The 67,776-nt window shown below is 57.8% G+C and overlaps 8 protein-coding genes across 8 annotated transcripts in view; 3 read left to right on the top strand and 5 right to left on the bottom strand.

The window, feature by feature from the left end:
- Positions 1 to 6,697: 6,697 nt before the first annotated feature.
- LOC129401854 (olfactory receptor 14I1-like) lies at positions 6,698 to 7,648 on the bottom strand. Its single transcript, XM_055124764.1, has one exon. The coding sequence runs from the start codon at positions 7,646 to 7,648 to the stop codon at positions 6,698 to 6,700; it is 951 nt and encodes a 316-aa protein (XP_054980739.1).
- A 7,329-nt stretch (positions 7,649 to 14,977) lies between these two features.
- On the bottom strand, positions 14,978 to 15,928 carry LOC101540395 (olfactory receptor 14I1-like). Its single transcript, XM_004611598.2, has one exon. It carries the CDS (start codon positions 15,926 to 15,928, stop codon positions 14,978 to 14,980), a length of 951 nt encoding a protein of 316 aa, XP_004611655.2.
- Positions 15,929 to 22,632: 6,704 nt separating this feature from the next.
- On the top strand, positions 22,633 to 24,281 carry LOC105943109 (olfactory receptor 5V1-like). The gene is made up of 2 exons (XM_012933424.2): positions 22,633 to 23,546; positions 24,248 to 24,281. The coding sequence occupies exons 1-2, from the start codon at positions 22,633 to 22,635 to the stop codon at positions 24,279 to 24,281; spliced, it is 948 nt and encodes a 315-aa protein (XP_012788878.2).
- Positions 24,282 to 26,028: 1,747 nt separating this feature from the next.
- LOC101540653 (olfactory receptor 472-like) lies at positions 26,029 to 32,280 on the top strand. The gene is made up of 4 exons (XM_055124765.1): positions 26,029 to 26,086; positions 26,230 to 26,318; positions 30,905 to 30,982; positions 31,327 to 32,280. Exons 1-4 carry the CDS (start codon positions 26,029 to 26,031, stop codon positions 32,278 to 32,280), a joined length of 1,179 nt encoding a protein of 392 aa, XP_054980740.1.
- Positions 32,281 to 37,562: 5,282 nt separating this feature from the next.
- Positions 37,563 to 38,498, top strand: LOC101540919 (olfactory receptor 5V1-like). The gene has a single exon (XM_004611600.2). The coding sequence runs from the start codon at positions 37,563 to 37,565 to the stop codon at positions 38,496 to 38,498; it is 936 nt and encodes a 311-aa protein (XP_004611657.2).
- A 13,113-nt stretch (positions 38,499 to 51,611) lies between these two features.
- LOC101541182 (olfactory receptor 13G1) lies at positions 51,612 to 52,535 on the bottom strand. The gene has a single exon (XM_004611601.2). It carries the CDS (start codon positions 52,533 to 52,535, stop codon positions 51,612 to 51,614), a length of 924 nt encoding a protein of 307 aa, XP_004611658.2.
- A 7,375-nt stretch (positions 52,536 to 59,910) lies between these two features.
- Positions 59,911 to 60,837, bottom strand: LOC101556172 (olfactory receptor 6F1). Its single transcript, XM_004611503.2, has one exon. It carries the CDS (start codon positions 60,835 to 60,837, stop codon positions 59,911 to 59,913), a length of 927 nt encoding a protein of 308 aa, XP_004611560.1.
- A 6,166-nt stretch (positions 60,838 to 67,003) lies between these two features.
- Positions 67,004 to 67,776, bottom strand: part of LOC101541450 (olfactory receptor 14K1-like) — a 2,955-nt gene continuing 2,182 nt past the window's right edge. Inside the window, exon 4 of the mRNA XM_004611602.2 lies at positions 67,004 to 67,156. Within this exon, the coding sequence (XP_004611659.2) occupies positions 67,004 to 67,156 (153 nt within the window). The remainder of the gene's footprint in view (positions 67,157 to 67,776) is intronic.

The following is a 67,776-nucleotide window of genomic DNA, read 5'->3' on the forward strand; positions in this document are numbered from 1 at the left end:
GTGATCCTATGACACATTGTTTCCTAGACTTGGTGACTTTATGACATATTGTTTCCTAGTCCTGAGACTCTGTGACATATTGTTTCCTAGTCCTGATGACCCTGTGACACATTGTTTCCTAGTTCTATGACTATGCTACAGTGTTTCTGATGACTATGACACATTGTTTCATAGTCCTGGTGACTCCATGACACATTGTTTCCCAGTACTTGGTGACTCTGTGATACATTGTTTCCTAGTATTTGGTGATCCTATGACACATTGTTTCCTAGTCCTGATGAGCCTGTGACACATTCTTTCCTAGTTCCATGACTATGATACAGTGTTTCTGATGACTATGACACATTGTTTCCTAGTCCTAGTGACTCTATGACAAATTGTTTCCTAGTACTGGTGACTCTATGACATATTGTTTCCTAGTCCTCAGTGACTCTGATACATTATTTCCAATGACTCTATGACACATTGTTTCCTGTCCTGTATGACACATTGTGTCCTAATACTTGGTGACTCTGTGATACATTGTTTCCTAGTATTTGACGATCCTATAACACATTGTTTCCTAGACTTGGTGACTCTATGACATTGTTTCCTAGTCCTGATGACCCTGTGACACATTGCTTCCTAGTTCTATGACTATGATACAGTGTTTCTGAGGACTATGACACATTGTTTCCTAGTCCTGGTGACTCTATGACAAATTGTCTCCTATTCCTCAGTGAGCTCTATGATGGTCCACTGACCTCACACCCAGCTTCAGTCTGAAGCACAGGGTGAACCCACAAGTGTCTCAGCAGCACATCAACTGCCGGGGCCACTGCAGAGGAGCTGGGGGTGGCTGGGAGTGGGAGGAACAGCAGATGGGGCTTGGGCTTGTTCAAATGTAGACTGTGGGACGGTCCCTGTACCCACATAGGCAATTGTCAAGTGCCCGGTCCCCACTGGGTCCTGTCTGCAGGGGCGAAGGGAGTCGAGTGAAGAGTAGAGCCCCTGGGAAATGTGGGTGCTGACGTCTCCACCGTGAGTCTGTCCTCACCAGCCGGGGAGGCCAGCTAGACTCAGAGTGGGCAGCTATGAGGTGACCCCAGCCCACAATAGGACGCGCCTCATGGGCGTGTGCCTGCAGCTTCCCTAGAGGGGCCCGGCAGTGCCCGTAGGCTATGCCCTGCAGGGTCACCCCTGTCAGACCCCACAGTGCTGCAAACAGGGGTGAGAATCCCAGGAAACTGCTGGCAGGCAGGCAGCTCCCCTGCACCCACAGGGAGAAGCGAGTCGGAGACTAGCTCTCCACAGTGATTGTACTTCAGTGACATGTTCATCCAGAGCAGAGAAACAATGGAGAGGCAGATTCCCCTTCCTAAAGCCATTCCTGAGCTCCTCCAGTACTCTGTGTTAAGTAAACCTTCTGCAGGAGAGATCTCTCTCCATCTCCCTCATTCTCACCCATCTCTCGCCCTCCCTCCCTCTCCCTCTCCCTCTCCCTCTCCCTCTCCCTCTCCTTCTCTCTCTCTCTCTCTCTCTCTCTCTCTCTCTCTCTCTCTCTCTCTCTCTCTCCCCCCCCCTTCCTGCCTCTCTTTCTCTCTTGGTACTTCTGTACATTTTTCAGGTGCTGGTTTAGCCCAGCAGTTTGTGCCGTCTCCCATGCCCAAAGGCTGTCATTCCTGTTAGACCATAATAGGCACCACATCATGTAAGATTGGGGCCGGAAGTGTCCCTCTGTCATCTCCATGCTCAGCATCACTGTGCTGCAGGCAGACAGCCATTATAGTTACTGACAGGAATGGTTGCATCCTGCCGGTCTTCCAAACGAGGAACCAGTGGGGAGCACGTCAGCCTGGTGAGGCCGTACATCCGGCTCCTTCTGCCTACTTGGGCTGCGGCAGTTCTGTCTTTCACGGCGACGCTCTGTCCCTCGGGGAGCGGGGCACTGTGGCAGACTTCTCAGGAGGAGTGGAGTTGCTGAAATTGTCGTGGCAGCAAGGAGTCGTGTCCGCGTGTGAGGCCCTAGCATGGTGCTGCAGGGACACGGCCCACAGCATGGCGCCCACCCAGCCCAGCAGTCTCCCCGCCGGCACCGTCAGCTCTGCTTGGGGGTGGCGTGTCCTCGCCCTGCATGTGCTGCATTACCTGTGGGGCCAAAAGAGGGGCACCAGCACCACCCCTGCCCTGTCAGCCCCACAGCAGACTGAGGCACTGTTTCCAGGATTTTTGTGACTGGGCCCATTGCACTGACAGGATGGGTCCGACCCCTCCTTCCCTCACCTAAAGCCTGACGCTTGGTCCCTCCTTCAGACACCAGTAGGCCTCAGGTCCTGCCTGGCCGGGCGTGTGACTGCAGAGACAGACAGCCATGCCACATGTGCGCCCACTGCCTGGGGGCACCTGCAGGTGTGTCTGTAGGCCTGCCACGGGGCAGCTGATCATATATTAGGGGCAAGAACTTTTGAAACTTAGAAGGAAACACTGGGCATTTGATGTTCTCTGGTCAGGCACACGAGAACCAGCCCCATCTGCCCTGTGAGTAGTGTGCAGTTTGGTTCAGTCCTGAAATCCGTCGGTCCAGCTCTCTTGAGAGTGACAGTGACTCTCCAGTCCGACATCACACCAGGGAGACATTCCTACTCCTGGCTATCGACATACGCTTAACTGCTAAACCTTTCCCCAATGATAGAACTACCATACTCAGCCTTAGTTTGGCCATTCATCACAGAGAAGTATCTGAGACAATCTCCTAAGTGAGCTTCCTCATGATGTCTGGCCTAAGGTCCTGGGACTAAGGATTAAAACTGGAATGGAAAAAAAATAGTGACAAGTAAAACTATTTTAATCAGAAAATTCAATTATAAAACATAATCAAATCAGTTATTACTTGAAAGGAATGTCATTCTTTTAGCTAATAATAGAAATTATATTCTATTACTGGGCTGGAGTGATAGGACAGCAGTAGGGTGTTTTCCTTGCATGCGGCCGACCTGGGTTTGATTCCTCTGCTCCTCTCGAGGAGCCCGGCAAGGTACCAAGAGTATCCCGCCCGCAAGGCACAGCCTGGCAAGCTACCCGTGGCGTTTTCGATATGCCAAAAACAGTCACAACGAGCTTCACAATGGAGATGTTACTGGTGCCCGCTTGAGCAAATCAATGAGTAAGGGATGACAGTTGTAGTGAAGTGACCCAAAAGGGGGTAAGAAGGAACCTGGCACACGGTAGCCACAGTGTAGGCCACCTAGGAGGAACCGGCAGTCACCCTCAGAGTCTACGGTGAAAGCTCCAAGCTTCAGCTTCGAGGCAGCCATCAGACAAGTCCCATTTCCCGACTGTGGTTCAACAGCCTTGGAAGGGCCGGGCAAGACCAGTCGGGCCAGATTGGACCAGAGTGACTCAGCCTGGGATTGCCCTGCAGAATCCACCCGAGCCTTGTGGAGGCAGCGCAGAGCGTGCAGGCTGCGGGCGACACCCCCCACAGTATGCGGCGGGGCTGGAGAGACCAGGCCGGCCCCGGCACTTGCCCTGCACACGCTGACCCGGTTCCACTCCGGCACGGCAATGTGGTGCTTGGCGCTGACCCCAGTGGAACAGGTGGATCCCTGCAGAGGCTCGGGTGAGAGCTGACGTGACCACACACAGACGCAGAGCAGGAACGAAGCACAGCTCTCCAGGATGACGGACGTGAGAGGCAGCCGCGGCCGGTGGGGGATCCCAGGCCTGGCCCGAGTCCCTCAGAGAAGCCACCGTGGCAGAGAGCAAAGGTCGGTCCAGAGAAGCTGAGTTCTGAGGCTGTGCCAGGGGCATCCCCAGAGCGGAGAGGTGCCTCGCCTCTGGAGAAGCCAGCCTGTCACTCGACACTCCCGAGGGAGCCCCGGGGCATGCCTAGTCTGAGGGGCTCCGGGGTCAGCACATGGGGGCTGGCACTGCCTTCCCCCAGGAGCAGGAACCCTGCTCTGTCATGACAAGGGTCCACCCGGCCAAGTGCAGGCGGAACAAGTCCACACGATGTCCCCGTGTGCTGGGCACGGCACCTCCTTCGGAGCTCACAGGGCCATCAGCAAACATGGAGAGAAGCACAGGGTGATCGGAGGGTCACACACAACAGACACACACACACACACTACACGGGTTCTTTTTTTTAAAAATTTTTAAAAAATTATTATTATTATTTTATTGAATCACCGTGAGATAGTTACAGGCTTTCTTTTTTTTTTTTTTTTTGCTTTTTGGGTCACACCTGGCGATGCACAGGGGTCACTCCTGGCTCTGCACTCAGGAATTACCCCTGGCCGTGCTCAGGGGACCATATGGGATGCTGGGATTTGAACCCGGGTCGGCTGCGTGCAAGGCAAACGCCCTACCCGCTGTGCTATCTCTCCAGCCCCATATAGTTACAGGCTTTCATGTTTGGGTTACAACCTCACAATGATCAAACACCCATCCCTCCACCAGTGCACATTCCCCATCACCAATATCCCTGGTATACCCCCCCTTACCCACCCTACCCCTGCCTCCATGGCAGACAATATTCCCCATATCCTCTCTCTACTTTTGGGCATTATGGCTTGCAACACAGACACTGAGAGGTCATCATGTTTGGTCCATTATCTACTTTTGGCATGCATCTTCCATCCCAACTGGTTCTTTCAGCCATCATTTTCTTAGTGGTCCCTTCTCTATTCCATCTGCCTTCTCCCCTCCACTCATGAAGTAATCTTCCACCTATGGGGCAATCCTCCTGGCCCTTGTATCTACTGTCCTTGGGTGTCAGCCTCATGTGATGTTATTCTATACTACACAGATGAGTGCAGTTCTTCTATGTCTGTCCCTCTCTTTCTGACTCATTTCACTTAGCATGATACTCTCCATGTCTATCCATTTATAAGCAAATTTCATGACTTCATCTCTCTAACAGCTGCATAAAACATTGTGTAGATGTACCAAAGTTTCTTTAACCAGTCACCTGTTTTAGGGCACTTGGGTTGTTTTCAGATTTTGGCTATTGTGAACAGTGCTGCAATGAACATATAGTTACAGATGTAATTTCTACTGTGCTATTTTGCATCCTCGGGATATATTCCCAGAAATGGTATTGCGGGGTGATATGGAAGCTCAATTTCTAGTTTTTGAAGGACTGTCCTTATTGTTTTCCAGAAAGGCTGGATCAGTTGACATTCCCAAACTACACGGGTTCTTACACGGGCTGAGCCTGGGGTCCCAGCCACCACACAGAGCTCACCTGGCAAACATGAGGCTGCACGTGTCAGACGCAAGGACGAGGATCAAGAGCTGAGGGTGGAGAACCAGCCCATTCCGACAGGATTTCACGCGAGAGGACGCCTCATTCAGACAAAGTACAAGCCACAGATCCACTCGACAAAGACACGGCCAAGGTCAGGGCTGGCGCGGCACCGAGGGGGAAGAGCAGCGGCGTCTACAGCACCAAGGGGAGCCCCCAGAGGGCACCCGGAACCTGAGGGGCTGGGCATGGGCACGTGGGTGGCCCCTCCGTGTCACTGCAGCTGCCGGGGCAGAACCCACCATCTGTGATCATGCAGCTGGACGGTGGCCACACAATGTCCCTGAGGTGCTAGGGACGGGGCTGCCCCAGAGCCCACTGGGGCCATTATAAGGACAGAGAGAAGCACATGGTGACCTCCGTCCTCCCTGGGCCCCCAAGGTCCCCCACGTGATTCTTTCCGGGCTCTGAGCCGGCGACCCTCCCGCCATGCAGAGCTCACCTTGCAGAGACGAGGCTGCACACAGCCCCGAGGCAAATGCATGTCCCGGGAGACTCGGGCCGCTGTGGACGCGGATGCAGAGGGACGGATGGTGCCCAGGGCGCAGACAGTGGCTCTGTGCAGGGCCAGCGGTCCAGGTGAGGCTCCCAGTGCTGAGACCAGCAGCTCAGACTCAGGCGGGTGAGGCCGGGCTGCAGGGAACAGACCCAGGAGTGGCCTCAGGGCTGAGTGGGTCTGGGCCTAGTCCCAATTCTCCTGTTGCTGAGAGGGGCTGGGAGAGCACTTCTGCTGAGTCCACGCCATCTGGGCCTGTGGTTCAGGTGAGGGCTCGAGGACATGGTGCAACTCGGCTTCAGGCCGGAAGGACCTGGGCTGTGCCAGACAGTGTCCAGCAGGGCCACAGCCGCTTGGAGACAGAGGAAGGTCAGCGGCACACAGGCCCCCACTGGAATGCAAGGTCGTTACTTGGGCCGGGCTAGAAATCTCTCCCCTGTCTCCTTGACGGCTCTGCTGCTGAGGGTCCAGGTCACCCCGGGGCTCGTGTGGCGTCTGCACTTCAGTCTGTGGGGCTCAAGGGCCCCTGCTGTGCTTCTGAGCTGCGCCTGGGAAGTGTGTGGCCCTGGACTCAACACCGAGGGGGACCTAGGGACCGCTGAGGACACCGGCAAAGCAGACAGGGTGCAGCCGAGCAGAGGAGCAGAGGGCAACCTCAGTCAGGGTCACAGGAGGGTCACGGTGGCCAGCCAGGGCAGCAGCAGCCAAGAGGCGTCCACCAGCTGACAGCACGTCCGGCTCATCCTGTGTGTGTTTGGTTTTGGTGCAGAACGGGCAGGTGATTCCCAGGGCTACCTCCTCGCTGTGCTCAGGGATCACTCCTGGCAGTGCTCGGGACTGTCTGAGGAGTCAGGCATCAAACCTGGGGAGAGGCGTGCTTCTGACCTGCTGGGCCATTGCCATCGATCCTACACATCCTAATCAAGAAAACGAGGGCACTGGAGCTTCAGGTTTTTACTGAACAGTCTCGCGAGTGCATGGCCAATGTCCCGGTTCCGCAGGCTGTAGATGACGGGGTTCAGGAATGGGGGTACCATGATGTAGAACACTGCAGTCAGAAAACTCCAAAGGGAAGGTTTATCTGCGATCGGACCGAAGACAGCCGTGAGTCCGGAAACCACAAACAGGACGAGGATGAGCAGCTGCGGAGTGCAGGTGGACAGGGCCTTGTTGCGGGCCTCCGCTGACCGCATCTGAAGCACCGCAGAGAATATCCTCACGTAGGACAGGACCAGGGATGTGAAACAGCCCATGACGATGCCAGCGCTGACCGCGAGAAGGACAAACTCACAGAACTGGACCTCCGGTGCCGAGATCCTCATGATCTGAGGGATATCGCAGAAATACTGATGGATGACGTTGGACTTTGTGAAGGGCAGCCGGAACATGTTGCCCGTGTGGATGCTGGAATAGACCAGCCCCGTGGCCCAGGAGCCCCCCGCCGCCTGCGTGCACATGCGGGGGGTGACTGTCAGCCCGTAGTGCAGCGGGTGACAGATGGCGACATAGCGGTCGTAGGACATCACCACCAGGAATGCCAGCTCGGTTGAAGCAAATACAATCTGCAGGAAGATCTGGGTGGCGCATTCTGCGAGGGAGATGGCCGAGCTGCCCGCAAGGGAGTTGACGATGAGTTTGGGGACAGTGACAGAGATGCAGCAGAGGTCGATGAGGGACAGGTTGGTGATGAAGAAGTACATGGGGGCGTGCAGGCGGGGGTCGGACATGATGGCCCCGATGGTCAGTAGGTTCCCGGCCAGGGCCCCCAGGTAGACCCCCAGGAACAGCGCTCCCTGCAGGAGCTGCAGCTGCCAGGAGCTGGAGATGTCCATGAGCAGGAACTCCGTGAAGGCCGTGAGGTTGTCCATGGGGGCTGAGGGGCCGAGGGCACCTGAGAGGAGGCGGGAGTGAGGGCAGGGCTGGAGGGGGCAGCATCACCCCAGGGGGATGCCGCTCCCTGCCCTGAGCGTGCACACACAGATGCACGGGGGCTCCCACTAATGGGTCACCCCATCGTGCTGGTCAGCAGCTCATTCAGACTCCGGGGGATTGAGCACCTGAGAGCCTGTGGTGGTTGGGCCGCACCTCCTACGTCTCCACCCCCTCCTTCTACTAGGACAGCCCCTGCCTCAGTGCCACCTGCCAATATCCGGGCACCAAGTGAGAGATTCCTAAACCCTCCTTCCAACACTATTCTCGGATTTTCCTGAGCTGACGTCTCTAGTCCAAGGATCCTAATTGCAGTATATTTTTTTCTGATTAAGTTGAAGTGTTTGAAATATTAAAAAAAATATTCGTCTATACATTCATTTGTAAGTTAACCTTTATTGGAAGTGAGTTTTTTTTTTTTTTTTTGCTTTTTGGGTCACACCCAGTGATCGTCAGGAGTTACTCCTGGCTTTGCACTCAGGAATTGCTCCTGGCAGTGCTTGGGGGACCATATGGGATGCCGGGGATCGAACCCAGGTCAGCTGCGTGCAAGGCAAATGCCCTACCCATTGTGCTATCGCTCCGGCCCCTGGAAGTGAGTTTTTTAAAATAAATTTAAAAATGTTTTATGGATCCAGAATCCTTGGGTCTAACTTTAACATCATCTATTCACCCACTATTAGCAGTGCATATATTGTAATGTTATTTCCAAAACATTGAGGAGAAATGTAATGAGTCACTTTAGCACTGTGGCACTGTTGTAGCACTATTGTTCTGTTGTCCATCAATTTGCTTGAGCGGGTAGCAGTATCGTCTCCTTTGTGAGACTTGTTACTGCCTTTGGCGGTGTCAGTGTGTGACACGATGCCAAGGACACAGGGTGTGGGAATGAAGAGGCTCAAGAAGCATCACCTGGGACCTAAACACTGGTCAGCACGGTCATTTCAGACAGTCGGGAAAGGAGACCCTCAGGGGATGGAGACCCCAAGGCTGGGTACACGGGGCAGGGTCCTGGGCGGGGACGCTCAGCAGGGTCTGTGTCGGGGGCTGTGTGGGCGTGTGGGACTCAGACCTGGGGCCCCGCAGTCTGAGGAGACGCTTCACTCACCACGTGGCCTGTCCTGGAGATGGACACAGCACACAGACACCGGCGTGTCCTCTGGGCCCGGCTCAGGGATCAGTCATCTTCGTGCCTGAGCAGTACCCCGGGAGGGTGGTTTCCCGTTACTGCAGCAGCCACCTATGCCCAGACAGTGGCCGGGCGCTGACGCCATGGGAGCGGGAGCGGCTGAGAGCAAGGGCAGAGGCAGCGTCAGACGTGGGGTTCTAGTGCATGCTGGCCAGGACCAGGGGCTGCAGCAGATGTGCCACAGGGGGCCAGGGCCCGGGTCAGGGCTGTGGGGGGGACACCCGGAGAGAGCGGGGCTCCCCCAGCTCCCCGAGTCGGGGCCCGACTGCCGTCTCTCTCTGAGTCCCCTCACGGCTTTGTGTGAGGGACGGGCTGAGGCTGGGCTGTCCTCTCAGTCGTCCTTATTATCAGCCTGGAGCTCAGGAGGCACCGTTGGGTCAGCCCCGGGGCACAGTAACCTACCCCTGGGACGCCTTAGCTGTGCCTCGGGAGTCAGCCATGGAAGAATCATTTCCTCAGCCAAGCAATTACCAATGGTTTCTGACACAGGTGAAGGGAGACTGAATTCATTTTGTTAGCATTGGAGAACACCACTTCTCAGGCTTAAGTGAACGTTACAGTGACTGGATGAATGGTACTGAGGCATTCTCTCCAAGTACTTGGTGACTCCATGACATATTGTTTCCTAGTGCTGTGATTCTGTGACACATTGTTCCCTAGTCCAGGTGACTCCATGACACATTGTTTCCTAGTACTGGTGACTCTATGATACATTGTTTCCTAGTCCTCAGTGACTCTGATACATTATTTCCAATGACTCTATGACACATTGTTTCCTGTCCTGTGAGTCTATGACACATTGTTTCCTAGTACTTGGTGACTCTGTGATACATTGTTTCCTAGTATTTGGTGATCCTATGACACATTGTTTCCTAGACTTGGTTACTCTATGACATATTGTTTCCTAGTCCTGAGACTCTGTGACATATTGTTTCCTAGTCCGGATGACCCTGTGACACATTATTTCCTAGTTCTATGACTATGATACAGTGTTTCTGATGACTATAACACATTGTTTAGCCCAGCAGTTTCTGCCATCTCCCATGCCCAAAGGCTGTCATTCCTGTTAGACCATAATAGGCACCACATCATATAAGATTGGGCCGGAAGTGTCCCTCTGTCATCTCCATGCTCAGCATCACTGTTTTGCAGGCAGACAACCGTGATAGTTACTGACAGGAATGGTTGCATCCTGCCGGTCTTCCAAATGAGGAACCAGTGGGGAGCACGTCAGCCTGGTGAGGCCGTACATCCGGCTCCTTCTGCCTACTTGGGCTGCGGCAGTTCTGTCTTTCACGGCGACGCTCTGTCCCTCGGGGAGCGGGGCACTGTGGCAGACTTCTCAGGAGGAGTGGAGTTGCTGACATTGTCGTGGCAGCAAGGAGTCGTGTCCGCGTGTGAGGCCCTAGCATGGTGCTGCAGGGACACGGCCCACAGCATGGCGCCCACCCAGCCCAGCAGTCTCCCCGCCGGCACCGTCAACTCTGCCTGGGGGTGGCGTGTCCTTGCCCTGCATGTGCTGCATTACCTGTGGGGCCAAAAGAGGGGCACCAGCACCACCCCTGCCCTGTCAGCCCCACAGCAGACTGAGGCACTGTTTCCAGGATTTTTGTGACTGGGCCCATTGCACTGACAGGACGAGTCCGACCCTTCCTTCCCTCACCTAAAGCCTGACGCTTGGTCCCTCCTTCAGACACCCAGTAGGCCTCAGGTCCTGCCTGGCCGGGCGTGTGACCTCGGAGACAGACAGCCATGCCACACGTGCGCCCTCTGCTTGGGGCACCTGCAGGTGAGTCTGTAGCTGTCTTGGAGCGTGGTGAGGGTGTTTCCTGACTGCCCGGGAGACAGGGCCCCTGGGCCACGCTCGGCTCTGCCCTGCTGGGGTGTTTGCACCAAGAGACGGGCCGGAGCCTCTCTATGGTGGTCATCAGGCCGCTTCTGAGGTGAGTTAGTTGTGATGTTGCGACACTGAAAAGGGGTGGCCTGTGTTGAGTGGGCACTGACCAGGAGGCTGAGGGAAGTGCAGAATGTTCCAGAAGGAGGGAAAGGCTCAGAAATAGGCCTGAAACCGTCAAAACCCCGATTTCCATTTCCTTGGTAACACTGTGAGCTCGGCGACGAGCCTTGGGGGTCCATCAGGGGAGACGCTGAGGTCAGGTGTCAGTGCTTGCAGTTACCCTCACGGTCACCGCCCACACGTCCAGGCGCTGGGCTACTCCCTCTGGACGCTCAGTTCCCTCTCTGTTCTCACTGTCTGTGTTTCCGACTAATGGCGAACATCAGCTGAATATTTTCAACACGCCGAGATAAAGCAACGGATCAGTGCTGGCTACAGACCAGTCCGTGAGGCAGGGCTGGGGTCCAGGTGCTGGTGGGGCAGCCTGGGTGCGACACAGGAGGGACGGGGTACCAGGCATCCGTGCTTGGTTTGGGGCACACTCCACCGCCTGGCTTTTCCTTCGGGCCCGATGTGTGTGTGTACAGAGGCCAGGGCGCTCCTGGCCCTCCTGTCAGGACCGAGATGGCGGCGCTGCTCGGCCTGTGCTGCCCAGGGCCCCTGCTGGTGCCTGGACGCCTCTGGACCTGCCAGGCGAAGCCTTTGGACCCTCCTGCTGGGCTGCAGGGGTGAGGCCAGTGCCCACACCCTTCACATATCTCCTGCCAGGCTGGTGCTCCGGCAAAGCGGAGTGACCTACTGACCTGTCCGTCACGGAATGCACAGCACACCCAGGCCCCCCTCTCAGATGGTCAGAGGCGCATGATGACAAACAATCTCATCACACCGGCTGGTTCTTCACGGGGTCCTAGAAAACACTGTCTTCAATCTTACCCTGAACCACGCCAAGGGAGAGATGTCCCCTGTGGTTTCATGATGTTTAGACGTTATCAACTCCCATTTCAATGAATGAGGTAAACAGGGGTGCTCAGGACAGAGACAAAGATCACAGATCAATATCCACTGGGGTTTATTTCAGCGGCATAAGGGTGCTTCAGCACATGCAAGTCAGTGCACCACATGGACTAAAGGATAAGGATCAATCACATCACCAGGCACCAGGGTAGCTTTCTGTGAGACCACACCCATTCATGATGAAAATTCTCACCAAATAACCCAAGTAGAAACGGTTGCTGCAGCTGCACGTGGCAAACCTGGAAATGAACTTTGTCCCACCCCCGAGGCTCTGAAGCATGGATGATGTGGCCTTGGAAACTCAGACTGAGAGATATAGGACTTCCAGGAGCAAGAGCTTTAGCCTTATCACAAGATCATTTATTTTTATAAATGATCTTATGATCATTTATAAAGTAAGTTATGAGAGCGATAGCACAGCAGGTAGGGTATTTGCCTTGCATGTGGCTGACCTGGGTTCAATTCCTCTGCCCCTTTTGGAGAGCCCAGCACGCTACCGAGAGTATCTCGCCCACACAGCAGAGCCTGGCAAGCTACCCATGATGTATTTGATATGCCAAAAACAGTTACAACAAGCCTCACAACGGAGATGTTACTGGTGCCCACTCAAGCAAATCGATGAGCAACCGGATGACAGTGGTGACAGTGATACAGTGATCATATATTAGGGTAAGAACTTTTGAAACTTAGAAGGAAACACTGGGCATTTGATGTTCTCTGGTCAGGCACACGAGAACCTGCCCCATCTGCCCTGTGAGAAGTGTGCAGTTTGGTTCAGTCCTGAAGTCAGTTGGACCAGCTCTCTTGAGTGTGACAGTGACTCTCCAGTCCGTCATCACACCAGGGAGACATTCCTACTCCTGGCTATCGACATACGCTTAACTACTAAAACTTCCCACAATGATAGAACTACCATACTCAGCCCTCGTTTGGCCATTCATCACAGAGAAGTATCTGAGACACTCTCCTAAGTGAGCTTCCTCATGATGTCTGGCCTAAGGTCCTGACGCTAAGGATTAAAACTGGAATGGAAAAAAAATAGTGACAAGTAAAACTATTTTAATCAGAAAATTCAATAATAAAAACATAATCAATTCAGTTATTACTTGAAAGGAATGTCATTCTTTTAGCTAATAAAAGAAATTATATTCTGTTACTGGGCTGGAGCGATAGCACAGCATTAGGGTGTTTGCCTTGCATGTGCCGACCCGGGTTTGATTCCTCCGCTCCTCTCGAGGAGCCCGGCAAGGTACCAAGAGTATCCTGCCCGCGTGGCAGAGCCTGGCAAGCTACCCGTGGCGTATTTGATATGCCAAAAACAGTCACAACGAGCCTCACAATGGAGATGTTACTGGTGCCCGCTTGAGCAAATCAATGAGCAATGGATGACAGTTGTAGTGAAGTGACCCAAAAGGGGGTAAGAAGGAACCTGGCACACGGTAGCCACAGTGTAGGCCACCTAGGAGGAACCGGCAGTCACCCTCAGAGTCTACGGTGCAAAGCTCCAAGCTTCAGCTTCGAGGCAGCCATCAGACAAGTCCCATTTCCCGACTGTGGTTCAACAGCCTTGGAAGGGCCGGCCAAGACCAGTCGGGCCAGATGGGACCAGAGTGACTCAGCCTGGGATTGCCCTGCAGAGTCCACCCGAGCCTTCTGGAGGCAGCGCAGAGCGTGCAGGCTGTGGGCGACACCCCCCACAGTATGTGGCGGGGCTGGAGAGACCAGGCCGGCCACGGCACTTGCCCCACAATCGCTGACCCGGTTCCGCTCTGGCACGGCAGTGTGGTTCTTGGTGCTGACCCCGGTGGGACAGGTGGATCCCTGCAGAGGCTCGGGTGAGAGCTGACGTGACCACACACAGACGCAGAGCAGGAACGAAGCACAACTCTCCAGGATGATGGACGTGAGAGGCAGCCGCGGCCGGTGGGGGATCCCAGGCCTGGCCCGAGTCCCTCAGAGAAGCCACCATGGCAGAGAGCAAAGGTCGGTCCAGCGAAGCTGAGTTTCGAGGCTGTGCCAGGGGCATCCCCAGAGCGGAGAGGTGCCTCGCCTCTGGAGAAGCCAGCCTGTCACTACGACACTCCCGAGTGAGCCCCGGGGCAGGCCTAGTCTGAGGGGCTCCGGGGTCAGCACATGGGGGCTGGCACTGCCTTCCCCCAGGAGCAGGAACCCTGCTCTGTCATGACAAGGGTCCACCCGGCCAAGTGCAGGCGGAACAAGTCCACACGATGTCCCCTTGTGCTGGGCACGACACCTCCCTTGGAGCTCACAGGGCCATCAGCAAACATGGATAGACGCACAGGGTGATCGGAGGGTCTCACACAACAGACACACATACACACACACACACAGAACACGGGTTCTTACACGGGCTGAGCCTGGGGTCCCAGCCACCACACAGAGCTCACCTGGCAAACACGAGGTTGCACGCGGCCCCCAGGGGAGGAGGCAAAGGGATCTCATGTGTCCCGCCAAGTTTCAGGACCCTGCAGAGCACTGGTGCGGGAGGGATGGAGCGACCGCAGGGTACCAATGGTGGCTCCTTCCAGGGCCAGGCGGGACCAGGACAAGCTCCCTGAGTGCTGACCGGGAGCTCGCACCCAGCTCTAGGGTGAGGTGCGCCTGCTGGTGCCAGGGGAGCTGGCAGGGTCTCTTGCCTGAGCTGCCTCCAAATTCTCCTGAGTGGTGGGGTTGGGCCAGCCCCAGTGGTGCTCAGGGCTCAGTCCTGGCTCTGCACTCAGCTTCCGAGGACGCAGGCAGATCACTCGGCGTGCTGGATATTAATCTGCAGTGACGATATGAAGGTCTGTGCTTCCCTGCTGTGCTCGCCTGGCTCCACAAGGAGCCCCCAGCACAAACCACTTGTTCCCTCCTCTGCCCCCAGTGGGCTCTTTGTAAACCCACAGAAGACAGCCTCACCAGGATGGCTGTTATCACGTCCTGTGTGAGCTCAGACCCGCTTCCCAGAGACAGCTCGCAGGCTGGTAGGGACCGTGCGTCAGGGAGAGGGCCCAGAGCAGAGCAAACCCTGTTCAGCGTGTAGCTCATGATGACAGGGAGAAAGCAGGAGAGAGAGAGAGAAGTGTGTGAAGACCTGCGAGCCGGAATTGTCCCCATTCAAGGAGAAATGCATTAGACAGAGCAGTACTATCTCCGTCGAGAGCATGGTCAGTCAAGAAAATGACGGTGTGGAATTGCAGAGTACCTGGTGAACAGCCTGGCCAGAGCAGAGCCGATGTCCCGGTTCCGCAGGCTGTAGATGACGGGGTTCAGGAAAGGCGGCGCCATGATGTAGAAGACAGCGGTCAGCAGGTTGGTGAGGGACGCTGTATCCGAGCTGGGCCCAAATACGGCCACTAACGAAGAGACCACAAACAGGACGAGGATGAGCAGCTGCGGGGTGCAGGTGGACAGGGCCTTGTTTCGGGCCTCCGCTGACCGCATCTTAAGCACCGCAGAGAATATCCTTACATAGGACAGGACCAGGGACGTGAAACAGCCCACGACAATGCCAGCGCTGACCGCGAGGATGACAAACTCGCAGAACTGGACCTCCGGCGCCGAGATCCTCATGACCTGAGGGACGTCGCAGAAATACTGATGGATGACGTTGGACTTTGTGAAGGGCAGCCGGAACATGTTGCCCGTGTGGATGCTGGAATAGACCAGCCCCGTGGCCCAGGAGCCCCCGGCCGCCTGCGTGCACATGCGGGGGGTGACCGTCAGCCCGTAGTGCAGCGGGTGACAGATGGCGACATAGCGGTCGTAGGACATCACCACCAGGAAAGACAGCTCGATTGAAGCAAAAAAAATGTACAGGAAGATCTGGGCGGCGCATTCCGCGAGGGAGATGGCTGAGCTGCCCGCAAGGGAGTTGACGATGAGTTTGGGGACAGTGACAGAGATGCAGCAGAGGTCGATGAAGGACAGGTTGGTGATGAAGAAGTACATGGGAGCGTGCAGGCGGGGGTCGGACACGATGGCCCCGATGGTCAGCAGGTTCCCGGCCAGGGCCCCCAGGTAGACCCCCAGGAACAGCGCCCCCTGCAGGAGCTGCAGCTGCCGGGAGCTGGAGATGTCCATGAGCAGGAACTCCGTGAAGGCCGTGAGGTTGTCCATGGGGGCTGAGGGGCCGTGGGCACCTGGGAGGAGGCGGGAGTGAGGGCAGGGCGGGAGGGGGCAGCACCCACCCAGGGGGACGCTGCTCCCTGCCCTGAGCGTGCACACATGGATGCACGGGGGCTCCTGTTAGTGGGTCGCCCCATCCTGCTGGCCAGCAGCTCATTCAGACTCCGGGGGATGGGGGGCCTGAGAGCCTGTGGTCAGGGCGGCCCCTCCTGCGTCCCCACCCCCTCCTTCCACTCGGACAGCCCCTGCCTCAGTGCCACCTGCCAACATCCGGGCCCCAAGGGAGAGATCCCTAAACCCCCCCCCACCAGTCTCAGACTTTCCTGAGCTGACTCACACAGTCCAAGGGTCCTAGCTATAGTATGTTTGGTTGTGCTGAAATGCTGTGAATAAAAAAGAGAGCTTAGTTATTTTAGTATTCCTTATTAGCACATTTCAGAAAAGCCTTAATTCCCAGGGTTTAAGTTCTGTACATCTGGTCATTATACTTATCAATCCTTTCCGACTGTAGAACCTCACAATACTAATAACAACAGTCCTGAGTGTGAATGCCTGCGGTGGTTTTCTAGGATACGTTTAGCTAACTTACTCCCTAACAATCACGCTTGCTTCATAGTTCACGCTCTATCCAGATTGTACTAAAGTCTCTTTTATTTTTTCTTTTTGGGTCACACCCGGCGATGCTCAGGGGTTACTCCTGGATCAGGAATTACTTCTGGCGGTGCTCAGGGACCATATGGGATACTGGGAATCAAACCCGGGTCAGCCATGTGCAAGACAAACGCCCTACCCACTATGCTATCGCTCCAGCCCCCTGAAGTTGTCTTTAAGGCAACAGTCTCAAACAACAGCTGGTGACAACAGTCAGCGCCTGAGTGTTGAGGTCACATGTCTGAGGACACAGGGCGTGGGATGAGCAGGTCTCCACAGCACCCACTTTGGGACCCGCAAACGCTGTCAGGAAAGTCCCTCTTGGCTCAGCCCCGGGTGCCGTGGCCCGGAGCTGCCTCGCCTCAGTGGCCCTTGTGAAGGTCTCCCAGGCTGTGTGAACTGTCCCCACACACTCTGGCCTTTTCTTCAGCTGCAGGACTCACACCGCTTCCTTCGCATACATCATGAGGCCAGAGTAGGAGGTGTTCCCGCTTGTTCCTGGGGTCATGGGTGGGGGTCCCGGGCGGGGACGCTCAGCAGAGTCTGTTTCGGGGCTGGCGTGGGGACACTCGGCAGGGTCCCCCGGGGGGGGGGGTGGACGCTCAGCAGGGTCTGTGTCAGGGGCTGTGTAGGCATGTGGGACTCAGACCTGGGGCCCCGCAGTCTGAGGAGACGCTTCACTCACCACGTGGCCTGTCCTGGAGATGGACACAGCACACAGACACCGGCGTGTCCTCAGGGCCCGGCTCAGGGAACGGTCATCTTCGTGCCCGGGCAGTGCACCTGGGAGGGCGGTTTCCCGTCACTGCAGCGGCCACCTCTGCCCAGACAGTGGCCGGGCGCTGACGCCATGGGAGCGGGAGCGACAGAGAGCAAGGACAGAGGCGGCGTCAGGCGTGGGGTTCTAGTGCATGCTGGCCCAGGACCAGGGGCTGCAGCAGACGTGCCACAGGGGGCCGGGGCCCGGGTCAGGGCTGTGGGGGGGACACTCGGAGAGAGCGGGGCTCCCCCAGATCCCCGAGTCGGGGCCCGGCTACCGTCTCTCTCTGAGTCCCGTCACGGCTGTGTGTGAGGGACGCGCTGAGGCTGGGCTCTTCTCTCAGTCGTCCTTATTATCAGCCTGGAGCTCAGGAGGCACCGTCGGGTCAGCCCTGGGGCACAGGGACCCCCCCAGGGACGCCTCAGCTATGCCTCGGGAGTCAGGCATGGCAGAACCAGCGTCTTATGATATAAGAACGAAGTGTCTCTAATGTGTGGAAACTTTACTGTGGTTTTCCTGGTTTGGGAGCTACACCTGGTGTGTCCGGACTGACTCCTGGCTCTGTGCTCGGGGCTCACTCCTGGCTCTGTGCTCGGGGCTCACTCCTGGCTCTGTGCTCGGGGCTCACTCCTGGCTCTGTGCTCGGGGCTCACTCCTGGGGGCGCTGAGGAGTCATTTGGGGGCTGGAGATCTAAGCCCGCTCAGCCACTGCCGGCCAAGGGCCTGCTCTCTGTTCTCTCTAGACCCCTCATGCTTGGAAGCATGTTCTCAAGACGTTTGGAGCTTTAGTAGTTACGAGAACAGTTTGATGCAAAGTTAAATTTTTGTGCAATAGTGAATCATGGAACTCCTAAAGCAACTGTTATAATTTAGGGAACTAAATCAGAGCTCATTCAGCAACAGTATTAAAGGGTAAATAAGAGAGAGTGAGAGAGCAAGAGAGAGAGGGAGGGAGGGAGAAGAAGACTGTCTGCCACAGAGGCAGGCTGGGGGCACGGCAGGGGGAAACTGGGGACACTGGTGGTGGGAAAAATGCACTGGTGAAGGGACGGGGCTGGATGAAACATTGTGTGACTGAGATGAATCACGATAAACTTTATATCTATATCACACGGTGAATCAATAATGAAAAAAAAATCATATCTCCAGGAAAACCCTAAGTTCAAAATCTCTAAACGAATTAACAGTTGGAAAGGATTGCTCTGGATTAGAGATGTGTGCTGAAAGTGGGCAAGTGACCAACCATGATGGCCTTTCAGTTTTGTACTACAAAAGTTAATGCCCAGAAGGAGAGAGAGAGAGAGAGAGAGAGAGAGAGAGAGAGAGAGAGAGAGAGAGACAGAGAGAGAGACAGAGAGAGAGACAGAGAGAGAGACAGAGAGAGACAGGGAGAGAGAGACAGAGAGAGACAGGGAGAGAGAGACAGAGAGACAGAGAGAGACAGAGAGAGACAGGGAGAGAGAGAGACAGAGAGAGACAGGGAGAGAGACAGAGACAGAGAGAGACAGAGAGAGGGAGAGAGACAGAGAGAGAGACAGAGAGAGACAGGGAGAGAGAGACAGAGAGAGAGGGAGAGAGAGACAGGGAGAGGGAGACAGAGAGACAGGGAGAGAGAGACAGAGAGACAGAGAGAGAGTCAGAGAGAGAGACAGGGAGAGAGAGACAGAGAGAGAGTCAGAGAGAGAGACAGGGAGAGAGAGACAGAGAGTCAGAGAGAGAGAGACAGGGAGAGAGAGACAGAGAGAGAGTCAGAGAGAGAAAGTGCTGCCACAGAGCAGGCTGGGGCAGGCTGGGGTGGCAGGAGGGAGACGGGACACATGGGTGCTGGGAAACGTACACTGGTGGAGGGATGGGTGTTGGAATATTGTATGACTGAAAATCATGAAAGTTTTGTAACTGTATCTCATGGTGACATGGCAATTAAAAACAATTTTAAAATTCTCTAAATTATTTAATTGTCTGAACTGAGGTCAGTAAATGAGTGCCAGCCTCCCAGGTCAGGGTCAGCCAGCATCAGACTCGGGCTCAGCCAGGAGGGTCCGGAACACCCCCCACAAGGAACTGCCTGGGCATATGAAACAGCTCTCTGAGAGAGAGAGGGAGAGGGAGGGAGGGAGGGGAGAGAAAGGGAGAGGCAGAGAGGCAGGGCAGGGAGAGAGGCAGGAAAGTGCCCGCCATAGAGACAGACTGGGTGGGTGACGGGAGGGAACCTGGGGACGCTGGTGCTGGGGAATGTGCCCTGGTGTGGGACGGGTGCTGGGACACTGTAGGACTGAAACCCAATCACAAACGGCTTTGCATGGTCTATCTCACAGTGATTCCATTAAAAAATGATAAAAAAATAAAAAAAGAAATCCTGAGTTCCGTGGAGAGTAATATTGAACAGGTGACGGATGTACCGAGTATGAGTCCTAAATATTTGCGTCTTGGGGAGGCTCTGGGTAAGATCAAGGGGGCTGGACAGCGTGGCTTTCTGTGAGGAGGAGGTGGTGCGTTCTCTGAAACAGCTGGGTGATACTGCTCAGGCTGCAGCAATCACAGAACTAAAGCTTCTGAGAGGTTTGAAGAAAACAGAACAGCTGTGTCCATAGGGCTTCACAGTCACACTGCTTCAGGGACGGAAATCAGCTCCCGGGGTGACAGCACAGCTCGGTCCTGCCGCTCGCCCTGCCCTGCCTGACCCGGCTGTATCCCGGGCCCCAGAGGGTCCCCAAGCCCACTGGGAGTGACCCCTCAGCAGAGACAGAAGTCAGTCCTGAGCACTGTCAGGTGTGAACCAAAACCAAACCAAGAAGCCAAATGAAGCCACACAAGTCATGAAAGTACCAAATGGTTCTTCTATCAAGAGAACGATGTTTTCCAATGACAAGCATGCGGTGCAGAATTAAAGTAAACATGGTGAGAATAAGAGAAAATCTCCTAAAAAAGGTTCATGTCTACCTTTCAGAACATGCGGATTCTTATATCCATTTCATCTATTTATTGCAAATCTGGGCTGGAGTGATAGCACAGCGGTAGGGCGTTCGCCTTTCACGAGGCCGACCTGTGTTCGATTCCTCCGCCCCTCCCGGAGAGCCCGGCAAGCTACCGAGAGTATCGAGCCCGCACAGCAGAGCCTGGCAAGCTCCCCATTGCGTATTCGATATGCTAAACACAGTAACAACAAGTCTCACAATGGAGACGTTACTGGTGCCCGTTCGAGCAATTCGATGAGCAACGGGATGACAGTGACTGCAAATCTATTTTTATTCGTAATAGAAGACAAAGCCCAAGGGAGACAGCAGTCTGAGAAGGAAGTTAAGCACAAGCAGGACTTCCTGCCACGGAAACTGACTGTTGGTGGCTTCGAAAGGGAGCCCCCGGGCCCTGAACCCTGACACCCAGCTCCAGCTCAGGACCCCCATGGGCAGGTGGGGGCTGGTGCCCAACTCCCAGGGTCTCGCGGAAGCCGGGCTTAGGGGCTTCCCACTTGCGCCTGGCAGAGAGGAGAAGCCTTTACACACAGCCTGGTGGGCAGGGCGCCCAGGCCCCGCACCACGGCCCCCACGCCGCCTCCTCTGGACCCTGAGACCCACGGCTGTTGCTACCATTCCCTCCCCCAGGAAGACCCTCCCAGAGAGAGTCGATGGAGGCCTACAGTCTCAGCACCGTGACTCAGTTTACCCTGACTGGGCTGGTGGACATGTCTGGGCGCCTGACCCTCTCTCTGCGGACTCACTGTCATCCAGAGGCCGGTCAGCCGTGGGCGGCAGCTGTGCCCGGGAGAGAAGCCTCGGTCAGCTCCCAAGTGGGGAGGAAAGTCACAAAGAGGGACTCCGAGCCAGACGGCGTCCCGACCACGGCATCTGGGACAAGCCACAGTGCGATCACCTCGGAGGAAGGAGACTTGTGCCCGGCCCCGGGCCCTGGGTGGCCCATGGGTTGGACTCTGCAGCGCTGACCCAGGGGGCCCAGGGTGGGAGTCCCGCAGGCCACGCCTGATGTGGAGGGAGTGTCTGCATGGACACCCCAATACGCCAGGTCAGAGTTCATGCTGAGGCCGTGGGACAGGCACCGTCCATTAGACAAAGGCCCCCCCCCCCCCCAACACTTCTCTTTCACATCAGCTCTGGGCCGGGTCCTGGTTCCGAGTCTCCAGTGTACACCGCAGGGTCAGAGTTCAGTGCTCGAGGCCCCTCAGTGACCTGCTGAGGTGAGGTAACGAGAGCCGGCAAGGCCATCCGTGGGGCTCAGGGGCTGCAGGAGAAGCGTCGTGTCCCCAGGGCCGGGCTCTGCTCCCCCGAGGACGCCCCGGGCCTGGTATAAGCGGCGAGGCTTGGGGTGCCCTGAGCCGCAGAGGAATGTGCCTTCAGCTGCGAGCCTGGCTCCTGCCCCGGTCCTGCGCCACCTTCTTCCTGCCGCTGCACGGCCAGGGCAGCACTGCGACGGAAAGGCAGGACAGCCGAGAGCGGGCCCCAGCCCCTTGGGAAGGGCCGGACACTAGTCAGGGCTGCCTGGGCTCAGGGACGGGGGCTGAGTCACCGCTGTGTGGCCGCACCGTCGCCGGCAGGGACGCTGAGCGTGGGCTGAGCCTGGGGCAGGTCTGAGGCGCTGGGCCCCGGGGGGCGGGTCTGGCCCCAGCTCCTTCTTCAGTCCCTGACAGACCCCGCACCGGCCAGGGGCGGTGACAGACGTCTTGGCGGCAAGCGGCTCTCAGAGCCGGGGCTCCCTCAGACGGCGTCCCTGGCCGCGCTGGCCCCGACACGGGCACAGTGTGGGGGCGCTGCCTCAGGGCTGGGTGTGGGCTGGGGAGACCGCTGCCGAGTGACACCTCTGCTCTCTCCCCAGTGGGGACCGGGAGCCGCTCTCTGCTGAGGGGAGAGAGAGCGGCCGGGCCGGGTCTGGCCCCGCCCTGCGGTCTCAGAGCTGTGCCCGGGTCCCTGCAGGCTGGGAGCAGAGTGCCCGGAGGCTCGCCCGGCACCGGGCAGAGAGGGAAGCCACGCTGGGACCCTGGCCCTGGTCAGGCCGCAGACGCCACTCCTGTGAGGGTCAAGGAGGGAGACTGTTGTCTTTTGTTTTTGTTTTTGGGTCACACCCGGCGATGCACAGGGGTTGCTCCTGGCTCTGCACTCAGGATTTACTCCTGGCGGTGCTTGGGGGAGCATATGGGATGCTGGGATTCGAACCCGGGTTGGCTGCGAGCAAGGCAAACACCCCACTCGCTGTGCTATCACTCCAGCCCCCTAACCTGTGGCTTCTGATTTCATTGTCCCCACTCTCAGGACCCTCGCCGTGGAGAGAGGGGATGGACGCCTACAATTTCAGCACCGTGACTCAGTTTACCCTGATTGGGCTCTCGGATCTCCCTGGGGTTCGCTACCCTCTCTTTGTGGTCTTTGCTGTCATCTATCAGGTCACCTTGCTGGGCAACGGGGCCATCCTCTTGGCCATCGGGGCGGAGAGGAAGCTGCACACACCCATGTACTTCTTTCTGGCCAACCTGTCCCTCCTGGACATCTCCTGTCCTTCTGCCACCGTCCCCAAGATGCTGGACAACCTCCTGACGGAGCAGCACGGCATCTCCTTCCTGGGCTGTGCGGTGCAGCTCTACTTCCTGGTGGCCCTGATGGGGACGGAGGTCTTCCTCCTGGCGGTCATGGCGTATGACCGGTACGTGGCCATCTGCTTCCCCCTTCGCTACGGCCTCATCATGACCAAGGCCCGCTGTGTGCAGCTGACGGCCGCCACCTGGGCCGCGGGGTTTCTCAACTCCCTCCTGCACACGGTGCTCACCTTCCGCCTGTCTTTCTGCAAGTCCAACCGTGTCAACCAGTACTACTGCGACATCCCCCAGGTGGTGGCCCTGGCGTGCTCGTCCACGTTTGTGGCAAAGCTGCTGGTTCTGGTGATTGGGGGCGTCTTTGGGGTCGGGGCCTGCCTGGTCACCCTAATCTCCTACGTGGACATCATCTCCACCATCCTGAAGATCCAGTCTGTGGAGGGGAAGTGCAAAGCCTTCTCCACCTGCGCGTCCCACCTCCTGGTGGTCTGTCTCTTCTACGGAGCCGCCATCTTCACCTACATCCACCCCTACTCGAGCCAGAGCTCCGCCCGGGACAGACTCATCTCCATGCTGTACGGCGTCATCACCCCGATGCTGAACCCCATGATCTACAGCCTGAGGAACACGGAGGTGAAGAACGCGCTCCGGAAGGTCCTGTGCGGAAGAGCATCATAGCACGCCTGGGTCGCCTGTGCCCCGGGTCCCTGGATTGCTGGAGTGACGACTAAGGCTTTCATGGGATGACTCAGGTGTGCCGGGGACGAGGCAGAGCGAGGGTAAGGTGAGGTGGTCACTGCTGAGACGGACCATCCAAGCTTCTTTGATCCACACTGAAAACTGACCCTTGGCAACTTGTTCTATATTTCTCTCTGCCTTCTACCCTGAGTGTGCAGAAATGTTTGTCTTTAAGTTTTTGTAGATGTGAGATAAATGAATAGATATTCAGGTTCTAGAAACATGACCGCAAGTTTCATTGAGAGCAAGAAGTTCACCCACTTCTAGCACCTGACAAGCAAGTAACAGAATTTTACAAGCCAGAAATCCACTTCCCCCAAACCAAAATGACTGCTTGCAGCAGAATTGGTGAACTAAGATGGCCCATTGTCCTGGTGTGGGCCAGCTGCTCACGGGAAGCCGATCCCATGGGGTGTAACTTTTAATTTTTTATATTGAACCACTGTGTACAAAGTTGTTCCCGATTGAACCTCAGTCAAACAATATTCCAACACCCTTCCCTTCACCAGTGTACATTTCCCACCACCAGTGTGCCCAGTTTCCGTCCCCTGCCTGCCTCCGTGTCAGACTCTCTCCCTCTCTCTCCCCCTCTCTCTCTCCCGCCCCCCCCCCCTTTAGACAGTGGTTTGCAACACTGTTCTGAGAGGGCATCATGAAAACTCTGCATCTGTGTCACACAGTGTGGCAGTCACAGCCTTCACAGCCACAGCACGTGGCTTTGCTAACGGCAATACTCTGACATAGATGACCGTGAGAGACGTACCCGAGTGTCCACTTTCCGTGGCCCACACAGGGCTCACTCGGTGCATCCCGCTGGTCTGGCAGTGCCGTTGGTGTGGCGCTGGTGTGGCACAGCCGTCTCCTGTGAGCCCACGCCCTCGGGTCCCCTTGCGGGGATGTCTCACACAGCTCACCAAGCGGGCCTGGCCAGAATGGAGCCGTTTTCTGAAATGTCAGAAAGAAAGACCTGTTCCACACTTCTACACATCTCTCAAACTTACCATCACGGATTTATGTAGGGAGCCATTTTACAAGCCTGGCTCTTATCTTCAAGTAAGACAGAGCCTGGCTCTTCTCAAACAGGGGCCTACTTAAAATTCCTGTAACAAGGTTGCCATTACTGACCTTACTGTTCCGCCACTGCTTACACTAGCCGATACCTGTGCCTGACATGATAGATGGACATGTCACGATCTGTGATTGACTACTGCTTGTACGGGGGTCCGGGCACGCATACCATACCACTGCCTCCCAGCAGGCAAGTATAAATGCTGTAGCTGCCAGTGGAATAAAGCTCTCTCCTCTTTCTTGTTGCTTTCTGTCTCTGCGTCTGTTCATTCGGCCGCGTCCCCTCCTCAGCCCCACAAAGGGTCCTATCTGCTGGACAGGATGGGACCCCCAGAGATTTAAATCTTGATCTTGGTATATTGTGACGCCAGTGATTGAACCAAGGGCCCCCAGCCCCAGACACGCCCTGGGCCATCAGGCTGATTTTACTTTGTCCTGGAAAGTAAAGAAAAATGTCTCTGAAATGCAAGAAAAACCAAGGAGCCTCTGCATCGAACTCTGAGGTTGGGGGGATCTTGGTGCTGGCAACACAGCCCAGGGGGGTGGCCGGTCCCTGCCCTGTGGGGCCGTCTCAGGCACCTGCTCTGGGTTGCGGTCTCACTGGGCAGTGTGCCTGTAGGGATGACCCTGTATCCCGTTTCATCCAGAATTCTCCACAGCTGCTCCCAGCTGTTAGCAGCAGCCGGTCCGGGCCCTTTGCACTGCTGGGACTTCAGATGCGACACAGCCCCTGCTGTTCATGATTTTATTCTTCTTCTCTATTACTATCATCCGCAGCATTACCATTATTATTTAATCCTTACCTAAAAGCTTATCAGATTTTCTTATCTCTGGAAAAAAAAGCTGCTAGCTTTTATTTTTACTGTGCTTTTTAATTTAAATTAAGCTCTACATTGATTTTTTATGTCCATCCTTCTAGTAAGTTGAGGCTTACATTATTTACCTTTTTCTAAATCATTGTGTAGTGGATCTATATTGTAATGTTTCATTTTATTTATTTTTTATTTATTTTTTGCTTTTTGGGTCTCACCTGGCGATGCACAGGGGTTACTCCTGGCTTTGCACTCAGGAGTTACTCCTGGTGGTGCTCAGGGGACCATATGGGAGGCTGGGGATTGAACCCGGGTCGGACGCGTGCAAGGCAAACGCCCTACCTGCTGTGCTATTGCTCCAGCCCCTAATCTTTCATTTTATAATGTAGGCATTTCTAATAGATAATGTTCATCTTTTTTTTTCATTTTTAAAGAACTGTGACTTACAAAGTGATGAGTTTTAGGCATAAAATATTTCATCACCAATCCCACCACCAGGGTCAATTCCCTCCACAGTGTCCCCATGTTCCCTCCCCACCCAGACCCCCACCCCATCCCCACTGTCAACGTGACAGGTGCAGGTAAGGTTCACCTTGGAGCTAAGATCTGCTACAGCTTATGGGCTTTGGCCTGTCATGGTTTTCATTTAGTTCAAGATGAAACATTGAACATTCATTTATTTTATCTCAAGCTTGAATATTTCCTTCTGACCCCTTCCTTGAAGCACTGGGCTCAGAGTGCAGCCCGGGCTCTCCAGACACCGTGCACCTCCTGATCTTCCTCGAGCTGCTGCTGCTGCGGACTGTCCGGGAGGTGGGCACTGGCAGTCAGGGCCACACCCAGTGGTGTTCAGGGATCTCTCCTGGCGGCCGGTGGTGCTCTACGGGATCCTGGGGATGGAATGGGGGACCCGCTGTGTGCAGGGCGCCCCCACACCTATCTCTCTGGCCCCTCTTCTGCTGATTTTTTTTTAGCATTTTTTTTCTCTTTGGGTCACACCCAGCGATGCTCAGGGGTTACTCCTGGCTCTGCACTCAGGAATCACCCCTGGAGGTGCTCAGGGGACCATATGGGATGCTGGGAATCAAACCCAGGTCGGCCGTGTGCAAGGCAAACGCCTTACCTGCTGTGCCATTGCTCCAGCCCCTCTCCTGCTGATTTTTACAAGTTGCGTTTACTACTGTAGCTTAACATCGTGAAGGTGCTTATCTGGTTAAGCCTGGTTTTCCGCTAACGCCAGATCCTTCTGGGGTTCTGTTTGGGAATAAGACAATAAGGAAGCAGGCTTAGTCAATCAATTTTTTTGTGTTCTTGCAGTTAAATAATGCAATCACTTGAAAGGATTATGGCTGAGAACAATTTTACCCCTTTAAAATAACGTGTTTTTGGGGGGGGGTTGGAGAGAGCAGTCAGTAAGGCACTTGACTTGCATGTGGCCAACCCAGGTTCAATCCCCGGCCCCCATCTGGTCCCCTGAGCTCACAAGGAGGAATTCCTGAGTACAGACCCAGGATAAACCCTGAGAGTCACTAGGTGTGCCTAAAAAAATAAAAGTTTTTTCTTAATTCCCTTCACTCTTACTAAAATTTACATTGGTAAGTTTTCTTATTTCATATGAATACTAAATTGTATTAGCACAAAATTATTCTTTAAACTTACACAACTCAAAAAAATTAGCTCCTGAAATTTTCTTATTTACAATGTTGTGGAATTTCAGGAGATTAGCCCTATTCATCTATGTATGTATAGGTGTCGTGGCCTCCTCAAAAAAAAGAAAAAGAAATCTTTCCTATACGAGGGGAGAAAAACCGAAACACAGGCAGAGAGCAACACAAGGTCCAAGTCACAGGAGCTGACGGCTTCGCCTACGGTGGGTGGGCCGGGGTGCTGGAGGTGGCTCTGGGACAGGTGTGGTGGAAAAGGTGATCACAGCACCGTGGACCCTGGGGCCTCCATAGAATGGCTAAAAATTCCTGGTTTTGATCGCCTTGATCTGTTTCTGTCTATAGTTTCCCTAAACAGTATCGGATGGTTGGGAAATTACTAAGGACCAGAAGGAAAAGGAGGTGAGGGGTGAGTGGGGCCCGGGGAAGGAAAAACACACGAAGCTCAGGAAACGGGAGGAGAGGAGAAGTCAGCGATCGACCCTCGCGGTCACACCGTGCTTCTGCTGACGGGCGTCTGCCTTTTCCTCTCAGAGCACACACATCATAAGCCTCCGCGCGAATTCTCGTGAGAATTCTCTTGGTAGATGAACCTTTGCCTGAGGTTCTCCCACTGGAATTGATCCGGCTTGTGCGCCCTGGGAGTTGCGGCACCCAAGCTTGCGACTATAAGAGACAGAGAGGAGACAACTGGAAGTACACCTGGGCTCACTGCGCCGGCAAGGGGGTATTCCGAACAAAACACTCGCCAGGGCAACTTAGCCTTGCCCTTGTGGGTGCCCATCACAGATGCCAAAATGCAGAAAGGCCGAGACGGACTCCGGGTAAGGCATCCGGAAGATCTCTTGGGCAGAAAGGGGCGGGGTGGCCAGCGAGGGGTCCTCTCCACATGCAGGCGGCAGGTTCTCTCAAGCATGGGAAGGCTGAGAGCACCGGCTCCCCTGAACAGAGTCCGGGTGGACGTCAGGCCAGCAGAGCAGAGAGGAGCAAAGCCAGAGAGTATTTTCTCTGACTCTCTCAAGGGAATTCATGACTCCGTTTACCTGTGGTCAGAGACATGCTCTGTCTTTCTGGCCGTTGCTTTGACCTGGAGACAAAAAGTACAGACCCCAAAACAACAACACACACACACATACACACACACACACATAACACATGCACATACACAGCAGAGGGAAAAGAATGAAATCCTCCACGGGAATGCTGTCTTCCGACTCTCCGGCTTTGGCCTCTGGTTCTAGCCCCTGCCCTCCTTCTCTTAGGGACCGTCCCAACATCAGGGTCCTTGGTGTGCATTCTCACTGCCCAGGAAGACTCTCCTACTTTATCTCCACTGGAGCACACTTTGAGGTTTCCAAAAGCAGGGCACGTGTGACAAATCGAGCGTTTGTAATCTCACTTTAGCGTTTACAGAGGTGTGGCCTGCCAGTCACAGCTACGGAGGAAATGCACATGGCCGGGAGCCTCCAGGTGCGGTGGGGAGAAGGGCCAGGAAAGGAGAGGCGGAAGAGGAATGAGCTTAGATGTTCTCAACTTGGACTCAGGTGAATGGTTTCTGCAAGACTTTAGGCGTTTCTCACGGATTCTTGCCAGCAAATGATCGACTTCAATCTGTGTTTCTGAACAAATGGCATTTGGGAGCACTTTTCCCCCGTAGAAACTGTCCTATCCACCCCACTCCCATCCTGGGCACATATGCAAACTCTCATATTGCTCCTAATTCAGAGCCAGAACTACACTTTATAAGTTGCTCCTGCACCCCCTTTTCTGTGACACTCTTTGACGGGTCTCATGAGTTTATTCTGTCTCATCCATGACCTTAACCAGAGACTGCTCGTCCCCAGTACTCAGCATGAGTGCTGGGCGTGTGGAGGTGACAGGTGCGAGTTTACATGAACATTCCTGAGACTGGATTCCCGTCCTCACGGCGGTCAGTGTGGGAGCGAGAAGCTCACTGTGGGCAGGGTTACTACGAAGGGGGCGGTGGGGAGAAGGGCCAGGAAGGGACCTTGTGACGAGAGAGGGCGTGCCTCACATCTCTTGTGGGGGGAGAAGTGTGGAGATGCCGGTCCGGCTGATGGCCATCTCGTCTGAGACCACAGCTGTCCACGTGGGCTGTGCCAGGAGGTCTCAGCACTCGTGGAGAGAGACAGGGTGTGGAGACCCATCTGCTCTCCCCAGGGGTCTGGCCTCCACCTGCCATGGACCGGAAGGGCAGAATCAGGACAGGCAGAGCACAGTGTGCCCACCACGATGCCACGCTTCAGCGGACGTTTGGACGAGTGTGTGGGCAGCTGCAAGATCTAGCGGCTATTCTGCCGGGAGACAGACGCGCAGGCAATCTCACCGATCCAAGAGGCAGAATTAAACACCCACTAAGCGACGGCGAGACGCCCGGCGGACACGGCATCCAGGAGAAAGGAGAGGCAGAGGTCAGAGGAGGAGCAGACACAGAGCCTCGAGGGACAGCAGCTGCCAAGGGGCGGAGCCTGAGATGACGCCTCCGAGTCATGACTCGAACCCGGGAACAGGCAAGAGAAGAAGTGAGGATGAGGGTGACCTGCCGGCCGGCTGTGAGACACAGAGGCAGCGCCTGCTCCTGCTGCTGAGGAGTTCAGGAGCCTCAGAGAGACCCGGTCCCCCGGAGAGCCGCGGCAGGGCACTGAGGCACCAGTGGCAGCACGCATGTGTGGCTTACCACGCTTGGCAGCTGCAGTGCCGGGGAGGGATCAGTCAGGCGGGAAGCAGAGTGTGCGGCGGAGGGACCCGACCAGGGACACGGTGTGGGGACCGACTCGGGGAGGCAGAACGACCAGGCTGCGGGTCCTCAGACTCCAGCCTCTAGTCAACATCGAGGCGGGAGTCAGGGTCATTTCTCCCAGTGTCCCCCTCGCAGGCCAGCCCCGGGGGGCACTCCGAGGAGCCTCACTTCATGGCTGAAGGGCCAGCGTCTCTGTGCTCTTCTGGCACAGTGCTCAGCACTAAGAGGTGGCTTCCATTCCGTGGGCGGACCGCTGGCTGCTGTTTGGGGCCCCACCCAGTGGTGCTCGGGGCTTCCTCCTGCCTCTCTGCTCTGGGCCCCCTCCCAGCGAGGTCCCAGGGACGAGGGCAGACGCCTGGCCCCAGCAGGGCACTCCGTGGGCTCAGTGGGTTCGTCCCTCGGCTGGAGCCTGCACTGAGCAGACCCACGCTGTCCTGACGTGGACAGCTCTCGTGCCTCCCAGGCCACGGCAGGGACTCAGTCCCGAGACAAGGGCGGCGCTGAGCACGGCCAAGGCACACGTCCACGCATGCCCCTGAGGCCGGGACATGGCTGCTTTCCAGTGTCCTGCACGCGCCGAGTCCCCTACAGGGCATCAGAAACAGATCCACCCTCGCCTGCACCCACGCATTCCATGGCAACCTCTGCAGAAAGAGGCGCTCTGGGGAGCACTCCCGGCCGAGCCCAAGGCAGCCGGAGGGGCTGGATCCTGGGCACGTGCTGCAGTCGCCGTCACCCAGGAACCTCCTTGTGAGGCTCCGGAGTCCCGAGTTCTCCTCCCAGGAGAGCAGTGGCAGTGACGGGGCGAGGTGGGGCGTCTGCTGGGGCCGCTGGGGGTGTCTGGGGGCACCAACCAGGCACAGTGACTCCTTAAAGCGACAGCACACGGGGAAGGAACAGCGGCTGCACACGGGCTGACTGGTGACCTCATCCTGCGTCTGGCCTAGGGGACACGTCACCCCACTCTTGCTTAGAACGTGTCCAGTACCCACTTCCTGCTGCTCCTGCCAGCTGCAGTGGCCGAGGCTCTTGATGCTGCCTTCATGCAAGTGGTCAGGGCTGAGTGGACCATCGGGTGGTGCCGGCGCTTCCCGAATGACGAGGCCTCACTGCGGGGTCACCGGGGGAGATGGCGTGGGAGGCGGGACATGAGACACACCTGGCGACTGCCCACCAGGATTTCAAAGTGTGGCCTCTGATGTCGAAGTTTCTGTCTTCCAGGGAAGGCTCGAGGCTGGAGAGGCGCCTGGTTGCTCAGTCCAGGCTGGTCCTGGCGGGGCATGGGGGACGGCTGCAGGGGCAGCCGAGCGGGAGCCTGCGTGGAGCTGCAGGCTCGGGGCCGCAGCAGGAGTTAGACCTGCCCGGGGTTCACGTGTTTGCTCTCTGTTGTTCACAGCCGGGGGCGGCCCCAAGAAGAAACGCCTCGTCCATCGCCTACGTCTTCCTGCTGGGCTTCGGGGACCTTGCGGAGGCGGGAGTGGGCCTGTTTGCCCTGTTCCTGGGCCTGTACGTGGTCACTCTGCTGGGGAACCTGGTGCTGATGCTGGCCGTGAGGGCCAGCCCCCGCCTGCACACCCCCATGTACACCTTCCTGTGCCACCTGTCCTGCGTGGACGTGGCCTACACCAGCAGCATCGTGCCCCTGCTGCTGCGGGAGCTGCTGGCCGGGGGGGCCGCCGTGTCCTGGGCTGCCTGCGTGGCACAGCTGTACGTGGTGGGCGCCCTGCTGACCGCTGAGTGCTTCCTGCTGGCAGCCATGTCCTACGACCGCTACCTGGCCATCTGCCGGCCGCTCAGGTACCCCGTGCTCATGGACAGCAGGGCCTGCGCCCGGCTGGCCCTGGGTGCCTGGGCGGGCGGCTTCCTCTTCCTGGGCGCCATGCTGGCCCCGCTGGCCGCCCTCACCTTCTGCGGCCCCCACCTCATCAACCACTTCTTCTGCGACTACTTCCCGGTGGTGAGGCTCTCATGCTCTGACACGGCGGCGCTGGAGAAGGCGGCCCTGGCCTCCTCTGTCCTCTCGCTGTCCCCTTTCTGCTGGACCCTGCTGTCCTACGGCTGCATCCTGGCCTCCATCCTTAGGATCTCGTCCTCGGCCGGGAGGCAGCGTGCCTTCTCCACCTGCTCGTCCCACCTGATCGTGGTCAGCGTGTTCTACGGCACCCTCATGGCGGTGTACATGACGCCGCCCTCGGAGACCACCCTCAGCCTCAACAAGGTCTTCTCGCTGCTCTACACGGTGCTCACACCCCTCCTCAACCCCCTGGTCTACAGCCTGAGGAACAGGGACGTGCAGGCCGCCCTCAGGAGGGGCGCCCAGCTCCACTGCCTGGGCCGGCCCGGAGACTAGATGAGTGCTGCTGAGAGGGGGGCAGGGACCCTCGGACAGTGGTCAGAAAGGCCGTGGGTCCCCCTCAGGAAGCTGGAGGCCGAGACACGGACTGAACCCTCAAAGGGGTGCTGACGAGAGGCCGGTGGGCAGGAAGTGGGTGCCAGGGAGCAAGTCTGTGTGTCCCCAACGGGCACCGCAGGCTCGCGATGTGCGTCTGTGACCGTGCTGTCAGCAGGCGTGAGGCTGGCAGGGGCGGCCCTGTGGGCGCCAGCCTGCCACTCGCCTGAGGGGACGCTTCCTTGGCAGCCCGCCTGGGCTTGGTCTCACCTGACTGATCTGAGCCACAGTCCCTTGGTGAGGGCTGAGACACTGTCCTACGATGTCCATGTGAACAAGTGCTACGGTAAATAAAAGAGCAGGCCGAGAGGGTGTCTCATTCCTTAACAGCGGGGGCCGTGGAAAGAAGGGGGCTACTCTGGGGGCCCAGCCAGCAGGGGCGTCGGGGCAGGAGGGAAGTGCCAGCTGTGTGCTTTACAGAGGGACCAAGATCTCTGTGCCAAGAGGAGGGCCACAGGGCATAAACACAGGACGCAGGACAGTCCTGGGCCTCGGGAGCCAGAGGGTGGGCGTGGCCCAGCAGAGGTGGGGCTTGCTGGCAGCGGGGGCAGGGTGGAGGAACTGGCCCGGAGCCATCGTGCTCCTCCCAGAAGCACCCAGAGGGAAACCGGGTACACCTGTAGGGAGCAGTGGCCCTGGGGGTGGGGGCCTCACGGTAAGAGGAAGCCCTGGGCAGTGACACCAGGCAGAAAACACTGAACAGACATATGGGTGGAGCCAACTCTGACCTTCACGGTGACTCCTGGCGTCTGTACCAGCGACCCCCGGGAGAGAGCAAGGAGGGGATGGGCCGCCTTCCTCTGCCTCCTCTGGGCACTAGGTGCCACCTGTGAGCCATGGGACAGGCATAGCTGGCGTTTGGCTGTAACCCGCGTGCAGACTCACAGGGGACAGGAAGTCGCCCCCAGATGGGTGGGCACAGAGGGTGCAGGAGGGGCCAACACCCGACCCCAGTGCTCTGTCACCTGACCCAGCCAGGGACTGGCATGCTGTGAGGCCAGAGGAGGGTGACCGGCGGGAGGACAGGGTGGGGCCTGGCGGGGGCCGAGCGCACCGCGCCCACCTGCCCCCAGACACGTCCAGACGGCAGGGCAGAGCGAGGTGAGGGGCAGCGCAGATTTGTTCCCGGTGGACGGGTGTACCCTGCAGCCAGCCTGGGAATGGCTGCGACGACGTGCAAGGCAGGGGGCACACAGAGGTCAGGGCAGGCCGGTGCAACGACTCTTCACAGGCTCACCGCCACGTGACGGCTCCCACTCGTGCGTGGCTTCCCAATTCATCAGAAAAAGGGAAGTTACAATGTCTTCTAGTGAATTTAAATGGGTTTTGATTTTTGCATAAAAAATAAGTTTGAGGGCCGGAGCGATAGCACAGCGGGTAGGGCGTTTGCCTTGCATGCAGCCGACCCGGGTTCGATCCCCGGCATCCCATATGGTCCCCCAAGCACCACCAGGGGTAATTCCTGAGTGCAAAGCCAGGAGTAACCCCTGAGCATTGCTGGGTGTGACCCAAAAAGCAAAAAAAAAAAAATAAGTTTGAGGGCTGTAGTGATAAGCGGGCAGGGTGTTTGCCTTGCACGCGGCCAACCCGGGTTCGATTTCCAGAATCCCATATGGTCCCCTGACACCACCAGGTGTGATTCCTGAGTGCAGAGCCAGGAGTAACCCCTGTGCATTGCCAGGTGTGACCCGAAAATAAAAAAAAAAACCCAAAAAACAAAAAAACAAAAAATAAGTTTGAGGGGGCTGGAGCAATAGCACAGCGGGTAGGCATTTGCCTTGCATGCGGCCGACCCAGGTTCGATTCCCGGCATCCCATATGGTCCCCTGAGCACTGCCAGGAGTTATTCCTGAGTGCATGAGCCAGGAGTAACCCCTGTGCAATGCCAGGTGTGACCCAAAAAAAGCAAAAAAAAAAAAAGTTTGACCAAGGTTCCGCTTACCTGTGCATCTCATATGAAATAGCTGGTGAAATGCCAGCCACGCTTCCCGAGGACGAGTGATCCACTCCCAAGGGCCACAGCTGCCCTGAGGTCACTCTGCACACAGCCACTGTGCCCTTGGCAGCCCTGGGCAGACGTCACCCCCGGCTGCATTAGAACAGCACCCCACCTGCGTGAGGGTGAGAACAGCACCGGGGACTTCCCTTTGACGCAGACGATCCAACTGTCCTGTGACAATCAGGCCGTGACTCAGCTGTGGAGGGTCGATGTGGCCCAGCAGGGGAGAGAAAGGGCAGCGCCAGGCCCACTGAGTCCAGGGCAGAAGCTCCAGCTTGGGAATGACTCAGAAAAACAACTGCAAATCCCCCACCTGGACATGTCCTGAGAGAAGGGTCCAGAAGCAAGTGCAGAGGTTGGCTGATGTCCATGGGTGGGACGGCGGTCATTCCGTTCAGCTTGTTCCTTCCAGGAGCAGCCGGGCGGGCTCCGACCTGGGCAGCTCTGGAGGAGGCACCTGTGAGGGGCATGAGTGGCACTGAGACACACCGCGGAGGTGGTACTGCAGTGCGTCCTACTGCCGGCAACAAGCCTGTCAGGGTCCCAGTGAGATGTCTGCAGGAACACCCCAGTATGCCACGGGGCCCCAACAATGGGGATTCCCAGCAGTTCCCTGACCGTGGGGACAAGCACCGCCTATTAGACAAAGGCCCCCCCCCCAACACTGCTCTTTCACATCAGCTCTGGGCCGGGTCCTGGTTCCGAGTCTCCAGTGTACACCGTAGGGTCAGAGTTCAGTGCTCGAGGCCCCTCAGTGACCTGCTGAGGTGAGGTAACGAGAGCCGGCAAGGCCGTCCGTGGGGCTCAGGGGCTGCAGGAGAAGCGTCGTGTCCCGAGGGCCGGGCTCTGCTCCCCCGAGGACGCCCCGGGCCTGGTATAAGCGGCGAGGCTTGGGGTGCCCTGAGCCGCAGAGGAATGTGCCTTCAGCTGCGAGCCTGGCTCCTGCCCCGGTCCTGCGCCTCCTTCTTCCTGCCGCTGCACGGCCAGGGCAGCGCTGCGACGGAAAGGCAGGACAGCCGCGAGCGGGCCCCAGCCCCTTGGGAAGGGCCGGACACTAGTCAGGGCTGCGAGGGCTCAGGGACGGGGGCTGAGTCACCGCTGTGTGGCCGCACCGTCGCCGGCAGGGACGCTGAGCGTGGGCTGAGCCTGGGGCAGGTCTGAGGCGCTGGGCCCCGGGGGGCGGGTCTGGCCCCAGCTCCTTCTTCAGTCCCTGACAGACCCCGCACCGGCCAGGGGCGGTGACAGACGTCTTGGCGGCAAGCGGCTCTCAGAGCCGGGGCTCCCTCAGACGGCGTCCCTGGCTGCGCTGGCCCCGACACGGGCACAGTGCGGGGGCGCTGCCTCAGGGCTGGGTGTGGGCCGGGGCGACCGCTGCCGAGTGACACCTCTGCTCTCTCCACAGTGGGGACCGGGAGCCGCTCTCTGCTGAGGGGAGAGAGAGCGGCCGGGCCGGGTCTGGCCCCGCCCTGCGGTCTCAGAGCTGTGCCCGGGTCCCTGCCGGCTGGGAGCAGAGTGCCTGGAGGCTCGCCCGGCACCGGGCAGAGAGGGAAGCCACGCTGGGACCCTGGCCCTGGTCAGGCCGCAGATGCCACTCCTGTGAGGGTCAAGGAGGGAGACTGTTGTCTTTTGTTTTTGTTTTTGGGTCACACCCGGCGATGCACAGGGGTTGCTCCTGGCTCTGCACTCAGGATTTACTCCTGGCGGTGCTCGGGGGAGCATATGGGATGCTGGGATTCGAACCCGGGTTGGCCGAGAGCAAGGCAAACGCCCTCCCCGCTGTGCTATCGCTCCAGCCCCAAAGAGGGAGACTGTTATTGGAACGACGCCCCCCGCCGCGTGACCCTTCCGCACTCTGGGAGCCCCCCGCCCCCGAGAGACAGTCTGCAGATGTAAGCCCTGCAGTGACCGTCGAGGGACAGCTGTTGGCCCGGGAGGGAGCCCTGAGTCTGTGCTGAGCCGGGCGGCCTGTGTCGGCCCCGCCTGGCCGCAGCCTGGGGCAGGTCCCTGAGAACCCGCTGACAGGACTGTGTGCCTCTGCCCTCCCTCTCCCGCCGACACTGATTCACCAACAGGCTTCTGCCCCTGAGGCCCACGCTCGGGAACAGGGACAAGGCTGACCGGTGCCGAGCTGTGACCAGCCCTGGGCCTGCAGAGGGGAGGGGGCATCTCCCACGTGGCACCCAGGCGAAAGTTGCCCGAGAGCAGATGGAGAGACGGCACAGAAACACCTTCATCCCTCTGCAGGGCCACGGGGTGGCACTGGGTGCTGTGCTCGCACCCTGTGAACCTGAGAGTGCTCACAGCCATCAGGGAGGCACGGTCGCGGCTCTGGTGCTGGTGCCTCCCTGCTGGGTGCCACTGGCTCTTCTCTCTCACCGTGTGCTGTGAAAGCAGAGTCCTCAGTGCCAGGGAGCGACAGGGCCCCTTGACGGCTCGAGAGCAGGCTCCAGACTGGCCGCAGGGATGCCCCCTGACACGGGAAGCGACTGAAACTCAGAAGTGCCGGAGCCCGTCCCCAGAGGCAGTGTGTTGGCAGGAGAGGGGGGCGCCGGTATGTGGGTGCACTGTCTCCAGTTGAACAGAGGCTCGATCAACCACGAGTGTTTATCTCAGCACAGGCGAGCTTGACTAGCAGACTGAGCAGTTCTCAGTGCTCGTCCCTGTGGCTGGGGGTGGCTGCTGTGGAAGGAATCCAGATTCCTGACCAAGAAGAGTGCTTTGTCGGGGGGGAGTCCAGCCCGCCTCGGCTGACCCTAGAAGATTACCCCAAGACCCACAGCCGTAGTATTAGATTTCTGACAGCAGACGGGGCACCCATCTCCCACCTCGCGGTCTCGGAAGTGCCGTTGATGTGCGCTTAACACACGGGGGCTGCAGAGGGTGGGGTGGGCAGCTGACGGGAGCCCACGGTCCCTGACAGTCAGGGCCCCCAGAAGGTGGACATGAGGGCCTCACCACTACCCACTGCAATAGGGACGGTGACTATTCTAGGACTATCCCGAGCGTGGGAGTCCCTGTACCCCCATTCCTAGGAATAGCCGTCTCGTAAACCAGCTGGTGCAGGTTCCCTCCCGATGCACCATGTCCCAGGCCTCCTCTTGGGGGCTCCCAAAATATCTGCTCTAACCTGTGGCTTCTGATTTCATTGTCCCCACTCTCAGGACGCTCGCCGTGGAGAGAGGGGATGGACGCCTACAATTTCAGCACCGTGACTCAGTTTACCCTGATTGGGCTCTCGGATCTCCCTGGGGTTCGCTACCCTCTCTTTGTGGTCTTTGCTGTCATCTATCAGGTCACCTTGCTGGGCAACGGGGCCATCCTCTTGGCCATCGGGGCGGAGAGGAAGCTGCACACGCCCATGTACTTCTTTCTGGCCAACCTGTCCCTCCTGGACATCTCCTGTCCTTCTGCCACCGTCCCCAAGATGCTGGACAACCTCCTGACGGAGCAGCACGGCATCTCCTTCCTGGGCTGTGCGGTGCAGCTCTACTTCCTGGTGGCCCTGGCGGGGACGGAGGTCTTCCTCCTGGCAGTCATGGCGTATGACCGGTACGTGGCCATCTGCTTCCCCCTTCGCTACGGCCTCATTATGACCAAGGCCCGCTGTGTGCAGCTGACGGCTGCCACCTGGGCCGCGGGGTTTCTCAACTCCCTCCTGCACACGGTGTTCACCTTCCGCCTGTCTTTCTGCAAGTCCAACCGTGTGAACCAGTACTACTGCGACATCCCCCCGGTGGTGGCCCTGGCGTGCTCGTCCACGTACGTGGCTGAAATGCTGGTTCTGGTGGTGGGAGGAGTGTTAGGGATCGGGGCGTACCTGATCACCTTTGTATCGTATGTCTACATCATCTCCACCATCCTGAAGATCCAGTCTGTGGAAGGGAAGCGCAAAGCCTTCTCCACCTGCGCGTCCCACCTCCTGGTGGTCTGTCTCTTCTACGGAGCCGCCATCTTCACTTACATCCGTCCCAACTCGAGCCAGAACTCCCCGGCCCGGGACAGACTCATCTCCATGCTGTACGGCGTCATCACCCCGATGCTGAACCCCATGATCTACAGCCTGAGGAACACGGAGGTGAAGAATGCGCTCCGGAAGGTCCTGTGCGGAAGATCCTTGTGATCAAGTCCGACCCAACCTGGTGCTGTCTCTTTTGATGCACCCTGGGGTGGGGTTTTGCTGATAGCTTCACTCAGATAGGCTCCCTCGACGGGGGTCTCCAATGTGGTGTCTTCAGTTAGATTAGCGTCCAGGAGCAGGGAGGTAGCTGGGGTGGGTGCAGGTGTAAGGCACGCTCCCTGTGCCCGAGACCGGGTCCTGCCTGCACGTAACTCCTCTCCGTGTAGCCCCCGACTCATTTCTCTTCCTGCATGCCCATGTCTCCCCAGTTGGAGAAAGCCTGCGCCTTCTCCTCTCAGGTGTCTCAGGAAGTAGCGAAGTCTCTAGTCCGAGTGCGCGCTGTCTTTCATCCTCCGACTACCCAAGCTTCCCGGGAAGAGCCTGCCAGGTCCCCTGCCTGTGCGGGCAGGCCCCCTGTCTCTGCGCAGGCAGCTGGATCGTTCCAGAAATGTGCTCAGACCCCGAATCACCCCTGGTGCAGGCTGTCGCTGGAGGCTGAGTCTCATACTGGCCATCCCGTGTAGCCGTGAGAGGAGGGCCATGCAAATGGAGGGCCCTGCCACCTCGACATCTGACTAGGATCGTAGATGTGAGACGTGTGCCGTTTAGTCCTGGTCGGTTTCTCTTCTGCTGAGGGTCTGCATGTGACGTGTAAGATTGGAGCCTCACAGCACTGACAGAAAGAATTCTGGGCTTTGTGCACTGTGTCGCGGTGTGGAAGTCCGTGGGCTCCCGGCCCGGCGTCTGTCCTGACCGACAGCTCCCCTGTCTCGGCTCTCACCGCTCCGGGCTGTGGCTCAGTCCTGAGGCCAACGTCTCCCAGCAAATGGAAAGTGTGAATCAGAAAGAAATAAAGGAAAAGTTCTAGTGGCCTTTGGGCTCATGCTGTCCCGGAAGATCACGGTACCGTTAGTTTTTCGCTAGTGTGTCAGTGTGGGCGGGCCCTGACATGCAGGCCAAGTGCCTGAGGTCCCTGTGTGCCCACAGGAAGTTTCAGGTGGATGGACAGAACGGGAGGCGTCACGGTGGCGACACCAAGAGGTGGGTGTGGTGCCCTCCCTGTCGGAGCGGGAGTGTGGGTGGCACTGCGGGCACTCTCCCCACCATCCTACCCGGCCGTCCTCCAGCTATTCCCTGGGCCCTCCCGGAAGGGTGACCGTGACAAAGCCAGGGAAGGCTCTCTGCCACTTCACTCCATCCAAGCCACCACGATCCGAGAGGCCAGGCCTCGAGCCACGCCTCTGGGGCCGACTCTGTGTGCTGAGCCTGCTAGTCCAAGACGGGGTCTTGCATGGGGGGTGTTGGGGTGCTGGGTGACCTCGGAGGGACCTGAGTTGGCAGAGGGGCGGGCACGGCAGGGGATATGGCCTGCAGGGACAGGGGCTCTGTGGGCATGCGACTCATGCTAACCTGGGGCCTGATTTCCTTGGGTCACGAGGCAAGTCTCAGCATTTTAAAGTGTGACTTGTGAGGCAAGGCCTGAGCCTGACACTGCCCCTTGGCCAAGCAGGCAACCCACAGTGGGCCCGCCCTCTTCAGAGCTGGCATTCCACTTGGTGCCCGTGGGCTGCACACACTACACAGGGTGAGGGAGTAGCCCCAGGGTCACATGCTGTGCCAGTGCTAGGGGCTCAGGGACTGGCATGGATGATGTACTTGAGAGATGGGGGGTGAGGAGCACCCCAGCTATCCACATCATAAGGAAAGGCAGAGTGCAGGGGAGGACTGGGGCAGCATGGGAAGGTCGAGGAGGAAGCGAGCTCTCCCAGCACGGCCCTGACGGGGGTGCTGGGGCCTCAGTCTCAGGAATGCGACTGGGCCACTGCCCCAGGAGGGAGGTTCCCCGCCTGACACCCGGAGGAAGTGGGCGGTAACCAGGGTCTCTGACAGGACGTCTCACAAGCCTTAGAATGGCACATGCCATCGGACTGGCTGTCCCACAGTCACCGACACGCCCTTGTTTACACATGCAGTCGGACTGGTCTTTCCAATGAGCTGATCACATTGAGCACGACCAATCAGAGCAGGGAGAACTGAGAGGTGGGGTTCCAGCCGTGCACAGAGGGGCATCGGGAAGGAGGGAGGAGAGGAGAGGCGGATGGAGGAGGAGGCAGAGAGGCTGCTGCCTGGACTCGAAGGCTCTGTGTCTGTTGCTGCGGAAGATCCAACCGGACACCAGCCTGTGGGATGTACCCACAAGAGCTGTGAGTGAAAAGCTGTGATCTGGGGCCAGCATGCCACTGGACATGCGTCCCCAGTAGAGGCAGTTGGTCAGATCCGCTGTCACGCCAAGAAGGTCCCCTCCAGGCCTCAGGGCAGCCAGCTGCAAAGGACCCATACTAGAACAGTCCAACAGAGACCTTGGCGGGGGCCGGGGGCAGAGATGTGTCTCTCCAGAGATGTGTCTCTGCACAGTGAAGCGGGGGACAGCAGGGGACAGACAGGGTGTGGTCTTGGCACAGGAACAGATGCAACCAGAACAATTGCCCTCAGAAGGGGGAAAGGCTAGGGGCAGTTTGGGGAGCCTCTGATCCATGCCTGTGGGGGAGAGGTGAGCAGAGACCCCGGGAGTCACTCAGGAACAAGACAGCTGTCTGCCAAGACAGGCGTCGGGGAGCGCCGTGGGTGTGCAGGTCAGTGCCAGGCCCAGAGACCTGGAGGGCTGAAACGGAAAGTGCATCCAAAAGCCAAGACCCGAGATCTGAAGGAGTGACCTGAGCTGTGTGCTGGGGGGCTCGGGCTGCGGATGAAGAAAACCCTGGAAGCTGCCGAAGGGACACGGGAACGAGGAGCCATTGTGGGTGACTGCGCACTGAGCCCCTTACACAGGGGGCTGTGCTCGCCAGTCGCCCAGTCACAGGGCTTAGAGTGGAAAGACAAGGCAGTGATGTCAGAACCTGCCATCTAGAACACCCAGAAACAGTGTAATAAGGGTTGAGTGGTGATCACACAACTCCTACAACATTGTGACAGACTCCAAAATGCAGAAGAGTCACTGTCACTGTCATCCTGTTGCTCATAGATTTGCTCGAGCGGGCACCAGTAACATCTCCATAGAGACGTTGTTGTTACTGTTTTTGGCGTATCGAAAGAGTCTTCTCGGAACACATGAGAGAGAGCTGGTGCATCTCTTTAGTGAGACTGCACAGAATGAGGACACGTGGTAAGATGAAGTGGAGTTCTGCCTCGGGTAAATGATTAAAAGGCTGCGTTAGCAATCAGGCTCCATGCGGTTCTCTTTGAAAGGACACTTGGAGGAAGAGTTAAACGTTAAGTCAAGTGCAATCAGTCCGAGGGCAAGGGACAGACTCAGAATGATCTCTCATACGTGGGATATGAAGGAACCTCGTAGGGGAACATCGATGTCCAATGGCACTAGCAATGAGGATCAGGAGAGTTGTGGCAGAGAAGTGTGTGGTGGCGGGTGGATGCGAGGCTGGATGTGGAGGGGTGTGTGGTGGCGGGTGGATGCAAGGCTGGATTTGGAGGAGTGTGTGGTGGCGGGTGGATGCAAGGCTGGATTTGGAGGAGTGTGTGGTGGCGGGTGGATGCGAGGCTGGATGTGGAGGGGTGTGTGGTGGCGGGTGGATGCGAGGCTGGATGTGGAGGAGTGTGTGGTGGCGGGTGGATGTGGAGGAGTGTGTGGCGGGGGCGTGCGTGGTGGCTGAGTAGTGTGTGATGGTGGAGGAGTGTGTGGCGGCTGAGGAACAAGTGGTGGCTGAGGAGTGTGTGGCACTGGAGGACTTTGTGGTGGCAGAGGAGTCTCTGTAGTGGTGGAGGAGTGTGTGGACGCAGAAGCGTGTGAGGTGGCTGAGGAGTGTGTGGTGCTGGAGGACTATGTTGTGGCAGAGGAAAGTGTGGTGTGTGTGGTAGACTGTGTGGTGGAGTGAGTGTGTTGAGGGAGGAGTGATGGCGAAGGAGTGTGTGGTGTGTAGTGGCAGAGGAATTTGCGGTATGTAGTGGCAGAGGAATGTGTGGTGTGTGGCGGCTGAGGTGTGTATTGGTGCAGGAGTGAGTAGTGGTGGAGGAGTGTGTGGTGGTGGGTGAATGAGAGGATGGATGTGGTAAAACATTGTGTGGTGGTGGGTGGCTATGGGACTGGATGAGGCGAACTGTGTAGTGTCTGAGGAGTGTGTGGTGGTGAAGGAGCATATGGTGGTGAAGATTTTGGTATGTAGTGGTGGAGGAGTGTGGTATGTGGTGGCGGAGGGGTGTGTGGTGGCAGAGGTGTGTGTGGTGGTGGAGGAGTGTGTGGTGCTGGCGGGGGAGTGTGGTATGTGGTGGGGAAGGAATGTGTGGTAGTAGAGGTATGTGAGGTGGTGGTGGAGTGAGTGGTGGCGGAGTAGTGTGTGGTTGTAGAGGAGTATTTGGCGGCGCAGGAGTGTGTGGTTCATAGTGAGTGGAAAAAGAGTGGTTGTATGTGATGGTGGAGCACTGTGTGGAGCGCAGTGGTGGAGTGAGGTAAATGGTGGCGGAGGAATGTGTGGTGGTGGAGGACTGTGCACTCTGTGGTGGGCAGAAGACTGTGCACTGTGTGGTGGCAGAGGACTTTGAACTGTGTGGTGGCAGAGGAGTGTGCACTGTGTGGTGGCAGAGGAGTGTGCACTGTGTGGAGGCAGAGGAGTGTGCACTGTGTGGTGGCAGAGGAGTGTGCACTGTGTGGTGGCAGAGGAGTGTGCACTGTGTGGTGGCAGAGGAGTGTGCACTGTGTGGTGGCAGAGGAGTGTGTGGTGGTGGAGGAGTGTGTGGTGGTGGAGTGCTCGGTGGCAGGAGTGTGTGGTGTTTGGTGGTGCATATAAGGAGTATAAGGTGGTGGGTGTACGAGGGTCTGGTGTGTCAGAGAGCACTATGGAAGCAGAGGCCTTGGAGCCTGAGCACTGAGCACAGAGCTGCCGCTCGCTAGTAGTGAGACACCCATAGGCAAATGTGCCACACGACTTCCATTCGAGGGTCTTGGGCATGTGTGCACATGGGCACTCTCTGCAGAGCCAGCACGTGAGGTTCTGTGCCCGTGGAAACACCCAGAATGTGCTGTCCAGCCCTCTCGAGAGGTATCGAATGTGAACTGGAGAAATAAAGCTGGTGGAGCTTGCAAAGTGCAAGTGCTTCAGAGCAGCTGGGCAGCGGAGGGCGTGGGCGAGCTGTGGTGCGCTGGAACTGGCTTTTCTCTCCCCAGGGGCACTCATGAAGGGACCAGTCACCCAAAGCTGAGTGCCAGGCTGGCCTTGTTTTGGGAGGGGGCGGACAGAGGGGGCTCGGAAAGTGGGGTGCGCGCACGTTCTACAGGCCAAGCCCTTCCTGGTGGCTGTGCCTGGGGCGGGCTCCCCAGTGCCTGGGCTGTGTGCTGGAGGAGCCGTCTCCTCTCAGAGGGGGCTCGGAGCGTGTGAAGACAGTGCAGACGCAGGGCTGCGGGGAGCACGAGAGCTCTCTACTCGCAGTGTCTGAGCTCCGAGTGTGGGCACCCCAGGGAGACTGCGAGCAGCACAGCGCGGGGACTTGGCAGAGGTTCCGGGAAGGGAGGGATACTGGAGAGCAACTTCTCCGCCTTCCCCGGGCTGTCCCGGAGGCCCTGCAGGCAGGACCCGGCCCGCCTCGCCTGGGGACTTGTTAGGGCCTTGTTAGCTCTTCGATGTGACAATTAAAAAGTTACGGCGGCTCCCCGGGAGCCGCGGGCGCTGGCTGCTGGCGGCCGGGTCTCAGGAGAGACGCGCTCATTAGAGCGTCCTCGCAGGCCTCACACTCAGGACATAACGAAGCCGCGTGCAGGCAGGGGAGCCCGGCCACAGCGGGGCCGGGAGAAAGTTGGAGGAAAAGTTTTCGCCCCTCCTGGGGCCTGGTGCAATCCTCAGCTCCGCGCGCAGCGGGCGGGCGGGCTCTTCCCAGCCGTGAGTTGGCGCGGAGGGCCCTGGGCTGGCGCCTGCGCGCTCCTTCGTCTGAAGCACCACACGGAGAGTGCTGTCTCGCCAGGCGGCTCAGCACAGGCTGGCACCCGTGGCCCTCCCTGGCGCCTCTGCCTCTGATGGGGCTGGTCTGCACAGCCTCCCTGCTCACAACACTCCCAGTGTGGGCTGGGAGGCCCATGGCCGGGCATCAGCTAAGCCAGGGAGAACTGACATCTCGTTCCACGCCTGCAGTGCCCGTACCCCCGGCCCGGGAGAACCCCAGACAGGCCCAGCTCCCGAGTTTCCCTCTGGCACACGCTGCCTTATCGCCCTCTGCCACCAGCACTGGCTCTGCCCCTGTTTCTGCACCCCAAGTCTGTGCAGGGCGTCTGGACCCCGAGCAGTCACAGCGGCAGTGATGGAGCCGTAGGCAGCTGGTCAGCCAGCAGCCAGCGCGGTCCCACTGTGGGCCAGGAGTGTCCTCCAAACACCCAGCCTCTGGCTTTGGCCACGGAGGTCTCTGGGTATGAAGGAGGGCATTCCCCCTCACAGGTGCTTTAAGCGGCTTCAGCAACTGCACGCAGCCCGTCTGGCTCAGACCAGCCCCTGCACCCCCAGCCCCTGGTGGCTGAGTCACCCCCTTCCTTCAGCAGAACTCACTCTTCCAGTCAGCAATCCCGCCGGGGTGGTCCCTCAGCGGTCAGCCACGTGGGGGCCAGAAGCATCTCTCTCGAGCCCCTCTGCCTTATCCCCACTGCCAGTCCAGCTCTCCCTTCCGAACAGTGCCCCCTAGGCCCTCAGGTCAGCACCCCTGTCTTCCTGGGTTCGTTCCCCACCCCCCTACCCCAACATACTTCCTGCCAGTGGTGTTCTTTTTTCCTCCAAGTTACCAGGAATGGAATCCAGGTTCTCAGACATGCAATTCCCGCTCAGAGTTTTATTACAAGGTCTTCTTTAGTTATGAGAAAAGGCAGGCTGGGGAGAGAGCAGAGCAGGCAGAGCGCTTGCCTTACCTGCGGCCAACTGTGTTTGATCCCTAGCATCCCGTATGGCCCCTTGAGCATCGCCAGGAGTAACTCTTCAGTACAAAACTCGGAGGAAGCCCTGGGCACAGTTAGGTGTAGCCCCCAAACCGATCACCAACCCCCCAAATAAGCCTTTCATGGTTTGTGACTCCCCTCACTCTGGATTATGCTAATATAGTTTGGCTCCCATGAGCTCGTTCAAGGCTCACCTGCTCTTGCCGGGAGGAGCAGCAAGAAGAAGGAAGAATCAGCGTGAGCACTGTTACATGAGAGGATGAGCCAGGCCGTGGGTCCCTGGAAAGTGAGAACAGAGACCAATCACTTCCGTCAAAAAATAGACATTAAAAAACTGAAGATTCAATTCTGGACAAGAGATCTAATTTACATATGATTACTCCACTGGAGAAAATCTTATATATAATGCTAAAATTTAAATTTATTTTTGGATATCTGAGTTAAATCACTCAAAAGGATAGGTATAGATTCAGAATGACCTCCCTCATACAGAAACTTCAGATACATGGCAAAGTAGCAACAAAGAATCAAAGGCAACATGGGAGAACTGATCCGCTAAACTGAGACTGGTAGAGGGGGACAAGAGGGAGGGACATTAGGGGAACTGGGGAAGTGAGGTGGGTACACTGGCATGTGCATTTCTGGAGTTATGTGCGTGAGAAACTATCATTAACATTGTTGTAAGTCACAGTACCTCAATCATTTTCCAAAGGCTTTTTTTTCTTTCCTTTTTTAATTTTTTGCTTTTTGGGTGGGATATATATATCCACACATATATGGTTAAATTAATTTTAATTTGTAGTAAGACATCTGAGAGCCTAGTTCTCCCTCTTGGAGAACCTAGCAAGCTACTGAGAGTTTACTGCCCCCACAGGGGAAAGCCTGGCAAGCTCCCCGTGGCATATGCATATGCCAAATACAGTAACAATGATGGGTCTCATTCCCCTGACCCTGAAGATTCTCTAATGTGGCATCATTGGGAAGGACGAGAAAAGAGAGGCTGCTAAAATCTCAGGGTAAGATGAATGGAGATGTTACTGGGCCTGCTCAAGCAAATTGATGATCAACGAGATGACAGTGATTTTTGTTTATTTATTTATTTATTTTTGTAATGCTAAAATTTTACTTTTATTGTATTCCAAATCCCAAAGTGCTTTCATTCCCTTTTTAACTAATAAATAAATGTATCCTAGACATTAAAATTGCTTTTGTAAATTCACCTACACTGGAAATACTTCTCCAGTAATAAAGATACACGGAAATTAAAAAAGCACCCAAAAGAGGGAAAAAACATTAGCAATGAACTTACCAGTGTAGGCGCCTCACAAGCCACTCCCCCAGAAAAAAACACATTAAAATTCTGCTCTCAGAGCAGAAACCAGAATCAGAAATGACAGGAGCAGGTCCCAGGAGGCTTCTCCCCAGACACGCGAGCCACGCTCTGGCTGCCGTGCTGAAGTTGCTGAATGAGTGCAAGAAGACACAAGAGACTGAGATTGAGGCCCACGCTGGCAAGAGTGTCAGAGAAGCAGATGCCAGAGGACCAGAGATGGACGCAGATGGGGGTCTCAAAGGAGACATTTCGGGAGTCCTCGAGGCGCATCAGCAAACGTTCACAGGTGCAAACTGACTGATGGCCACAGAGTTGGCGTCTCTGAAAGTCATGGTAAAACTCTATAAACATTTTCCGGAAAGAACAATCAAAGACAGAAAGGGCTTCTTTCCCCGTCACACGGGGAGACCCTTGGGGACCTGGGGAGGACCAGGCTGGCTGCTTCCTCAGGGAGCACTCCCCACCGACCCATCCCCTGTTGGTCCACCCCGAGAGCTTTCACCCTGCATTTGCAAGACACTCTTTTTCACAGCCACAAAACACGTCACAGTGAAAACGGGGGCGTCCCCAGTATCACTGACCCTTCCCCATGGTGAAGGGCAGGTCCGGGTCTGGAGGCTGCCACCCCTGGCTGGGCTGGCGTTGTAGGCAGGGCTGGATGCACAGACGGCCATGCGAGGCAGGCACTCTCCAGCCCTGGGGACTTGATTTTGATCTATCTTAAAATTCAACTGAATTCTGGGGCCGGAGCGATAGCATAGCGAGTAGGGCGTTTGCCTTGCACGCAGCCGACCTGGGTTCGATCCCCGGCATCCCATATGGTCCCCCAAGCAACACCAGGAGTAATTCCTGAGTGCAAAAGCCAGGAATAACCCCTGAGCAACTATAGGTGTGACCCAAAAAGCAAAAAAAAAAAAAAAATTCAACTGAATTCTGTCATCTTAGCTGAAACCCTTCTTGGTGACGTGTGGGGAGTCACACAGGAAAAGAAGGGGGCGCCCTCACTGGTCTGAGTGAGGCGGCTGGCGGGCCAGCGGGGTGTGGATCTGCCGTGACTGTGCCCCTGCTCTCTGGCAGGAGACGAGTGGCCATGTCTGACGCGGTGGGGCTCCTGGAAGGCCGTGGGACTCTCGCTCGAGAGGACTGTTTCACTCCCTTCTAAATCTTTCACCTCCCCCTCACCCCCGGCTCATGCTGACTGAGTTATTTTCCTTTTTGTCTATTTACCTGTTATGTCTATAATCCAAAAAGTTTATCCTTTTTCCTTTCAACTTATATAATCCCCTTGAATTTTTTCCATTTTTCTGCTCATGAAAAACTTCATCTTGTTTTTGGTGGTGGGGGGCTCCCACGGGTGATTTTTTCCAACGGGGCTTGGTGGTTCCATGCCAGGGGCTGGAGACATGGTGGTGCCCAGGGCCCACATGTGCCAGGGGTGACTCAGAGGCTGCTGGGGCCTTCAGGCAGGGCTGTGCCCAGCGGGGCTTGGGTGGGTGGGGGACCGTAAGGTGCCAGGGGTCAAGCCTGGGCCAGCGCAGGCCCCGTCTCTCCCACCCCCAAACTGCGTCTTCTTCACAGCTGTGCAGAGTCCCACGGCACAAAGGCACCACGCCTTACCTTTCTACAACCACTGCCAGCACTCAGATACTTCTCTCATTCTTTGGATAGGGAACACTGCCAGTGGCACTCAGGGTTCCCCGCAGGTGGTGCTGGTATTGGGGGTGGGGAGCACGTGTTGCCAGGGATCAAAGTCACAGACGCTCACACGGGAGCACATGAGCCCCAGTCCCGGCTTGCTGTCACACACCACGCTGCAGTTACAGTGCGGATGGCCTCACCTCCCGGGCCTGAGTCTCCCCGTTCTCAGAGAGATCCCCAGAGAGGGGCGCTGGATGCACACGCCTGCCACGGTGGCCGCACCATTCACATTCCTGTGTGCAATGCCAGGAGTGAGCACTGCCGGGGGGCGAGGGGGCGTCTCCCACAGCATCAGGCCGCAGTGAGTGCTTCCTGGTGACGGGCGAGCGGGCAGCCTCCTCCCTGCCTCTCTCTGTCTCTCTCGTATCCGCAGGTCACCGCACACCAGACTTTCTGCCCAGTGTGGGCTGGATGAGCTCGGGAGCTCCAGTAGCCCTGAAGGCTCGGGGCCTTGCTCCTATCACTGGACTGTTGTTCCTACCCGCCTCCCTACCATGGACAGAGTAAGGGTAGCACAGCTTACAAAAGAGCTTACTCTTGGGTTTAAAAAAATCTTCGTGAAACTTTGGTACATCTATACAATGGAATACTATGCAGCTGTTAGAAAAAATGAGGTCATGAACTTTGCATATAAGTGGATCAACATGGAAAGTATTATGCTAAGTGAAATGAGTCAGAAAGAGAGGAACAGACATAGAAAGATTGCACTCATCTGTGGAATATAGAATAACAGAGTAGGAGACTAACACCCAAGAATAGTAGAAATAAGTACCAGGAGGTTGACTCCAGGGCTTGGAAGCTGGCCTCACATGCTGGGGAGAGGGCAACTCAGATAGAGAAGGGAACTCCACTTAAAATGTGGTTGGAGGCCATGCAGGGGGAAGGGTGATGCGTGCTGAATGTAGACTAGAGACTGAACACAGTGGCCACTCAACATCTTTATTGCAAACCACAACACCTAATTAGAGAGAGAGAACAAAAGGGAATACCCTGCCACAGTGGCAGGGTGGGGTGTGGGGAGATGGGATTGGGGAGGGTGGGAAGGACGCTGGGTTTATTTGTGGTGGAGAATGGGCACTGGTGAAGGGATGGGTTCTCGAACTTTGTATGAGGGAAACATGAGCACAAAAATGTATAAATCTGTAACTGTATCCTCACGGTGATTCACTAATTAAAAAATAAATTAATGAAAAAAATCTTCGAAATAATCTCGTTTTTGAAGAAAAGGGATGGCATAGGAAGACTGTGTGCTCCATTTGAAATTGCATCTAGCTCCTGAAGGCACTTTCTTCGGGAGATGGGAGTGCCCGAACAGCGATGGTGGCCTGGGGCCACTCCTGGTGACCCTGGGACGACTGGGGCTAGGACCCATAGATGCGGGGCTGCCCAGACCAGTTCTGAGGAGGGGCATGTGGGCTGGGCATCAGGCTGGCTCCGTGCGTGCAAAGCACGTTCCCCACCCCTGTGGCTGTCTCCCTAGCCATGCAAACAGTCGGGAACTATCTTGGAGTGTCCTGAAGGGAGGCTACTGCATATCACAGATACACCATTGGGGGCCTGGGAGAGAGGTAGGCTAGGGCAGGTCTAGCACGTGCCCTGCCCTGGATCCATCCCTGGCACCACACAGTCCCTCGAGCAGCACGGGGTGCATCCCTGGAGGCCCCCAACACTGCAGTAGCCTGTTCAGTAGCCTGGAAAACCCTCAAATCTTGCACTGAACCGCTGACTCAGTTGACTGAAATTGATGGAGGGAGCCCTGGGCCACTGAGCACTGCTTGGGAGCCCCCAAAAGGCTCAGCAGGCAGGGCTGGGGGCCTATCAGGGGGCTTAGGGGGCATACTCTGGAGACCCCAGGCCCTGGTCCAGTCCCTGGCACTACACGGCCTCCTGAGCAGTGCCAGAGGTGGCCCTGTGACCCCCAGCACCCCAGGAACCCCCAAGTCCCTTGAAATATCTCAGTAGAAGACTCCAGCCCTTAGTAAAAGAATCCCACACACAGCCTGGTCTTTTCAGGGGGATTTGCCTGCTGCCCCGCATGGTGCTAGGTCATACTTCTAAAGCACCCTGAGACCACCTTCCTGTAGGATGACGCTGGGGACCCTAAGACTAAGCGCAAGAAACCAATCCACTGCCCTGCGGTCACAGAAGCCAGGAGCCTCCGAGGTCTCGCACTCACTGAACACAAAGGGAGCAGTTCCCCAACCTTCCCAGGTGACCGGGACTAGAGCCCCCGTGTCCACTCCCCACCACCAGCAGAACCGTGGTCGCTGCCCAGGAGAGCAGAGGCTTCACCATGAGAGGACCTGGGAGCAGACACGTGCTTGGTCAGCCTGCCTGGAGCTGTGCCCTAGGCGACCTCAGCCCTCAGCGCTATGGCCAGAGAAAGGCCCCGGCTGACCACATTGAGCTACCGAGACCCCAGGCAGGCAGGCCGCTTGCTCTGTTGCTCCAAGTATGGCGGACGGTACGGTTTATGTATGGGCGCGGGCGGGCACGGGCGCCAATCAGAGTCTTCCGTGGCAGTCCCTGTACCCTTGTCTTGACATTTCGTTTATTTGTAAGCATGTCGGACTACATGGCGTACAAACAGACACGGACAGAGGGAAGCAGGCGGGTCTGTATGGCTCTGGAGCTTCAGCTGGACACGGGGCTCCCTCCTCAGCGTCTGACCCTCAGGTGTGGCCCTGAGTCATTCTTATGAAGTCTTTGTTGACCGACACTCCTGGTGCCCAGGGCAGGATGCCCCCCACCCCCATCTCCCCCTCCTCCCCTCCCTCTGCTTCCCTCCCTCCTACACTCCAGTGTCTGACCATGTCCTGGTCCTCAGTGCCCGGTGCTCGGGGCCTGGGGCTCCCGGGTCTCTTGCTGGGTTGCTGTGGAGGAGATGATGTGGAAGAGAGGCATGTGGGACCCCGGGCCAGGGTGGGTGCAGAGCCCTCAGGGGGTTGCCCGTCTGTGCACCCGGGAAGAGGCGGTGCCCGTGTACTGGGACACGGCGTGGGGGGACAGGGCCGAGCAGGGCAGCGGCAGGCGTTCTGCCACTGGGGAAGAAGCAGAGGCGTGAGGGACGGCTGGCGAGGAGAGCGTCTGCGTCAGGAGGCGGTTTCCAGGGACCCGGACTCGAGGGAAGCGGAGACTTGGCGAGAGGCGAGGCAGGACGAGGCTAACGCTTCAGGAAGGCCATGACCTTCCGGATCCCAGCCTGCATCTCCTTGTTCCGGAAACTGTACACGATGGGGTTGAGGGTGGGGGTCACCAGGGTGTAGAGTGCGGCCACGATCTTGTCGCGGGCAAAGGAGTAGGCGGTGGCAGGGCGGATGTAGGTGTAGATGACGGGCGTGTAGTAGAGCACCACCACCAGCAGGTGGGCCGAGCAGGTGGAGAAGGCCCGCCGCTTGCCCTGGGCGCTGCGGATGCGCAGGATGGCGGCCAGGATGAAGCCGTAGGAGAGGCAGGTGAGCGAGAAGTCGCCGACGGCCAGCGTGATGTCGGCCACGTGCACCATCACCTCGTTGAGCCGCACGGGGCTGCAGGACAGGGCCAGCAGCGGGGGGATCTCGCAGAAGAAGTGGTCAACGGCGTTGGGCCCGCAGAAGCGCAGCCTCAGGATGAGGCCCGTGTGCACGCAGGAGTTGGTGAGGGCGATGCCCGCGACCAAGCCCAGCAGGGTGGCGCAGGTGGCGCGGCTCATGAGGGCGTGGTAGCGCAGTGGGAAGCAGATGGCCACGTAGCGGTCATAGGCCATGGCGGTGAAGAGCACCATCTCGGCACCCAGCGCCCAGGTGAAGAGGAAGAGCTGCGCCATGCAGCCCGTGTAGGAGATGGCCCGCCCGGACGGCAGCATGGCCGCCAGCATCTTGGGGAGGATGGTGGTGGTGCAGACGATGTCCACGGTGGCCAGCGCCAGGAGCAGCAGGTACATGGGCGTGTGCAGGGGGCTGTGCAGCACGATGGCGACCACGATGAGGCTGTTGCCGAGGAAAGCCACCAGGTAGAGGCCCAGGAAGAGCACGAAGAGCAGGTGCTGCAGGCCAGGCCTCTGCGTGAGGCCCAGGATCAGGAACTCACTCACGGTGCTGCCGTTCATCTTGCCGTGAGGGCTTGCGGGGGCGCGTGGCAGACGGAGAGCACCTTCGGAGGCGCGGGCCACGTGCCCATGCGTGTGCACTCACCTCTGTGCCCGTGGGGTGCCTAGTGCGCGAGATCGCCTGGCCTGGGAAAGGCCCAGGACGCAGCCCTCTGCCCTCCTGGGCTCCTGCAGCGGGCGCTTCCGTGGGCAGCACGCTGAGCTGCAGGGGTGGAGGGAAGAGGTGAGCGCCTCCCCAGATCTCAGCCCCCACGGGAGCAGGAACACGACTGCTGAGCTGTTCTGTGCGGGAAAAGGGCTCACAGCCCGTGCCCCCCAGCGTCCCCAACGGCCACACTACCTCAACTGCAGCCTGAGAGCAGGGGAGCGGCCTGACAGGCGGATGAGGCCACCCGGGGTATTCAGTGGAGGAGGCTCATGAGCACTGTGGGCACTGGCCCGTCTGACACAGCGGGAGGTCCAGGGCTGCCTTGGGGCCGTGTCCTCAGTCCTAGTGGCTGCACAATGCCCGGGAGGCGTCAGGCTTTGGGCCTGTCATTTCCCGAGTGTATTGCTGGGCCGGGTGTGGGTACTTCTCCGGGCCCCCCACGTAAGGAGGCAGGTGGCAACTGTTTCGGGAAGCCCGGGAGGTTTGGAACCGGGAAGAGCCAACCTTGCCTAGATCCCTGCACAAGCCCGTCTGTTCCTGAGATTCGGGGCTGTGTGGGGCTGGTGCAGGGACTCCAGTCCCACCAACTCTCCTGTGCCCGGGGATGGCTTCCCGCGCCTCTGACGCCTCCATGCAGCCATACAGGGAACCACTGTGGGGCCTGCTGGGACCTGACCTCCTGCTCACCTGGCACCGTCCACGGGCAGTTTGCCGGGCTCCAGCTGTGGACAGCTGCTGGCCAGGTGGGCAGCCTCTTCCCGCTGTGAGAACCGACTCGACTCACTGTCCTGCAGTGACCGGGCTCCCACTGTGAGCCCCGGCTGCACAGGCGCGTGGCCTGGGGCAGGGCCCAGAAGCAGGAGTCAGAGAGACTCTGGGGCCGCACAGCAGCTCAGAGACCCTCAGGGCGGAAGCAGCTGACGCAGACGTGTGAGCTGTCGCCAAGCTCTGGGCCGGTGAGTGGCCAGTCTCTGTCCCCCTGCGCCAACAGGCAGGAGAGGAAAGGGGCAGGGTGCAGGGTCGGCACCAGGGGCACATGCCGCCCCAACCCCGCTGGGGTTCTGTGCCGAGACTCTCCTGCTTTGGAGACCCTGCGTGCCGTAGACTGGGAGGGCAGCAGTGCAAGGCCTGTCTCGGGGCTACCGTGTCCCGGGGTGCGGAGACGATTTCACCACGCCAGGCCAACAGTCCGTCTCCCATTTGGGCGCTTCCTGGCGGACAGGGGGACATGGTCTGTGGGACAGTTCTCAATAGAGCAGGCAAAACCAGTGAGCCGAGAACTCTGGCATGAGCAGGACTGGCCAGGCCTCCTGGAGGGCCCCCCGTTAGCCCAAGACCACCCACTGGGGCGACCAAAAACAGAGAGCTGCTGCCAAGACATGGTGCCGCTGCCGCCTCCTGAGCACCTCCGTCACCCGCTGGCCGGGCAGGCCTGCACGCCAGGCCTGGTGACGCCTGGGAGGGCACCAGCCCCTCCTCCAGCCTGCCTGCTCTGCCTTCCTCTCTGCTGCTCATGCTCTCTCCCTCCTCATCACTGGCCTCCCTCACACTGCATAAAAACAACCAAGACACGCCCAAGTTAGGGTTATTGTTCTTTTACCACATCCACCAGTATTACTCCTGGTTCTGTGCTCAGGGATTATACCTGGTGGGGCTCAGGGACCATACAGGGTGCTGGGGATTGAACACAGCTTGGGCGCGTGCAAGGCAAGCGCCTGCTTCTTGTGTTATCCCTCCAGCCTCAGCTTCTGTCGTGTGTGTGCGTGTGCATGTGCATGTGTGTGCGCACGTTGTGTGCATGTGTGTATGTGTGCATGCGTGTGCGTGTGCATGTGTGCGCGTGTGCATGTGTGTGTGCTTGTGTGTGCATGTGCATGTGTGTGCGGGTGTGCGTGTATGTGTGCGTGTGTGTGCGTGTGCATGTGTGTGTGTGTGTGTGTGTAGTTGCTCCTGGTGGTGCTTGTGTCTGGGGGACTACACAGCACGGGGATGAACCCCCCAGTTCCCTCGGAACTGCTTTCCCTCCCCGGCCATGGGAGTTGGACCAGGTGAGTGTGACTGAGGCAGATGTTCAAGACTCTGAACCCTGCGGGCCCTTTCTGCTGACAGGTCTGTGGAGTTAACAGTATGCTCCACACCTCACACTGCACAACATCCCCCACCCCCTGGCGAGACCCCATCCCACCCGCGGGGTCCTGCCAGGCATCTCGGACGGACGGTCACTCAGCACAGCTGCAGAGCCCCCCACAGTGTGAAGTGCCCGAATGCATGGATGAGGCCCCCCGGTCTGCATGGATGCTCGCACCTCTGCCACCCCTGGCCCCGCCTCGTCACGGCCCCGCACACACGCTTCCCTGTGCCTGCAGCCCCGGGAGCCAAGGGCCCACACTCACCTGGGGTCTCTGTGGGGGGTTGCCATGCTCCATGAGGGGCTGCAGAGTGCTGCTGGCTGTCGGGGCAGACTTTTATACGGCTCCACGAGCCCCTCCAGACTGGAGTCACTGTGGGGGGCGTCCCCCGGCGCAGGGCTCCTGGGCTCGGCATTTCCTGTATTTCCAATTTCGTGTGCCGAGGATCTCAGAGGGACAATTAAATCCATCTGCCTGGCAGCTAATTGGGGCGTGCAGGACTTGGCTCCCCTGGTCTTCGTTCCTGTCAAAGCCCAGTGGCTTCCCGGGGCACAGGGCGAGCAGGGGCTGAGCACTGAGACTCCGGAAAGTTCTTGGGGGCCCACAGGGTGGGCAGCTGGGGTGCTGCCCTCCTAGGGAGGGTCCTGGCACAGTTGTGCAGCCCAGAGTCCAGAGCCAAGTGCTGGTGTGTGCTGGCCTGGCACGTGCGGAGTCCTTGGGCACAGGCCTGTGTGACAGTGCAGCAGACGCAGAGCATTACTCTGACGGGGGCGTGTCCTCTGCCCACGGGCGCTGGGTTTGGGCTCCCCTTCTCTCGGGTGGTTGGTAAACACACGATTCGGTGCGGTGGGCACTGAGAGCGAGGTTGCCGTCCCCTGCCCAGATCGCTGGTCTGAGTGCTGCTCCTGTGGTGGTATTTCAGACCCTCTGTCACGGCGAAATCGCTGTCACGTGTCTCGTTGTATCCGCTGAGCTGGCAAGCTCTGTGTGGGAAGCACTGGGCATGAGGTGGAACCACGCGTGAGAAACGGGGCGAAGTCTGTGCTGTGCCAGTGGGGGGGGGGAACAGGGCATCCAGAAGGGAGCGAGAGGGGCCACGCCTGAGCCGGGGTGCTCTGGGCACTGTGGTGGTCGGTCCTGCATGCCCACAGGCCCTTGGCCTGGCCGCACCTTGGAGCAACACGGCCTCAGTCATGAGCCAGCGGGACCGAGGGCTTCAGGGCAGCCTCGCGGAACGTCCAGTCTTCCGGAGAGTTCTAGAGGTAAGATGATTGAAAGGTTAGTGCTGGGCCCCAGGAGACCGGTGACACGCCGAGCACGAGCACGCAGGACACCTTAATCCCTGGAGCCCCTCCAGGGAGGCCCTGAGCACTGCCAGGTGTGCCCTGAAACAGCAGAATGAGTGCTGGGCTGGAGAGCTGAAAGGGGTGAGGGCACAGGCCCAGGGGTGCTGGGTCCCCGCCCTGCGGCCTGCACGCACTAACCTCAGGCACTTGCACTGCGCTGCTGGCCTGGCCGCCCACAGATGGCCAAGAGACACCCGAGCCCTGCCTGGAGCCCCTCCCACAAAGTCAAGGCTACCAATGGCCATAGGGGCAAACACTAAAGCTGGAAGAGGGGCCGAGACGTCAGCTTTATACTCGGGAGCCCCACGTCTGGTCCCTGGCAAGCACGGCCAGGTCCCAAGCCCTGTCCCCCCCGAAAAATGGTGAGGAAGGAACCCAAACTCTTCTTTCATTAGAGATGTGAACGGTGTTTATTAGATATGTTTTTCTTTTCTTTTCCTTATTTTACTTTCTGGTATTCTTGGTTTCTATTTTTTATTAATTGGTTTTTTTATTGGGACTCCGTGCCAGGCTGCTTTCACTCGAGGTGCCCCAGAGGGGGGCAAGTGAGAACCCTCCCCCTCCCAAGGGACCCAGCCCCGGCAGCCGACCTCCACTACTCAACCGCCACCACACTCCAGGCCTCTCTCTGATGCTCTGGCCGAGCCTCACGTGAGAATGAAGTCCCACGGAACCCAGATAACACGGGACTTTGTGACCTTGGACTCTGGACTCACCAGGTCCCAGAAGCTGAGATCCTCTGCCTGCCACCCCCCAATCTCCAGTGACCCAGGGATCACACCCATAAGCCACACCCTGCTGGCACCAGATAATCTCATCGGCTGCCCTCCAGATCTTAAGGCTGCTCCTCCAAGACAGGAGTATAAAATGAGGCCCCCCTAGCCATGCCACTGGACTCCGCGCCAGGCTGTTTTCACTCGGGGTGCCGGGGTGGGGGGACAGGAGGGTGAGAACCTCCCCATCCCAAGGGACCTCGCCCCGGCAGCCGGCCTCCACTACTCAACCGCCACCACGCTCCAGGCCATTTTCTGTGGCTGCGCGACACATTCTAAGACACTTCCTACCCTTTTTCCATAATTACCATACCATATTTGATGGCATTTAGACATTAGGTAACAAATCATCGAGAGTAATATATATATATATACACACACACACACATTATCTATCTATCTATCTATCTATCTATCTATCTATCTATCTATCTACATATCTCAGAGAGCCCGGCAAGCTACCGAGAGTATCCCGCCTGCACGGGCAGAGCCTGGCAAGCTACCCGTGGCATATTCAATATGCTAAAAACAGTAACGATAGTTCTCATTCCCCTGACCCTGAAAGAGCCTCCAATCATTGGGAAACACGAGTAAGGAGAGACTGCTAAAATCTCAGGGCTGGCCGCAGCACTGTTTACAATAGCCAGAATCTGGAAAAAACCCGAGCGCCCTAGAACAGATGACTGGTTGAAACTCTGGTACATCTATACAATGGAATACTATGCAGCTGTTAGAAAAAATGAGGCCATGACGTTTGCATATAAGTGGATCAACATGGAAAGTATCATGCTAAGTGAAATGAGTCAGAAAGAGAGAGACAGACATAGAAAGATTGCACTCATCTGTGGAATATAGAATAATAGACTATAAGACTAACGCCCAAGAATAGTAGAAATAAGTACCAGGAGATTGTTTCCATGGCTTGGAGGCTGGTCTCTCATTCTGGGTAATTCAGGGAAGGGACCACCAAGTAAAATGTGGTTGGGGGAAGGGTGGGGGAAGGGTGATGCGGGCCGAATACAGACTAGAGACTGAACACAATGGCCACTCAACACCTTTATTGCAAACCACAACACCTAATCAGAGAGAGAGAACAAAAGGGAATTCCCTGCCATAGTGGCAGGGTGGGGTGGGGGGAGACGGGACTGGGGAGGGGGGGAGGGATGTTGGGTTTACTGGTGGTGGAGAATGGGCACTGGTGAAGGGATGGGTTATCGAACTTTGTATGGGGGAAACATGAGCACAAAGATGTATGGATCTGTAACTGTACCCTCACGATGACTCTCTAATTAAAAATAAACTAATAAAAAAAAAACAAAAACAAAAGCAAAATCTCAGGGCTGGGAGGAATAGAGATGTTACTGGTGCCCGCTCGAGCAAATTGACGAACAATGGGATGACAGTGATATACAGTGATACAGTGGTTATTATGTTTTTAATTAACTGAGATTCTGTGATTTATAATACCGTTACTGATGATTTTCCATACACATAATTACAACACAAAACTTATCACCATTGTATCTCCCTCCGTTCCCCAAGAACCACAGTGCCTCTTCCCTGCTATTACCAACCCCTGGCCCCAAACTCAATTGTGTGGATCAGTTCTGCTATTGTGTTGCCTCTGGTCCTTAGCTGTTTCCATTCTCTGTGTGCTTGGGTCCCACTCGGGTGAGATCCTTCTACATGTATACTTTTGGCTTCCTCCGGCTCAGTGCTGGGGCGAGTCCCTACAGTGTTTCAGGGAACATGAGGGTCCCAGGGTGGGTCCCAGGGTTCCTGCAGGCAAAGCCTGTGCTCCAGCCTGCTGGTTCCTGGCCCTGTTACTCACTCCCTGTGCTCCAGCCTGTTCTCTCTGGCCCTGTCACTCACTCCTGTATCTGCCCTGAGATAATCTTGTGAAGGGGTTACCCGGGACTGGTGCAAGCACAGCCTCATCCTCCGGGGGAAGGTAAAATGGGAATACAGCACTTCTCTGGAACACAAGCTTTGAAATTTTATTTTATTTTTACAAAAAGAATGAAATGCAAAGTCCAGCATTGCAGCGTATACGTGATGGAGCAAGTGGCTGTGACGGGGGGATTGAAACTGGGCCTCACCTGCCTGAGGTCTCCATGTGGGGGCGGGGTACCCCAACACGAGCAGAAGTCACGCTCTGCTGTCTCTGAGCGTCAGAGAGCACCTGAAGGCAGGAATGTCGTGCAACCCCAGAAACTGTGGTTCTTAGGACTCCCAGAATGAGTTTAGGGTTGTCTGTTTATTCTTTTTAACTCTTTGGGGGTGCAGCCAAGACCTGGAGAAGCTGTGTTTAACCTGAGCATATCAGCAGTGGGTCTACTTGCATCCAAAAACATCGACCCAAACCCTGCCTGGAGTAAATGGGCTTCAAGTCCAGGGGTTCCTGGCCGGGTGCGGGGCCCCACAGTGAAAGGAGGCGGCAGGCGGGTGACGGCTCACTTGGACTTTTGACACTGACACGCGCTTTGAAATTGGTGGAAAAGAGGAAGCCCCATTTTATTGAGTTTTTCCCCAAAACTGAGTGTGGAAATGACTGCATCCTTCGGCCCCAATTCCCGTTGTCCATCAAATCCAGAGGTCCCTGGTTCATGCGGCCTCCCACCAGCCCAGTGACCCCTGAAATCTACCTTCCCTAAGTAAGCAGAGTCCCTCACACTGCACTCGAGGCTACTACCGTCTCCCTGGGGACATCTGCCTGGGCGGCTCTGGCCTACCCCTTCCTGTGTCTTGCAGTCTCTGAGCACGCAGCCACACCAGCGTTAAGCCCCTGGCACGAGCTTCCCCTGCCCGAGCCGCACCTGAGGAAGCTCGGTCAGCTCTTCACTGCCCAACACCCTGTGTGCAGCAAGCACCTCCCTTGCACTCCACACCCAGAGCTCCGAGATGGTGAGTGTGTGGGAAGGGCTGGCCTGGCCCCTGCCACAGCTGCCAGTGGACAGTTGGGGGAAGGTGGGAGGTCGCTCACCTGCCCTTGAACTTCCGCCGCAGACTGGCCCTGACGTCCTTGTTGCGCAGCGTGTAGATGAAGGGGTTCAGCACGGGGGTAACCACGGTGTTGAGCACGTGCACAGCTTTGGACAGGTCCAGGCCCTCCCTGATGGAGGTCCGCACGTGCAGGAAGATGGTGGAGCCGTACCAGATGAGCACGACCATCAGGTGCGAGGAGCAGGTGGAGAAGGCCTTGCTGCGGCCGCTGGCTGAGGGGATGCGCAAGATGGTGCTGATGATGTAGATGTAGGAGACCAGCGTGATGAGGCAGGAGCTCAGGATGACCAGGAAGGCGATGGCGAAGGCCACCAGCTCCACGGCCCGAGTGCTGCTGCAGGCCAGAGCTATCCAAGGGGCGATGTCGCAGAAGAAGTGGTTGATGGCGTGGGGGCCGCAGAAGGACAGCCCGCTGATGAGGATGGTGGGCACAGTGATGGCCAGGAAGCCGCAGAGCCAGGAGCCCAGGGCCAGCTGTGCTGAGAGAAGGCTGCTCATGATGGCCCCGTAGTGCAGGGGCGAGCAGATGGCCAGGTAGCGGTCGTAGGCCATGGCCGCCAGGAGGAAGTACTCAGTGCAGCCCAGCGAGAAGACCAGGTACATCTGCAGCAGGCAGCCGGTGAACGAGATGGCCTGGCTGCGGCCCAGCTGAATGGCCAGTGCCTTGGGGACGGCGGCTGTGGTGTACCAGATCTCCAGGAAGGACAGGTTGCTCAGGAAGAAGTACATGGGCGTGTGCAGTGGGCGGGAGGTGGCCACCAGCAGCAGGATGGCCAGGTTGCCGCCCACCGTGAGCACGTACATCACCAGGAACAGCAGGAAGAGCGAGACCTGCAGGGCCGGGGGCCCGGGGAAGCCCAGCAGGAGGAAGTCCCCGGGCAGGCTTGCGTTGTCAGGGCCCATGGAGCCCGGCCATGAGCACACCGCCGTGGACAAGGGGCCCGAGGGAGGGGCCGAGGGCTCACAGCAGGGCCAGGTCTGGTCTCCACAAAGCGGTCTGCAGGCAGCGTCCACCACAGGAGGCCACGCCCGCACTCACGGCTTTGGCGTGAGGCAGCCCACTTCTGCCTGACACAGGCTCCGGGGCAGGCCTGGGCCCTCGGGTGTGAGGCAGCCCACCTCGGCCCAGGAACGGGCTCGGAGTCCGGCTTCTGAGGCAGGCGCCGGCCCAGACCTGCGGTGGAGGAAGGGTGAGCAGACAGACCCCCCTGGCCGCCTCTGCTGCTCTCCTCACACCAGGCGCATCTCCAGGGGAACCCGCGGGGCCTGGCCCCTACTCTGGGCTCGGCCGCAGCCCGGGCCAGGTGCTGGGCGCTGTCCGCACCTCGGTGCTGAAACCGCACTGGGTGCAGAACAGCACGCACACAGGGCCCATGGGAATGAGGGGGCGCCTTTCTCACCCCCACTCCTCCCAGTGCCAACCAGCAGCCCCCACCGGTGCTGTACCCCCCTGTGGTAGAAGGGGCTACGCAAGCCCAAAGGGGGCTCAGGTGTGGGCCTGTGGGAGCTGAGGCTAACCCAGTGTCCGTCTCACTTGGTGAGCGGAGATCCTACGGGAGAGGGAGAGGAAGGTCCTTCCTGGGCCCCATTGTCCACGCACATTCCAGGAAATAAAACCCGTTTTCTGTGTGTGACGCTGGAGATGAGCCGACAGGGACCTGAGAAAGCAGTGCTCGGTGCGGACGTGCAGGGAGATGGACACGCCACAGCTGGACCCCCGAGGACCTCACTCCACTCCAAGTCCCGCGGCACAGTCCTGGGTGTGCCGGCAAGCAGAGCAGAGCACAGAGACTCGAGGACGCGTCCAGAGTGGGCTGTGTCACTGGGCGCAAGACCCCCTGCGTGCACTTATCACACCTGAGATGACGGTACGACTCACGCCGAAAGAGTCTCTGGGCAGAGGAGCCTCTGCAATCACTCAGATGAGGTGGGCAGGAACTCTCTGTGGCATGACACACCCTGGGACACCGCTGCAGCCGCACGACCGGGACTGTGACAGAATCAGAAAACCGCTCAGTGTGACACGGCCCTCTGAGCCATAGGAGCCTGTGAGTAAAGTGGTCCTGCCTATCCTTTCCCACGATCAACATGGAAACTGCTCTGCGATGGCCCATAAGGCGTGGACTGGCAGGAGACCGTGAGTCCAGGTCCGGGTCTGCACCGGTCTGAGAGTGCTGAGAGGTCTGACTCGGGGAACACAGGTGGGGTGCATTCTCCCTGTGTGAGATTTCAGGGGCAGGTCTCAGGCAGCCTCCGGGGCACTTCCCCACAGGGCTAACTCAAAACTCTGAGAGGAAGGTTGATTTCTTTGTTTTAAGTTCACTTTAAGTAACATGTTTTATATAAATCTAAGATTTAACAACTGATGGGGTTTAGTAAGCGGCTTTGATTTCTTGCTTTTGAAAGGGAGCTTGGATGCACGGAGGATGTGATGCTTTTTAAAGGAAGCATGTGCTATTTTAGCAAGAATCCCCACAGCCGCATGGCTTCTGGAGCTGACTGCACGCTATGGCGAGCACCCCGAGCCCCAGTCTGTGAGAATGATTTATCGTCTATTCAACGAGCTGGAGGAACCTTCGGGCCAGACCCGCCCACTCACCCAGGAGCCTCTGTCCTAGCCCATCACCCCCAGTACCTTCCGACGTGGCCGTCTGGAATCACCGGTTCCTCTAGGCAGAGGCCGTTTGCAGGCAGGCTAGTGCCTGCGACCTGCCACTTCCTTCCCTCCTAACGACAGCTGGTCTCTCTTGCGCTCCCTCAGTACTCAAGCTCACTCTGCGCGTGCTGGCTCCTGCCCGCCTTCAACCTCCTGGCTGGCTGCTGCAGGCTGGCGTGTCTCCACTCTTTCATCGTAATAAGCGAAATGCTGAGACAATTTGGTGCAAAGTAATTACTTCCCTGCCCTGTCTTCTGGGAGGTGGCGGCTGGTGATTCTCTCTCCTGGGAAGCAAGGACCTTCACGACAGCCTTCCCCAGGGGGGCCGCGGGTCCCTTTCCAGGTCTGGAGTCAGAGAAGGAAAGAGGAGCCCTTGCAGGTCATCATGTCTTCCAGAGAGAAGGGCCTGAGCTTGTGGACAGGGCATCCCTGCCACCGGGCACTGACAGGACACCACCGCTATCACGAACTCACTTCTCCAATGCTCAGGCCATTCATTCAACATTTCATCTGCTGGCAGGAGCCCAAGTTTTGCTTCCACAGGGTGACTGACGAAAAGACAAATATAGATTTGAATATTTCCCCTTGTTCTCTATGAATCTGGCCACCATATCATTGTTCATTTGCCTTCTAGAGGTCTTCAATAAACTTCACATGTGTGCACCTGGTTGGCAATTATGTATTTTTTGTGGGAATCAAATCCAGGGCCTGACCATGGGGGCAGCACCCCACCCTCCTCACTTGGGCTCCACTGACCTGACAGAAAGCTCACGGCTGGCTCTGAGCCCCTGGCAGTGGGACACAGGCCTTGCCCTCTGCAGCTATATGCCGAGTTGAAGGTTCATCACTGGGGTCCACAGAGCCAAGAGTAGCTCTCCCGGCGCTGGTTGAGGGTGGGCTGGAGGCCCCATGAGTGGCCATGAACAGGGCGAGTTCACAAGGGGTGGCAGGAAGGTGCAAGAAGTCTGGGTCTGCCCCTGGGCTGTGGGAAGGTTCCAGGTAGTGGTGAAAATACGAATGTGGGAGACGGGCAGGCGTCCTCCCTCATGCTGGCACAACCTACCTGAAGTGGTGGGGGCCGGAGGCCTCAGCAGGGAGGAGAGTTTGCAGAAAGCCTAGGGTCCCGTGGGGGCTGCAAAGGTGCAAGCCACAGACAAGGCTCCAAGGTGCCCACCAGAGGCCCAGGACGCACTGGCCATCGAGGCGCAGGTCCTGGCACACGATGCCCTAGGACACGGCTGTGCGCACGGAGGCCTGGCTGGCAGAGGTGGCCATGGGCAGCAGTTCCAGGGTGCACTCCAGGGTGGACACGGAGCTGGCGTGGCTACCGAGTTCAGGGATGGGCCTGGACACAGGGGGGATGTGCAGGCATGGCCTGGGGTGTGCTAGTGCAAGCGACGGCCAGGAAGTTAGCCGCGAGCACTGTCAGGTAGGTGGCCAGGAAGAGCATGCCGCAGGGCGTCCGTACCTCCTGGGCATCCACCAGCTCCACAGGAGAAGCCCATCCCCGAAGGGACGCTGACCATGCAGCTGGCCCTATGCCCCTTCCTCCCCGCCCCCAACCTGTCCCCCTTCCACCTCTCTCCCCTCTATAACCCCCTCCCGCTCTGTCCCCCATCCTACCTCTCCCTCTGTCCCTCTCCCTCCACCCTCCCTCTCTGTCCGCGCCCTAACTAACTGTCTCTCTGTCCCTCCCTCCTCTCCCTACCCCCCCCCCCCCCGTTTCCCAGCCTCCCTCCCTGGGGCTCCTCCTTCCGTCCCTCCTGCCCGCCATCTCTGTCCCCCTCCCTCCCTCTGTCCCTCTCCCTCCACCCTCCCTCTCTGTCCGCGCCCTAACTAACTGTCTCTCTGTCCCTGTCCCTCCCTCCTCTCCCTACCCACCCTGTTCCCCTGCCTCCCTCCCTGTGGCGCCTCCTTCTGTCCCTCCTGCCCGCCATCTCTGTCCCCCTCCCTCCCTCTGTCCCCTCTCTCCATCCCTCCCTCCTTCCCTCTTTCCTGTCCCCCCTCACCTTGCCCGGGGGGGGGCAGTCTGTGTGACTCAGGGGACCCCCATGAGTCTGTAGCTGTAGCAGCTCCTGGGATGCCACTGGCCACCGGCCTCACATCTGCCCCATCGCAGGGGAGCGGCAGCAGCCCGTGAAACAGCTGCACTCAGCCCTGGGACAGCTGCTGATGGCGGCACGTACGTGCTGACAGCATGTCTGCTCAGCTGGGTCGGGGTTCGAGCCACCTGCTGCCGGGGCTACAGGCCCAGCTGCTCGCACCTGCACATGCCCATGGCCTCTTCCTCAGGCACCTGGGCCTCGTCTCCGCCACCGTGCCCAGGCCCACCACCGACTGCTCACCCTGACGGATGGCCCCACAGTGGGCACCTCACGGTCACGTGCTACGACCACTACGTGGCCACCTGCCGCCCACTGCAGTACGAGGCCGCCCTGAGCCGCGGGCCCTGGCTCAGCGGTGGGGTCCAGCCGCTCTCCTGTGACTGTCCACTGCCGAAGCTCTCTTGCTGGCCTGTGTCAGCGAGGCCCTCGGCGTGTGCGGCGCCTTCTTCTGCCCGGTGTGTGCGTGGCTGCCCCACGCGCCCATGTTCTCCGCAACAGCGCGCCAGAGCCTTTTCCACCTGCCTGCACCTGGCCGTGGCGGCGCCTTCCTGCTCAGGGCACAGCGGCCTGCCTCCCCACTGGAACTGGGGGGCCTCTGTGCTGCTCTGCGGCGCCCCCAGGCTGAGCCCTGTCATCTACGGCCTGCGGATCAGGGGCAGCCACTCAGCTTTGGGGGAGCCGCTGGGGCGCGTGTGCTGAGGGTCCTGAGCTCGCCCCTCCTCTGGGTGGGCGTCACTCGCGCCCTCCCTCAAACACGTTATGGCATTTTCTCTGCATTGCTGATGTTTCCACACCGAGTCTTTCCCATCTATATTTACGTATTTACTTAGTTTCTGGTTTTCAGTGTCAGGCACGTGTGATCATTTTGACTTAATTTCACAGTGATAATGAACAAGACTGTCAGGGCCAGGAAGAACGCACAGCAGGTAGGGCACTTGCCTTGCACACGCCAACATGGGTTAGATCCCCAGCACTCTATACAGACTCTCCAGGAGAGACCCCTGAGCACTGAGCCAGGAGTCAGGCCTGAGCACTCCCCAAAAGAACACTGAACAAATCAAATACTGGAAACCAAATCCCTAAGAGCTAATTAAAATAACAATAAAATGAAGAAAATGATTGAAAATGACACAAATTAATGGACCATTGAAAGAGCAGCAGCTGATGCTCAGCCAGGACACGCCCCTGGGGGTCCCAGTCTCTCCGCTGACAGCCGGTGCCCGGTGGCAGGTCTGGCTCCTCCGCTGAAGAGAGCGGCCCCCTCCGGCCTCCTCTCTCTGCACGTGCCTGGGGCTCTGCTGCCCCCCTCAGCTGGCGAGCTGGCTAGGGTGCGGCTGGCCCACGGCTGCTTCTCCTGAGCCTCGGGACGGCCACGGGTCTGTGGAGGGGGGCTGCGGCGAACGGGCTGCGGGTCTCTCGCAGGGTTCCTGGCAGTGAGACAAACACAGATGATCTTACTCCAGTGTGGAGAAGGAAAGGAAGCCAGTGAATATCGGACCCCGAGAGGAGACCGGGGGTGCCGTGAGGGAGGGAGGCAGGGGAAGGGCTGGGTGGAACGAGCTCTAGGTGTTGCTGGGGACTCATGCAGGTGGTGCGGCTGTGCCCGAAACCGACATCCTGTGATAAACCAAAGCTGCTCCGATGGCAATAAAGGCCTTTCAGCCTGTGTGTGGGTTCGACCCTGGGAAGTGCTGTGGGAATAGAAGATCTAGCTTTTCCCATCGCGGTGAACCCCGCATTCTGCTTTCTTCAGTTCCCATTCCACTGGCCACTCCCTGGGGCCCCAGTGTCCAGTTCCCTGTTTGTTCCTACTCCCAGCTGCAGACGTCTGTCCTGTCGCCCGACCCACTGGTTCAGCGTGCATTTCTCACGCGTGAGTGTACTCATGGAGACATATAACCCACACGCACACATCCATGAGAACTGCCCAGTGAATACATGTGAGCGTGTATGGACACGGGCTGGTTCCAGAGAGGGGGGTGGGGAGGCAGGCAGCACGCCCCAGTGCCTCCATGGAGCCCCTGCGTGGTGCGAGGGAGGGGCAGCTCCCAGACCTGTGGAGAGAAACTACCTCTGGGGGATGTGGCCGCTGGGTGGCCAGAGGGGAGGCCCGTCTAGCCTTCACCCAGAGTGCCAGAGCTTCTCCGTGGACCCCCATGCCTGGGCGGACAGACCTCCATAGGGAGCAGGGGGTTCTCAGAGTCTGAAACCCTTCAGAGCCCAGCCCACGGGCAGGCAACACTCTTTTTACTTATCTCTGGTTTGGAGGTTACCCTGGCCGTGCTCAGGGCTTACTCCTGCTCTGATCTCAGGGGCCGGTCTTGGCGGCTGCCGGGGTGGAGGTGGGGCTATGGGACGCTGTGCTTGCGGCAAATGACCGCCCCTGCCGCACTTTCTTCTCGAAGGAGAATTTATTGAGCTGCGTACGACCAAGGTGGCTGGCAGTGGTGCGCAGATGTGACTGGCACACGGAAAGGGGCTCAGTGACCCCCTGGGCACACATCACAGCATTTCCTTTCACGGAGGGACAAACTCGACCTGGGCCTGGAGACAGGACCTTCGTGATGCCGGGCTGTTTCCTACGGTGCTGTGCCTGAGGAACACCCACACCTGGGCCCTGCCACAGCCCGGCCCAGACACCCGAAGCCTCGCTGCGTATTTCTAATGGCCTGGGGTGGAACATGGTGGAATGATGCAGCTGGCGGAGAGGTGGACAGAACACAGGTTGTTTTCTCAATGACCAGAGCAGGGGATGATGGGCAGCATCATGCCTTGTCCACGTCACTTCAGACTCGGCTACTGCCAGGGAAGGACAGAGCACAGGGACAAGGAAGTGGGCCCCACTCCCTACACACACACACACACACACACACACACACACACACACACACACACACACACACACACACGGGTGATCTGGTGCCCTTTAAGAAAGCCAGAGGAGACCGAGTGTGCCGTGTGCCAGGTCAGGAAGCAGTGAGCAAGCCGTGTCTGCCCTGGAGCTCCGCTGGGCCGTGACACCCTTTATTGCATGAAACCCTCCGCTAGAGTGAAGAGGGTAGACAAACCCAGGGGCAAGTG

This window comes from Sorex araneus, chromosome 2 (genome assembly GCF_027595985.1).
Source record: "Sorex araneus isolate mSorAra2 chromosome 2, mSorAra2.pri, whole genome shotgun sequence".
In the NCBI taxonomy this organism is placed as follows: domain Eukaryota; kingdom Metazoa; phylum Chordata; class Mammalia; order Eulipotyphla; family Soricidae; genus Sorex; species Sorex araneus.

What these genes read in the sequence shown, in the direction of transcription:
- LOC129401854 (XM_055124764.1), bottom strand. Translation starts at nt 7,648, where the DNA reads ATGGACAACCTCACGGCCTTCACGGAGTTCCTGCTCATGGACATCTCC.
- LOC101540395 (XM_004611598.2), bottom strand. Translation starts at nt 15,928, where the DNA reads ATGGACAACCTCACGGCCTTCACGGAGTTCCTGCTCATGGACATCTCC.
- LOC105943109 (XM_012933424.2), top strand. Translation starts at nt 22,633, where the DNA reads ATGGACGCCTACAATTTCAGCACCGTGACTCAGTTTACCCTGATTGGG. An exon ending in AACGCGCTCCGGAAGGTCCT is followed by an intron (nt 23,547 to 24,247) that starts GTGCGGAAGAGC and finishes CCCTTTAGACAG; the next exon opens with TGGTTTGCAACACTGTTCTG.
- LOC101540653 (XM_055124765.1), top strand. Translation starts at nt 26,029, where the DNA reads ATGTTCCCTCCCCACCCAGACCCCCACCCCATCCCCACTGTCAACGTG. An exon ending in TGTCAACGTGACAGGTGCAG is followed by an intron (nt 26,087 to 26,229) that starts GTAAGGTTCACC and finishes CCTTCCTTGAAG; the next exon opens with CACTGGGCTCAGAGTGCAGC. An exon ending in TGCTGCGGACTGTCCGGGAG is followed by an intron (nt 26,319 to 30,904) that starts GTGGGCACTGGC and finishes ACTCTTGCTTAG; the next exon opens with AACGTGTCCAGTACCCACTT.
- LOC101540919 (XM_004611600.2), top strand. Translation starts at nt 37,563, where the DNA reads ATGGACGCCTACAATTTCAGCACCGTGACTCAGTTTACCCTGATTGGG.
- LOC101541182 (XM_004611601.2), bottom strand. Translation starts at nt 52,535, where the DNA reads ATGAACGGCAGCACCGTGAGTGAGTTCCTGATCCTGGGCCTCACGCAG.
- LOC101556172 (XM_004611503.2), bottom strand. Translation starts at nt 60,837, where the DNA reads ATGGGCCCTGACAACGCAAGCCTGCCCGGGGACTTCCTCCTGCTGGGC.